The 72,089-nt window shown below is 35.6% G+C and overlaps 3 protein-coding genes across 4 annotated transcripts in view; all 3 read right to left on the bottom strand.

Moving 5' to 3' along the window:
• Rdl (Resistant to dieldrin) overlaps positions 1-2,063 on the bottom strand; it is a 76,256-nt gene extending 74,193 nt beyond the window's left edge. The window contains exon 1 of the mRNA XM_018537471.1: positions 1,803-2,063. Coding sequence (XP_018392973.1) covers positions 1,803-1,909 — 107 coding nt within the window. The 5' untranslated portion in view covers positions 1,910-2,063. The remainder of the gene's footprint in view (positions 1-1,802) is intronic.
• Positions 2,064-35,502: 33,439 nt separating this feature from the next.
• LOC108772097 (WAS/WASL-interacting protein family member 3) lies at positions 35,503-36,713 on the bottom strand. Its single transcript, XM_018537555.1, has one exon. It carries the CDS (start codon positions 36,590-36,592, stop codon positions 36,215-36,217), a length of 378 nt encoding a protein of 125 aa, XP_018393057.1. The 5' UTR covers positions 36,593-36,713; the 3' UTR covers positions 35,503-36,214.
• On the bottom strand, positions 36,498-60,898 carry GluRIB (Glutamate receptor IB). Of its 2 annotated transcripts, none has more exons than XM_018537524.1 (15): positions 60,839-60,898; positions 57,370-57,534; positions 55,715-55,927; positions 54,542-54,649; positions 53,948-54,058; positions 53,744-53,864; positions 53,065-53,159; positions 51,940-52,163; positions 50,461-50,673; positions 43,827-44,025; positions 43,468-43,712; positions 41,199-41,445; positions 39,764-39,838; positions 38,702-38,756; positions 36,498-36,576 (listed from the first exon to the last, which is right to left on the bottom strand). In XM_018537524.1, exons 2-14 carry the CDS (start codon positions 57,529-57,531, stop codon positions 38,736-38,738), a joined length of 2,034 nt encoding a protein of 677 aa, XP_018393026.1. In that variant the 5' UTR covers positions 57,532-57,534; positions 60,839-60,898; the 3' UTR covers positions 36,498-36,576; positions 38,702-38,735. The 2 variants fall into 2 exon arrangements, with proteins under 2 accessions (XP_018393026.1, XP_018393034.1); XM_018537532.1 differs by lacking the exon at positions 36,498-36,576 and adding an exon at positions 38,190-38,203.
• Between the last annotated feature and the right edge of the window lie 11,191 nt (positions 60,899-72,089).

Raw genomic sequence — 72,089 nt, 5'->3', positions numbered from 1 at the left:
TATCAATTGTAATAATCATTTATTTATTGAAGCATCAACTGATATCGCTACAATAGTTTTCACATTATATGTTTAATCATATTTAATTATAATAGAAAATTAGCGCTCACTATGTTGGCATTGTCGATTACTATTGTTAGGAAAGTATAGATAGCTTAAGGCGATCAATGCATGCACGATGCAAAATATATTATGCTTATTAAAACGCGATAGGAAGGGAGAGAGAGAGAGAGAGGTGGGGGGGGGAGAGGGGAGGGGAAGGGAGAAAGAGAAAGCTTCCTTATCGTCGCCTTGGAGGCACAAGGGATGGTGTCATTGTGATCATGGAAAGAGCTTGCGCGCGTGGTGGTGAGACATACACCAGGGCATGCAACGTGACTGCATGTATCCGCTCATTTACATGCAATCACGGAGGTGCATCCAGACGGCGGAGAGAGCTACGCGCCACTCTCATTGTGGCGCCCGTTATGTCAAAGGCTAAACCTATCTTGTTTGCTCTTGATAGTAGGCAGCAGGCGGGTTGACGTCAGACACGATCGCGTAATAAAACTTGGTTATTTCCGTCGAAGTAGCATAATGAATGACGCTTATCGCAAGGAAGATGTCATTCGTCACGATTTGCCTGGCGCAATATTTTTCCACAACATTAATATAGAAGGACTATGATGTATCTAGCAAGAATCTTTCTTTACATAATTACTGTGAAAAATATGTATCATTGCCTTTGTATTATAAAATATAAATACAAGAGAATGTGTGAAATATTGTAAGTAATATATCGGTACGACAGGGGACCAATTAGGTCTGATATATTACTAATATTTTTGATAGGAATAATATATGTGAAAAGTATTTAAAATTTTTCATCATAATCTCTATTAATTTATCAAAAGTGTTTAGATGCAAATAGTATCTAAACTTTCCTCAAATGTTGAAATGTTTTTCCAAGCTTATGATAAAGTTCTTTTTTCTCAAATAAGATTAAAAAAAATTCTGTTTTCGTTTGAAGCGGACACCTTTGTGCTTAATAATATTCATATATAAATTTACAAATACATATTAAGTACTTTCGACTAAACATAGGATTCTTTCTCTTATTTGTACTTATCAGTCTAATTTCCATTTATTATACATTTCTTATTTTATGAAAATTTAAGTACGCGCATTTCCTTCAATTATTTAATTCTCACATGCTCTTCGAACGTTTCTGAATATTGGAAGACAGTTAAATAGCCACCGAAAAAACAGCGATAAACTTTGCTTTGCAAATGTAAAGAAAACATCAACATTTCGCTGTTTCAACGCTTCGCGTAGAATCCTATTTTCTAACACTCCACTCGTACTTCGTGTAATATATTGAAAATGATCAGATTCAAGCTATTAGTAAAATAGCAACGATTTTTGAAAATTATATCCTATCACGTCTTTCGGCATTTACTTCTGAAAACCACATGCTAATCTTATATTACTCTCACTTGCGTTACGCTCGCCTGTTATATCTTGTTTAATTTGATTGGACGCACTCAGTGCGCACTGGTGCACGTTAAAGCCATAATCGTACATAAATTGATGTAAAGATCTAACATATAAATATAGAAATACAGATTAAACCAGAAAATTCTTAATACCCTTTATTATATTTTATTTGACAAAGTATATATATATATATATATATTTTATAATTTAAAATATTTGCATTTCACTTTCACGCTTATTAATAGATTAGATCAAAGGCTTTAATATGCACCAGTACACACTCGTCTAAAAAGTCTACGGCATACAAATAACGGTTGTTGACTTACGCGGCGTATGCAAACGGTGTGTGATGCGTGGCGGGCAGTAGGACGACGATGGCCACGAGGAGAAGGAAGCTCCCGGAGATGGTGTGGAAGGACCCCATGGTTGTCATCCTCCGAAGTCGCCGCGGTCGTCCGTGTTCTAAGGAGGAGGAATCACGACACCACCTCGCCGCTCGAGACGACGGCGAGGATGAGAACGACGACGAAGGAATCGTCGACGGCTGTCCCGAGGCGTTGCTACCTGGCGCGTTGACCCGGCGCCTCTCTGCGTGTCGTCTGCGTCTCACCCTCCCTCCCTCCCTCCCGCCCAGCCCACCCTCCTACCCCCGTCTTGTTTCCTCTTCAGGCTCCTCTCCGGGTGCTCTCTAGCCCGTCGCTCTCACAGCTCTCGATCTCTTCTGGCTCACCTTTCGCCTCTACAACTATCACTCACGATACTTTCGTGAACGTACGTGCGGCGACATAGAGAGCGTAATATCACGACACTTGGAGTTTCATTCGAATAATTCTATCGCGGACGCATTCTCCTCGTCTTGCCTGTGCGCGCTTAATCACTCGCGACGAGATCACTACGGTAGTTTTGACTCGCCGCCGCGCAATAAACGAAGACGTAGAACAGTCTTGCTGAAAATTTGTTATCACCGGGAGCCTTTCGTGATTCTTCTTCTTCTTCCTCTCTCTCTCTCTCTCTCTCTCTCTCTTTCCGTTCTTCTCTCGCTCTCCTTCGTTCTTTCCTGCTCAGCACCGAGTTTCGTTCGCGATTCCCGCTGCGTTTTCGAAGCGGAAGAGGCACCGGGATAACACTCGGGCGGGGGATAACGGCGGAGGAAGGAGATGAGGATTCTCTCCTCTTGGAGGTTGTGCGCCTCCTTCGTTTTGCGTCCTACAGAGTCGGAGCCTCCAGATCGCCGACAGTGTCCTGCCACGAGCTCCGCTTCCGCAGGATCCCTCTCACGATGGACATCTTTCTGCTTCTGTCACCTCTCACGGCCTACTCTCTCCGCACCCTTTCTCTCGCTCTCACCCTCACTCTCTCTCGCTCTTCTCGCGGGGACACTCGGTCAGCACCCGCGGTACACCGCTACGCGCTCGGGAGTGGCGGCTCTCGCGTCTAGCCCGGCCGTTTCAGCGCGCAAGCGCAATTCATTCCTTCCTTCCTGCCTGCCAGCCTGCCTGCCTGCCTGCCTGCTTGCCTACCTGTCTCTGCCCACCCTCGTCGATTTCTCCTTCCCTCTCTTTACCTTTTCACCCTCTCTTTTACACCCACCCTAACTTGCCTGCTCGTCTCAAGCCGACGACTGCCGTTATGCCTGCGCTCGCTGTCATCCTGACTATGCCTGATTGTTTCATGAACTTAGTAGTTTTCGTCACCCTCTACTTCCTACCGTCCCTTTTGTCAGAGTTCGCTAGATGTATTGATGCATAGAAGAAGATCATGTTCACTCAATAGCTTCTTCTTCAGGAGATCGGGGTTGTGTCAAGTAATATTAATGATAATTCGCATGATAGTTGCATTCTTGGTATTTCATAGTGTATATAATGTATTTGGAAATTCCATAAAGCTGGCTAGTAAGTACAATCTATATATAGTTAGTAGACGTGTACTCTAATTAAAACGATGGCCATTATGATGTTTTGCGAATGAGATAGTACATCATAGAAATACCGCAGAGATATATTGTTTGCGATATAAAAGAGCAATGGTAACCCAAGCCCTCGAGTTAAATCACATTTTATCATTTTCAACTTCTATGTGTGTCACAATGTAAATTAATCCATTCCTATAGTAGGTTTTAAAGTAAACAACGTCCACATTAACGTATGCATTTACTAAATAAACTAAATTTGAGTCTTTAATATATTTTCTGGAGTTGAATTGTTTAATTTCCACTAATAAAATTAAACGTTATATTAAGTAGGAACAGTACCGAAGGTGCTAGCCCTAAGGAGCCGACCTATAGAAGTGATTAAAAATAAATTAGATGTAATTTGAACATTATGAATTTATCTAATACGAATACGAAGCCTATAATAGTCTAGCTTAGATCTTTAATTGCTTATATATAATTCCGCGTGAATTTATCTACTAATATACGTAGTTCCCCAAAACTGCGCGTCGATCTTGAAACGCGAATCTAATAAACTACCGCGGTACTATCACGAATTAAAACAAATTAATAATTAATTGATGCTCTTTTGGCATCTTATATCGATGTTATAATAAACTATATTAAAATCTGGAAATATTCTTCTTATTGCGAAAAATATTACCTCGGCCGGGAGTCGAACCCAGATATCTTGCTTTACGCGCAAGTGTCCCAGCCAATTAGACTAATTATGAATTTAACAGTGTACTTCAATCATAAGGTCTGTTTTTTGTTTCTGCTCTAGACTGCACTAGAATTCTTTTCTTCGTAGAATTCTTTTTCGTCGCTAAACGTTAAATATATAATACTCATTTTAAATCAATTAAGAGAAATACATCTTTTTTCGATCAAAGCGGATCTTAAATATTTTAGAGTGAATTTATATACAATACATATTCAATTTTTTACAAACCGCGTGCCAAAAATCTTCTTCGCTCTTGAAACGCAATCATAAATAAAACTGGAGTAGTAATGTCACATATTAAATTGATAAGCAATTTAATAATTTTTGATGCCAATAAGAATTTTAGAAAGATATTAATAATTTGTTATTCTATATAAGCATTTTAAGAACTGTAAATAATTTATCTCACATTAAATTTATAAAGTGTATTCTATTTCAGTTATTGAAAGCAGACTTGTTATCATTGCCTGTTTTCATTTTTTAAAAATTATTTTATGAATTTATCTTTACTATTTTCTTTTTCTTTTTTCTCTTTTTCAAGAGACTTCTACTGATGTGTATATATTAATACAGCAAAAAATATTTCTTCCTTTATAATGTTTTGGAATTGCATTAAATTGAATTTTCGATATCTTCATTTTTTATCTTCTGATTAATTTACTCATACCTGTCCATTCGGAATAACGACAATTATTGCTATATCTATATCGTTTTTGCTATTTCGTCGCTCGATTTAATAGTTCTTATTCCGCGGTTAATTAAATCGTCTCATTGACGTCGCGAAAATCGTGTTTTCTTTCTCGGTACTCCGAACTGAAATTGTCGCATTTTCATCGCCGTCGCATCTCGCTCGCTTTTCATTCACTTTCTCGCGTAACTGCGTTATCCATTTCTATTCGTTTTGCTCGTATTCGCTTCTGTTCTTTGCGTAGCACAGGCCAAGGCATGTACTTATCGATACGTTACTTTTACGTACGATTTTACGCCAGAATGGAAAACGGCGTGAGTGCATATCGGTGACGTAAAAGAGCGAAAAGAAGTGCATCAAAAGACATTCCATTTGCAGATGTACTCTCGGTGCTACTTCGTGAAAAATATTCGACCGCTGAATATTCTTGTTGCTCGCACACCCTATTCGCCCTTTGAAGCGCAGTGATGTCGACGCACATCAAAAGGCGGACGATGGTATGTATTTTTGCATTCGTGGACGTACATACATATCTATAATGACGATACGCGTACATGCGTGCGACATTGAGACGCCGTTTTCAACGTTCGCTAGAGTAGAGATAATGTGGATCGTAACCGGAGCGGTGAGTGTATATTCTTTCCACTCGCGCGACTTTGAATCAAATTCTCGAGTTGCGAAGTAAACTTTGAATACGCAGTGCAAACGCGAGTTTGCGCCCTCCATCGAGCCGTGGGATGCGTAGATATACGGGATATACCTCTCATGGGCACGGTATTTCTACATCATAAGTAAGTTTAAGTAGCTACGCTTCAGTACTGAGGAGTAATAAGGGTAAAAAAATATTTTGAAAAATTTCGAAAAGATTTGAAGATGTAAATAAACTCTACAAAATCTGAACTAAAGGATATTTATTTTAAGTGCCTTCACTTGTACATCGGTTTATTAACGTTTGCTCGATGCGTCTTGGATGTTTTAAATATTTCTTTACTCAGACAACTTATTTATATTTACTTTTGTATAATGTTTGCGTCGGATATGTTCTCTCGATTTCGATGTTGACCTCTGATTGTTAGCTTCTATTTATATACTGTATTATTGTGATTTTCTATTGTATTCCGTCGGTTTCGGATGTACTTACCATGTTCTGTGTAATTTCTATCTTTGTATGCAATTTACGTTAAACTCGGACTACTGAAGAAGACTTTGTGCTGATAAAACGTTGAGTAAGTTGACAAGGTATTATTAGAATTGTTTTATCAGGAAATTATCGAGTAATTATAGAACATCTTAAAGTTGCTCGTTGTTGACCTCTCTGTCTTATTTTGCTCTGCGCATTACGAGCTGTATAAACTATTTACTTGAAGAATATTTAACTTGGGACATTGAAAATCGAATATTTGCGAAGAAATAATTTTAAATGCGCTAAAATATTTGCATGACATTTGCAATTTCTAGCCTGTTCAAAAGGGGCACCCACGCGAGCGACGGGACGATGAGGGTGAATTTTATGCGTTTTAATCTAGCGTCTCTCTGCTCTCGTTTGAAGGATACGGTGGCGTACATTCGCTTTTATATAATCTGTACATGCTATCTGCTTCGAATTTATGATTATAATTTAATTACCGACGCAAGATCTCCATTAATCCAAGGATATCTTATCGCAATCCCTAATTTACATAATTCTAACTTTATGAGCGCATAAAGTGTATCTTTATGAATATATAATTTAACAGGCGTAATGATGTATCTCGAATATTTAGGAATTATTTATGAAAATCGGTACATTGAGAAGACACCCCTTTGTAAACTCGTCCCACGCGATCTATATTGTTATTAATCTTTGATGTACGCTTACGTATAAATTTCACACATTTTGAATTATATCTTGTTTATTTCCACAGATATATTATATTGCTAATTCTGTTTGCATCTCATTTTATCATATTTTCATTTTTTCTGCTTTATACAATTGTATCAAACGCAGCTTATATTTTATAAAATATTATGAGATTGAATGATACGAACTGTTTCGTACCAAAATATCGATGCCTTTGATCATATGCATAAATTTCTTTATGTATATCTCGAAAGTAGAAAATTTGATTGGATTTTATTTCAATCGCATCCTATATCTTTTTACTTTATTTTATCGTTTCAGCTTTTATTTTGTTTTGCACAATATTGCTCTTCCATATTTTCAATATTTAACTACAATTTGACATTTTTAACACTAATTGTGTACCAGGATTTTTTTTTTAATTCTTTCGCCTGTCGTATTTCATTCTGAAATTGTACGTTTTGGGGCTTTATTTTTTTGATTTAAAAAATTAAACTTTATTAGTCAAATAAGATGTATAATACAGATTCAGAAAATAAACAACGTAGACTTAACGGTTTCTTTTTAAAATTTAATATTGTTCAAAATTTAATTAATACAAAAGAAAGAACTGTAAGTCGAATAATAAATGTGATAGTTTTATTAAAATTTTATTTTAATTTTGTTAAGGTTTTAAAACGATGCAGATAGTAACAAATCATAGCATATTTATAATGATTCCTACAATTTACATTCTCTCTCTCTCTCTCTCTCGTTCGCTGACTCGCCTAATTTGTAAATTGTAAGCAACCAAGTTGCTAGCGAGTGTTCTGCTCTTCTGTGTACAATTTGTCCTATGTGCATGAAGATGTTACTGCCAGACGAACGATGTTTGGTCTCGACAGTAGTACAAGTAAACGCACGAGCCGGCGAGCGCACGAATTCCGGCGCTCTCGTGAACTGCCGGCGCGATTGTCGCTCACGTCCGACACTGCAACCGTTATCGCCAGAGGTTGGCAAAGGGGATAGAAAGTACGATAGGGGGGTTTGTAGAAGAGGTGAGAGCGCGTGCGCGAGAGATCAAAACCAGCGGGTTCTGTGTCGCCTGGGATAACGGCTCGCGGCCCGTCTATTGATCTTGGCGAACGTTGCGCGTCGGAACAAGCCGCGCTCGAGCCTCTCCTGTACCAGTAGCCTGCAATTTCGTTTGCTCTAGAGACCGAGCGACCAACCAACCGACCGACCGATCGACCGACCGACCGACCGACCGACTGCGTTGGTCCAACCGAATGGGATCCAACCAAATATGGGAACAAACGCGATATATCGCGGGGGACCGTCAGCCAAACGCCAGAATGCTTTTAACGCCCCGCGGGACTCGTATGGCGTGGATCGTCGTTCCGCCCGCTTTTAATCAAAACGCGACACAGCGTGGGCTGAACAGTCGCTCACAAAGTCATATATTAGGTCAACTAAGCAACGCGCCGAGATGCGCAGGAAGAAGATAAATCATTAATTCAGCGTCTGGGGGATTGCGTTCAGTCAAATGAAAATAAATAGAAAATATAGAGACATAATTAATTGAGTAACATTGTTATTAGGTTTTAGAACACGGTTGTTACATAGATTGATATTAAGTAGCTATATTTACTTATAGATAAGCTGCTTCATAAGAACAAGAATAGATTATAAAACATGAGGATGAGAAAGAAGCGATTAATTTATAATGCATTGAGCTCGGCGTAATTTGGTTACAATGGTTAATTAGAAGATATTATTTCTAAATAATAGCGAACGTTTGCGTTACTTCATTAATTTCGCGTGAAGGGGAATTAACGCCGTTTAGGTAGAATCACGAATTCTAGAACACTTATTCTATATATTACGTTATCTAAAACTTTCAACGGGGTGCATTAGAGCGCCCGTGTAACTGCGTGCTGTTTTATCTAGGATAAGCACCTTTCTAAATCGCGTGCCCCCGGTAAAACTCACGACCGCCATAAACGCGGCCTTACGAAGTATTTCTCTTATAAATAAGCAATGATACTCGAATGAAGTCAATTTTATCATCTAAAGTCCTAGGGACCTGCTTCCGAGCGTCTTAAAGTTACAACGGGAAAGATATTACATCACTTTTCGTAACGCTCTTCTCTTCTCCGCGAACTTTTCCCAAATACTTTGTTCTCCGCGGGAAATGCGTCGCGCGCTTTGTCGTCCTGATGCCGGTATCAGTACTGAAGATGGATGGGGACTTTTGTTTGTTCGCGGCGGGGGGAATCCTCCAGCTATTCCGCGGATCTGGAAGACTGCAGGCGTTGTACTCGCTGACGAGTAGAAAGAATGATACGTCGTCAACGAGTAGAACGAAGGGATGCCGGATGGAGTAGTAGATCATAGGAGCGCGCTGACGTCATTACGGTTACATGTAGACCTCGGGAGTGGCTGCAGGCGCATGCGGTCTGTGATTCTTCCGCACAACACACATTGCGCTCGAAAGCATTAACTGCGATAGAATTCCATTGCGCATTGTCGCGATAGGAATATCAATCTGGATTTTACGTGTTATTTTTAATGAAATCTAAAGCAAGAAGAATATCACGTTCAATTAAACATAATTATCTACACTCTTTGGATTAATTTGCCATTTATCGAATACATGAAGAGAATCGTAATCGCTAAATTATCGCATATTCGATACGCAATTTTCTATTATATAATATATAATATAATAATAATATACATATATCGTATTTTGTGAATTGACACGAGTAAATTATAATTTATAAGCGTTTTCTATCTACCGAAATGCTCTTCAGCATATTGACCGATTAATTCGAGACGATTAAGTATAATTTTGCTAGCATAGTTTTTTTAAAATCAAAATTGAATGTTTTATGTCAAATGAAGCGAATCAATTTACGATCACGTGTTCATATCGATTTTTTTCCATCACGGCCGAATTTCTGCCATCATCCCCGCAACAAACTTTTAACTACGTCTGTCGTTATCCCTTGATCGAAAGTTAGGTCGTCGTGTCTCGTGGTGCATGCGACGGACCGTTGGCTCACATGCATGGTACTATCTCTGCTTTCATAGCTTCTACGTGCGTATGCATTATAAATTGACGGTGAATCCGGCGATCTCAAGCGTGAATACAGCGACCGCGATAAAACTCGCTCGAGCGAGCGTACTTACATCGTCTGATCTAACTTTGATGGAGCGACCCTGCATTATGGTTCCGAAAACGTCCCGCGCGGATGCAGCATGTACCTCAATAGCATATCGTATTTTGGGTGTTGGGAAGACATCTGTGAGCCAGAAAATAATCGATTCGGGTGGCAGTTGAGCGTGCAACGCGATCGTTCGTTCATGATTTTTTAAAATCTTGTTTGCACCGAAAATGATACTCGCGACCGGTTTAACGATACGTATAGTGTAAGTACATCGCGCGAATCGTGCTCGGCGACGTGTTATCGCGGAAGTAACACGGATATCTACTTCGGTCGAAGGGTAGTAAAAACCGAGTAATAGGCAGAAAACTTTCTGTCGGAAGACACGCTGTCTCAGATAAAATCGTGGAGATATATACATGGTTAGTTAGATGCTATCTAGACGGCTACATAAACGGACAACGATGTTGTTGCCGTAGCCGCACGGAAAAAAAAGATTTGTTAAAATAACTAAAGACTTGACTCATTCACCAAATCTATAATCAACATACAGACTGTTAGTTTTCCATGTTATATATAGTAGTAAAGTTGTATAGTTGAAAACGATTTAACGATTATCATATACAATATATTCATTGTAATAGTACAGCAAATTTATTAATACAGCAAAGGTAACTTTTTATGAAAGTCAATTCATTATACAGATTAAAATTTTTAACAAAACATGATAGCTAAGATGGCGCGTATACTTTTCTTGCTGTAATATAAAGAAAATTTGTTACAATTTTTAATGTATAGCAAAGAATTAGTTCAATTAAATATATTAGTAATCATGCTTACAGACAAGATTTCTTCGTTGAACTATTAAATCTTTTTAGTCGTATAGATGTTGAACTTGCGCAGTAAGTTATAGCTTTGCCGAACTACTTCATCTATTTTTTTTCTGTGCGGTTATGAAGAAGCCTGAATACGTGCTGATAAATAAATTGATAAGCTATTGGAGTAGTGATGTCCAGTATGCTCACATGTGCCTACATATGCTTTAATATGTCTTAATCATTGACGATAATTCTCATATCACTGCTTGCTATTATCGCTTACGAAAGATGAGGGTGTATCACGAGGAGCGTTTTGTACGTCATCGTGACCGCGTGTAAAGAGGTAAAATTTATGACAATGTAATCCGGGAGTGTCCGAAGAGGATTACAGAGGCGCGGTTGCGAGTAGACGACGTGCAGAATTCCTAAATACTCTCACACAGGAAATAAATTGTAAACGGCAAGTAAACGCTGGCACACATTGTATATAGGTACTGGATCAACACTGTAAAGTCGATAAAAACACTTAACACATACCAAGGAGCGAATATATAAGCAGAAATTGAATCTGTATAACTTTGATAATGACTAATTGTACGATATATATATTCGTAGACCTCACTGCCATAATTTATGTTCAAAAGATGAAATACACTTTTCACTTTTCTTTTCGCGACTATTTAGAGATTGTTTCATATCTATAATACGCAACATAACAATAAATAAAATATGAATTACATTAATTATATTTAAAACTAATGAGAGAATAGGGCTACGAGCCATAGATTCATTAAAATCTTTAATCTTATTTATTCTAATATATTGCGAAGAATATCACGTAATGTTGGCGTTTCGTCCCGGCTTCCAATACTGGACTCATCAGTAAGGTATTGTAATGGAAGCCTACCTTAGACGCCTGTTTTAGTTATTAAATCGAGATTCTATATATACAGATATACGCGTATCAAAGCACTTAATTATATTATTTTTCTTTATTATTTGCCGTTGATAATCAGTAATTAATTATTTGATAAATAACATCAAAATAAATAGATGATTTTAATTTACAATTATATATAATTATTCTGCTTTTAACTATTGATCATATCAAAATCGGAATTTAATTAATTGTAATAATTATAATAATTAATGATAAAATTTCCAAATTTATATATCGCTTTTGTATCGCATATGCATGTGTAAATACGCGGATATATTTCATATTATAAATTTCACGCGTCAAGATACGCGATTGTTTCTATGCAAAATATCATAGACCAGTAACCGTTTATTATCGAATCGATCCATTGGCACATGCATATCAAAGATTTCCGACGTGATCGAAGGGAAGGTGTTCGAGACAGGGGATGTGCAACAGGCAGACAAAGCGAGGGTAAAATCGAGCTGTTATATCCACATCGGTCGGTCGGTCGGTTGGTTGGTTGATCGGGCGATCGGCATCTGGCCCGAATTGTAACGATGATTTTTCAGCCTCCCTTATCACGTTTTGTTCCTTCCCCGTTCGCTATTCTTTCCCCAGGGCGTGGCGTTCAACAGGCCTGGCTACTCGCCAGCCTTTTTCCTTCTTGCCTTTCGTTAGTTCTCTCGCGTTTACTCCCTCGGCAGCCTTCCGTAGTTCTTCTTCTACCATCATTCCGTGGACGTGCGACCGACGGCGAACGAGCTAGAAAAGAATTAAGGCTGCGCTAACACAATCGATGTTCCTTTCTTCTAGCACAGCGCTGCCGCGGTATTCTATTGTGTCATGTGATATATACGTACGGCAGCCGTATTGTACACGGAGCTGATGTGCGACCGAGTAAGAAATAGGAGAAAATAAGATTACATGAGTGAACGGGATTCTGGAAAGAACGTTGTGGGAGCCAAATTTCAGATTTAATGTTTTGTTGGAGAAACTTTCTCGAGCTTAGTTCGAGAATAGTCACATATAACAAGAAAAGTTTTGTAAAGCGTATTGGATAATATCAACTCTCAAATACGCGCTGAAGCGTTTCTCTATTCACGGGCTTGTGTGTGCATATTATACTTTTTCTTTGTTTAAAGCGAAATTAACAATGTGCAAAAGTAGTAATAATTTACCTATATATTTACGCAAATTGGTGCTGTTTCTGTGCTTTTTCTTCGTAAGTAACGAAATAAATTCAGAAATTTGATACAATAGAAAACTAAAATAGATTATACGTATAACAAATGTAACAATAGCACAAAAAGGATTAAAAATTGTTCAACAAATAAGTAACGTTACTGCGGTTTATTATTGTAAAAGTCTTTGTTCAGTAAAACTTTATAAATCTGTGATTGTTTGCAAACTTTTTTTCCGATGCGCTTACGATTCTTGTACATTTGATTTCAATGTGCTGTCGTCACTCTTTGTGTGCTAATTTCGGGTCATCCTGTACATACCTTTTCAGAGAATATATTGCCATATATGTGTACATAATATACAGTGCACATGCGTCAGAGGTATACGTTACTCGGGACGGATATTCGCGATTAGGATTCATTTGTGTACGTGCCTGCGGAAGCTTAAGCGCGTATGCGCGAACGAACAAAAGCCAGCAGCAACCCTAGTCCGATACTTATCCCAAATCTCTCCCTTTTGCCTCTGGTTGCCAGCAAAACGTTTACTGAACGCGATTAACGATGCATTGTCGAAAAGCGGGAGTTACATGCCGTTGACGAAAAAAAGAATGAAAACTTTCAAAGAAGATTTATGTCGGTAAAGCACGCAGAGGGTGTGGGCAGAGATTATTAATCTTTGCCGATTATTTATCGAAATCGCGACTTTACGTGTACGCGATATACATAATCTAAATTTGTCAACGATTTTACGTTATATGTGTGCATGCTTTTTTTTTTTAAATATTATTTATATATTCCACCGCGTTAGATGTTATCTGCATAATTTATAAATTTCTCGCAAATCTAATGACGTATATAGATTCGAGTGACGTAATGAAACGTAGGCTCGAGACCCCCGAGAGTGTCGATGTCTGGTGAAGCCTCGAGACACTGTGAAACATCTGATTGCAAGCGGCACCGTGCTATCACGCCAGCCTATCGAGATGTCTTATCGATGAGAGCTTACTCGACAGGTAGCGTGCTTCTTATGGCATTATCAAAGTCGCCACGGCATTACCACCGGAAGTAGATGATCGCAATTTTCTAGACAATCAAGATTTCGAACGATTATTGAGTTTGATTCATTTCTTTCTTCTGCTTCCTCTCTTTCCGTCTTCTTCTCTTTCCTACCTCCGGAATTTAGACTTTCATAAAAGGAAATTGAAAACGCGATGAACAAATTCCGTACCCTTCCGCAAACCAATCGTGATTACACACACAGACACACACACACACACATACACATATACAATATATAAAGCTTGCCTTCTTGGAAGCCGAAATATAACGAGGCTCAAGGTTCGGCAATATAAGAGCAAACGAATTCCGCGGTTTTTATTCAAAATGAATAGAATATCAAGAAGTTATCAGACGTAAGCTTTCACTCGTCGCCAAGTTAAAATTCGCTCTTCGGAGCTCGTAAAAGAGAGCGAGCGGTAAGTTCTTATGAAAATACCGTTGCCCCATTCGAGAAGCTCTGACGTGGTACGCTCGAATTTTTTACTCGCCATTATCGGGAAACCTTGGCTTTTATAATTAACTTTTATAACAGATTAACTTCCGCTGGCAATAATTAATAATTACGATATTTTTATTACCATTTTATTATGTTAATTTACATAATTACATTCATGATTATTATGTGTACAGAAGAATATCTGATATCTTTAGAAATATCGAACTGAAATTCTCAGGCTCTAAGAACTACCATCGCAGTGTACTTTACTTAGCGTAAATATTGATGCAGCGAACTCTTAGAATCTACAGCAGTTCAATTTCAAGTCGATTTTTTCTTAACGATAACTTTATTACGCGCCACATATTTTCATAACCTTCCAATTTTCATCAAATACCTCGGAGAGAAATAATTTCCTTCTATTTAAGTGTAGCCAGCTTGAAATTATCTGAAACCTTTGTTATTTATTTGCATTTATGCTATAGCTTGATTCAACAAAGCTCTTCAATTTTCAATTTGTTTCCATTTCAAAGATTATGAATGCCACATTGAAACAACTAAACTCTCCCTCTTTTTCGAGAACGCTTTTCGAGAAAAGCGATTCTATGGCCAGGATGCTATTGTATCCTTTGCTTGCTTCTGTTTCGTAATATCCGCGTCAAAGCGTTCGCAAGGACCACGATGGATCACGCGCCGACTTCAGAAAACGCAGAAACTCGTTAGGAGGATTTTACGCTGGAACGAGGCCGCGCGCGACGGCGCAAAGTATCGAGCTATCGATTTCATGGCTCGTCGGTTCGCCCGATAAGGCAAAACCAACTCTCCGCACGTCTCACCACTTGCACTCCTCGTCTTCGACGACTCGACCTTCGTCTACTCGAACGATCTTAACCGTTCCAGTCATCAGTGCCGAGGAAATCAAGCAATGGCACACGAGTGACGAGGTGATCGGGAAAGGGGGATTTATTGTTAGTAGTTAAAAATATTAGGACTGTATGTAATAATGGATGGCTGGATATACAAATATCTATTATATATATTCATATGTATATTAAAAATATATGAATAATTTTTATAAATCAAATAAGAGAATAAATCCTATTTTTGGTCGAAGCGGATCATGGTATTTAATAATTATACATGCAAATTGATATTTATATGCAAATTTTTGTAAAAACAGTTTTATAAACTGCGCGTCGATTCGCTCGAACTTGAAACTCAATCGCAAACTGAAGCTAAAATATTAAAAATTTTAATTAGATTGCTCAATTTAATAATGATTTATTATATTTCAAGTTTGACCGAATCGGCGCGCAGTTTATAAAAGTAAAAAATGTATTTGCAAAAATTTGCGTAATTAATATTATTAAACATTAAGTTCTAGTTTTTAACTGAAAAAATCATTTTTAAACAATTTAATTTATTCTTATCGATCTCATTTCTATTTATAACTTTTACAAACTTTATTTAAAATACTCTACTTTATTAATTTATAATTTTGCGTATGTCTCTACAGTAATTATCTTTACAAACAATTAAAATCGTATGTAATATTTTGACAAAAAGTTTAATGAAAAAAGTTATCTTCCGAGTACGTAATCTAATAATTTTAATTTAAATAAGCATTAAAAAATTTGTGAATAAAGAAAAAGTAAGGTATTTATATTACAAAAACAAATAAATTTTTGTTGAAAATCTATTTTTTAATAATTACATTGTATACATATGTATTAATTTAATTTATATTATATAACTTGATTAATCTAAAGGATAAGGATTAAGGAAATCTTATAAAATTAAAGAGACTTTTTGTTTATTAAACATTTTTACGCAAATTCTTCCTTCAGGATTATATCATAGTTTTGGAAAAATAAATCCGATCATTTGTGAGAAAAGTTACAGAAATGATTAATTTGACTTGCACGTATTTGCTATAAGGTTACTTTCTACAAGGAAGCTTGCGGATTAAATTCACAGACACATTCGTATATCTATGCGTATAAACCTCATTGCGTGCTGCATTGCGGCGTATTATATGTATCCTTGCGTGACTCTTATTTGCCAGGTGGCTCTTGCACATCTACGTTACTTCGCGTATACGATTATGTTATTTTACTTTTCAACGTTGCCTTCAGGCTCTCCCGAGCCCTTTTCTTCTGTCGATTCCAACATTTCACAGTGATTTCCTGCCTTTGGTCTTTCGTGCTATTATTAATTCTATTGCTCTTTTATTCTACATATATAAAAATTTTAATATCCTTTAATAGCTATTGAGATATTCGTTATAAATTCTGAGCAATACTTATTTACCAAGTAGGTATTTGCAATATTTTTGAAATGTATGAATATTCACCACATATTTATCTTTTCGTTCAGCATCAGCATTGCAAAATTTTCATTTTTTATTCATAACCTGTGTTTTCGTAATATAAAAACCTAAAAAAAATTTTGACGTATACTTGCAAAAATTGTAACAACGGGTTTTTAATATCACTTACTATTATATCAGAAGTTGGATTGTATTTTACTTATTTTTTTACAGATTTTTTATTTACCAGAATTTACAATAAGAAATCGACTGTATTTTTACAACATTGCCAGCAGAGAAATAATATGCTGATTTGTTTTTTTTTACAATAAAAAAAAACAGTTAGAACATTATTTAAAGATCATTTCTCATTTAGAGATTTTTTAATAACTTGTTAATTACATCTTTCCTGACTAATGTCAAATTAATTAGAATTGCATATTATTTTTTTTTTTAACAAAAGGTTTTTTTATTTATTTTGTGTATATATTTGGATGTTATTATACTCATATTTTATACTTGCCTGTATTGCCTTTTCAGTCTTGAATGGTGATATTTACGAGGTTGTGAAATAATTGTTATAAATGTATTGTATACATACGATATATGTAATATTATTGTCGAATAGGAATATTTGATGCAATCGCAACGCAAGCTACACAAATCCAAAAGTATGCGCATATCCGAATGGAGAATGATCGCTTGGGTGCATTTTAAGGGCGAGTTGAATAGCTCGGACATTTTTAGGATGCGACGCGCGAATTGAAAAACGGACCTCTTGACAATTTAAATATTACTTCGATCCATATATTTCATATTTTACGGTGGTTACATTCAAAACGTAAACAAATTGCGTTTCTTTTTAAGTCATCTTAACTTTTCTTTCTTACATTTTTATTTATATTTCGAATGTAAGTAGACTTTTAAATTGAAATATGGATTGTTGGAAAAATGGAGTAAAACTGGAAAATTGCAATGCGGAAAAATTATGCAATTCTTTAGGTTCGATTTCTTCTTATCAAAAACCTCGGTTAGTTATTGCCTTTATATGAATTATGGTATCATTACATGCATTTATCAAATTAATAAATTCTATTCGATAGAAGAATATATACGATTGATGTCAATCGTTTGATTGTACTAAGCCATGCCATGAAAATCCATACGCTATCGCCCTCCTTCCGTGCAAATCTGTCACGAAGACTGCGACAAATTGCGGGTATCGCCGACGCATCGCGACATGCAAATTGGTGCTTCACGGGGCCGTACAGCATAAAACGATCGAGCTTGACGTGCTGCATCGTCGCCAAAGTGATCTGAAAGGTCTTGGCTCGACATCGTTGCGATATATGAATTGCGACGACGTCGTCACGTCGGAAATGAAATGCCATGGGAGATACTCGAGAGTAAACATTTTATGGCACGTACGCGATATTATGCGTGCTTATACGTATGTACATACATAAACGTGTGCACCTACGGGCGACGGATCGCAGAACTGCAGTGCTGCAGTAAAGTGTATCGCAAGCTTAGCGCATCTGTGACCACTTGCCGGCGTATCGCGGTGTTCACTCTCGGCATTTATTATTCAATCATTGCGACGCTAAAACGATGCGACGCGATGTCTTTTTGATATTCGTATATCCTTCCTACATCGCTGCAACGAAATATATAACGATACCATAGGTATGCCAAGATTTTAGGAGAAAGATTTTAGTTTGTCCTCTACGCCGTAGAATAATCCACAATTCTGCACTGTTAAGACTTAACAATTTTGTACTCATTTATTGTAAATTATATGAATGAGAGAGAGATAGAGAGAGAGAATACCAGTTATATTTTATAAATGAATATTAGCTTTGTGTTATATTATACAACATTTATTCGAAAATATAATTTGAATATAATTTTGATAAATATTATTAACTACACTGAATATCTTTTTAGGAATTATTACTTTTACATGAAAGTAAATTGTCAATACCTACAAAACGCAATGGACAGTAGTAGCGCATGATGTGAATACAAATGAGAGGGATTACGTGTCTCTATAAAGTTTAATTAAATTCGATTTCGTATGTAATAAAGTTTCATTACGATTCAATAAGATGTAATTCAAATTTCCAACTGAATATTATTTATCTCATTTATACGTTAGTTTTCATGCATATCTTTTCACCGCACGCGCCGGTAACATGAGTGTAATACTAATGACTTCGCGGTCACGGTGCAAACCATTTTTCCCTCTGTATATCACTGTACAACTTATGTGTGTTATAATTTAACGTTAGTAGATTCTGCTCGGGTCACACAGTGGCAGCTCATTGCGCTTTTTGGCGTGTGTCATTAATATCCTCGCGAAGGTTCCGCAGAGATCTGATTTACGACTTGTATTTAAGCCCGTCTGGGATAGTCGATGCCACATCCTTTTTCACATCTTGCGGATGACATTTCAGAATTTTTACTCTTTTACAGGGCTAAATTCTTTTATTATTATTACGTTAATATTTTATGTAAAAATAAAAGAAATTAATTTAGGGTACTGAGATATACACATAAAAATTTAGATAGATATACTGAAAATGAATTTTGTTGAACTATCAAATGATTATATAGGACGCTCAAGCTGATAGATGAAATATCAGAATTTTTTGTAACATTGCTCATCATGCTTGAGTTTCCTACACAAATATTTTAATGGGCTAACAAAGTTATTTTTAGATTTTGTATCTAGCTAAATTTTTAGATATTTCAGCAAAATCGTTCTCTCCGTGTAAGTAAAATTTCAACCATATCATTAACCCTTTTGTTACCAGTAGAAATATTAAAGAATTCTAAGTAAATTCATGGGTCAAATCTCAAAGATGCAATCAGTCAAACTTCTTTTATAGATATAGCACTTTTGCTTCAACTTGTAGTTGAGTTTATTCAAAGCAAAAATTTACATGTGATATATGAGATATATTCTCCTCTGCTGTATGATTTTACGAAAGCTCCAGCTTTTAAAAATCTCCATAAGCTTTTCTTGATTTGTGGTATATGAATACGAGTATATGTTTAAAATGATGTTAATGTATTTTATTTTACATTAAACCTAATATATGCACAAAAGGATGGTTTTGTCGTGTAATATAAAAATTTAGCTAGAGATACAGATCTGAAAATGATTTTGTTAAACCAGCAAAATAATTATGCAGGACACTCAAACTGTAATATTTGTTAGAATGTCGAAACTTTTTGCAGTATTGCTCATCATGCCTGAAATTCGTACGTAATTATTTTGATGTGATCCAATAAAATTATTTACAAATCTCTATGTAGCTAAAATTTTAGATATTTTAGCAAAAATTGTTTTTTCCGTCTGTGACATACATTTTTAGATACATTTATTAAACAAAAGTGACAGTTCCTTTTATTGTATTTTAATGAAGTAAACAGTTTTAGGTCGAGTCTACTATTAATGTCTTAGGTCATAGCGAGATAAATCATTTATGATATGCAGAAGCTATTTCTCTTGTGTTGAATATTTCGGTAGATAGGTATATGGGAAGCATTAAGATTCTCCGATGTTAAGAAATTCGCATCAGCGAGCAGGAGCGCGGAAGGAAGCGGTATTCTAACCATGTTGTTGATCATATATCTTTTTACATCTCGGGGAGTGTTTACATTTTCATTTGAACATTCATCTGACTTTGTTTACCGCGCGGTGTATTTCCGTCGTTGCGTATTATCGCTCGTGGGTTTCACTTTTGACGAATGGCCCGCCGTCGACTCTTCCGGCTTGATATTTATTCACACACGCCTTCCGACCGTGCCTATAATTTCTGCGCGCATGAATTACATAATGGCGCATTATTCTACGCAATGGGAATTTTCGGACTTTTATGCACGGGTCGTGCGAATTAGAGCAACGCGATGGTAAACAATGGGGCGCTGAAAAAATTAGCTTTCGGGGTAAATTTCCGGGTGAGCGCAAGGACGCGAGGCCGCGAAAATTTATGCAACGAAGGTGGGACGTGCAGTTAACTAACTACTACTCGATTAGGGAAATCGGGCTTCCGCTATCGTTCACGGAGTCGACGATATTCGCGGTGGATTGCCTTTCCCCGATAATAGGTACATAATATACCTACTGGGTATTCCAGCGTGAATGCGCCGAATTGATTTAAGTCTCTCTCCCTTCCCTCTTCCTTGCGGGTTTCTCTCGATCCACCACGTTCATCGAGGAAACCCTTGGGGACGCTTTACTTCCGCTCTGTAGCTCCGGGCGACTTCGCAGACTCAATCGAAAGTTTGCGTTTTGTTCGGCGCTCACGCAGGTGTAGGTATTACTCGATCCCGCAAATTCATGTTTCTCCAGGATATTGCAGTCCCAGTTGGCATCAAACGCGAGTGATTTTTACGAACTTGATTAAAGAAATGAAGAAAGTGTTCGAGATTCTTACTATTTAGTTTTAAGTTTTGAAACTCACACGGTCTCCAAATAAGATTTGATATTGTTACTATTTAGTGTTTATTGTTCAACGCTTTATTCGGATTCACGGAGAAAAGTTATTTCGCTATTGAAAAGGCTTGCAAAATTTTATTGTCAAATTTATTTACCGTTTGCAGTAAAATTTGTGTATTTGACAAATATTTTGCATTTCTGGCAAATAATTTTTATAATGAGTACAAAAAAATAAAGATTTGTTACACTTACAAATAATTTTGCAATCCTAATATTTGCAAATAGAATTTGCCGTGATATATGTGTATAAGATTAGCATTTTGCAATTTTTTTCTCTGCGTAATTATAAATCTGGTTCTTTGTTCATTTTGAATGTTCTTTAAGCATATCCATTTAAGTATTAGAATTCTTTTATCAGAATTTTTTTTCTTCTTTTTGAATTACATTTTTAAGTAATTAAAATCTTAAATGAAAAGTTATTTGCAAACCCATATATGTAATATCATATTTATGAGTCTTCGTAACAATTTTCATGTTCTGTGAGATATTCTAGTAAAATATTCTTAGTATTTTCTCTCTGCGAAGGAATTCAGATAAAATCAGATTTAAAATAGTTTAATAGATATATTTTGAGAATACATTGCAATTTCAGTGAAGCGATCTACGTATATGTATATTAAGTGATTATTTTATGGCATATTTTGAGATTTATATTTCATATAGTTTAATAATTGATTCTTGAAGATGAATTAAGTATTATATAAATTGCAAAAATTTCGTATTACTTAATAAAATCTATCTCCATATGTATATTGATTAAGAGTACTTGCACTGTTTCTTAAATTTTATTTTTAAACATTTTTGCATACTTTTCTATCGCTAATATGTTAACATTCATCTTGAAAAAAGATATATTTAACCAAGCATATACATATATAAATTACTTAAATCAATCGAAGGATGATTATTGAATCGACCGCGTTTAAAAATATATTTTTTTACTCTAAATATCACATTTGATGTATATTCTTAAGACGAGATTCAATTAATAACTGCTGTAAATAAAAATGTTAGCTTTGTATGTGCGTGTCCCACAGATACTTCGACTGTGGTTTAAATCAAGAAATATTTTTCGCTACATATATCATTTCTGTAGCAATTAAAGTTAATAATGGTTCTCGTCCTACATAAAAGTAGAATAACGTGACGTCGGCCAACAAAAGGCGCGAACAATCGACGCTGCGAGCGGTCCTGCGAAGTACAGGAAAAAGACGTCTCTCGAGCCTTGACCCGGTGATTCGTGATACGGCTTTATTGCCTCGCGTAAAAATCGTGCGACGTCGAGTTAATTAAAACTTAATTAAAGTTTTCGCACACGGCAGCGTTCACTTACATCCACGCGCGTGTCGCACGCGCGGAATAGCCCCATACGTTTTCTTCATTCGACACGTGGCTTGTCACGAATGTTGGACAGAATTGAACTCGCTCACGCGCGCAGGTATACGTCGCTTCGTGTCGGCAAGTCGTTCGCATTGTTCGTTTTACCGCAAATACTAATCTCAAGAGAGAAATAGAGTCGTACAACGATCGTAAAGTCGCGCGGGTAATGTCTTGTTTCCGAATTCGACGTAGCTCTTTATTTGCGTCGTCCGGCGCGGCGTCTCACTCGAATCTCGTTCCATACGTTATCTGTAACACGCGGATTATGGCGACTCAAGGGGACATAAAGGAGACACGTGTGAATGAGCGTAGTCTCTCGATTGAAGTAAGATCGCATTGAAGTAACATCGAAATTCTACAGACAATCGGAAGATCGTAAACCGTTTTCGCGAGCTCGTAAAATTTTTGCCGATCTAAAAACATCCACGATATCCACAAGTATAGTCCAATGCAGTTGTTTATCATCTCGCTGCCATTAAACTGTAATGTCACTCACGACCGAGGAATTAAATGAAGAAAGCGAATTAATGCCATGCGCGCAATGATTAATGTCCATATTTGCGCGAGTGATTTTAATCGTTTCTTTTACACTGCGGCACGCTAAGCTGCATTTTTGACGCTCCCGACAATCAAGATGGGAGTACAGAGTGTAATTGCAACGTGTTACTCGCATTTATTATTTTCGTATAGTTATAACAATGTTAGCACATTTACTTATATGTATATGGCAAACGTTTTGCTAATTTGCGTGTACTACGGATCTTGTTTTCGCGTACATGGGCTTCATGCATCGCAAGGTAGTGCATATCAATTAAACGTATATATACACATGCAATACATTTGCGCACGGTATATATTTTAGGGATGTGTGGAGTTTTCAATGGCAGGCGAACGAATACGCTCTAGCATCAAAAGCGTAAAGAATTGAGTTGCAAAAAGTTATCGGAATGATGCTGTCCGGTATGAGGTCGATTAATTGGAATTTAATCTGCCTTCCGGCGTAGCGTGAAATTGTCAAATCGATCGAGATGAGCTTTGTGCGATCCAGTCGGGAATAGCGTGCAAGTGCATCATACACGTATATCTGCGCTCCCCTCGAGCCACGGTGTGACGCGGACGACAGGAACGCACGTAATTAATTAACGGGTCAATTGGTTCTTGAAAAGGCTAATTCGAATATTCAGACTGTCAACCGCGCGTTCTCATGCGACCATCCAGATAAATTCTTTGTGATTCACTCGCGAATACCTCGAGCGAGAGTATGCACCGTTCAGCCGTAATTAATTAATACTCGTGCAACGAGAGATCTTGAGATTGTCTGTTTAATTGATAACGTTGTTTATCGTGTGCGCACGTTCAATTACCGTGAATTAGATCACACGTACTTACAGTTCTCTGGCAGCATAAATCGGAAGTCATCAATTGATTATGTGAACGAGTGTGCTTATATCTTTATTAATCGCTATTAATAGATATGTACGTATGAATTTGATTGTGTAGGTTATTTTTTATTTTTTAAATAAATGTGTCGAGCAAAGAAGTAAAAGGTGCGAATATGCAGAAAATGCAAAAATTAGAGAGAAGTAAAACATATATTCTTTGAACATTGGATGAACTATGTTGAATTGAACACACACACACACACACACACACACACACACGTGCACGCACACACGCACACTGTTAAATCTATATAGTGTCAAATTTAACCTAATTTGGGTTGCCACTGTTCCTCTGCTCAATATATCGTTATTTTAAAATAATGAATAAATCTGGCACTACTATATATCTAGAGTCATTTATATAAAACGTATAAAATAACGATATATTGAGTAGAGGAGCAGTGACAACTCAAATTAGGTTAAATTTAACACTGTAGATTTAACAGTAAAAAAATAAAATTTATTTATGCATTGTAAAAAAAGAATAAAAGTTTTTTTTAGATAATATTTAATATGTTAATGTGTGTGCCGAGAGTTTTAATCTTATTTCAAGATACAAAAAAAGATGTAAAAAATGGCAATCGAAATTCTTACCACATGATATCGGCAATCGTTTTGTTGCCGTTTTTTTTTGTTTTTAAGTCCTATTTGGTTCCTTTATATTTTAAAAGTTTTCATTAACGCAGAATTTGCTGCTTTCGCTTAATGCAATTGAACATTCGACAAGTTTTACGGACATTTCTATACGAAATTTACATTTAGCGTTTCATGATAAACGAAAATTTCACGATAATTAGTTATAATTTTTATTGAAATTAATAATACGATAGAGTATGTATTATAATTCAAATTTATTACTGTTGCACAATGATGCGCAATTTCGTAATACGGATATACGCAATAAGGATAAGTATATTAGAATAATAATAAGAGTCACTCGTTTTTCTCGGTTGCGCCTAAGCAGTGGATTCTTATTCTATCCCTGTCATGTGCCGAAGTGACGCTATTGCGCGATATTAAATTATGCCGCAGAATATGAGAGACGAGGTGGATCGCGAGTCACGTCAAGTGCACGATCGCGTTCTGCCGAAAATATATTTTCCCGCTGCAACGTCACTCCACCGTTACTGTGAGAAGGTGCAACGAGGTAATTGCCAATTAACTGTAATTAATTCAATGGGCCAAGCGCCATGATCAAACAGGACGTGTGTTCGTCTCTCTTCCCATCTCTGACGGTACTTCCATCACTCATGATAAATCATAGTGTATTTAAATGTTTGCACAACAAGTGTGTAAAGAATTGTTGTTGATATGCATTTGTGCCTGAATATATTAAATTACATTATGGTATTAAAATCTGTAGATGAAAGAAGTGTGTATAAAGGGGGACAATGTATTCTTAGTATTCAAATAAAAATAATGCACATACATAGATTAAAAGAGAAGAAAAACGAAAAGATATGCAATGTTTTTAGAAAAGACGAAAATTTAATTGGTACGAAATAATCTTAGCCCGATTTAATTACGCTTATGAAATTCATAAGTATAATAATAAAGTTAGCAGTCCTTCCTGTAAACTGCATCTCTTAACCTAATACTCTGGTGTCAACCTATATTTTATTTTAGCATGAAGATTAAATCACAGGCAGTTGACTCTCTAGTAGTTGACAATTTTTTGTCTCTACTTGCATCCGTGATGTACGAAATACAATATTATATGCGTACTATGATATATTTCAACATTCCTTTTACAAAGTTTTTTTTTATAAAATAATAATATTTCAAGTGTTGCAGCCTTCATTGGATATATATCGGAATACGTTTTTAAATTGCATAACGTTTTACATTTTACGAATTTATACGTATCGATGATAAAATCTTTAATCGATAGCAGATGTACGATATCAAAATAGCTTGCATTCATCAAGTGACGGTTAAACTGGAGAATTAATTTTCCACCCAGACTCGCGTTTTTTTGCTGCATTTTAATCTAGCATTATGCCGCATCCATAATTGCGCGTGTACACTATCGCTTTTTTCATTTCACAATCTGATCGCTTTATTCAACCGATAACGCGAATGATAATTCAATTACGACGCAACTGTTTCCTTAGCCCCATTAGTCTCCATTTCGTTCGCCACCGTCTTTGCCTTTGTCCGTCATAAATAAATCGCTTCTCAAACAAGCAGATAGTTGGTCTCTTGAATTTTTCATTTGGCGCTTTACTTTGTAATTGGCCCGGGGAATACGCGAACTCGAAGTTTCGTACGTACTTTTGTTCTGCTGCTGCGACCGGTTGTAAGATGTAAGAAAAGCGTGAAAGAGAAGAGAATAAAAATTAAACGCGGAAACGGACTCGCGCGGGTTTATAAAATTTATCCTTCCCTAGCTTTGTTCCCAACGTCGTCGGATGCATTCGTTGTTTTTTCTCATTTGTTCCCCGACTTGTCCTTATTAAAAGCAATAATATGCCGGGCTCACTGCATACCGTTGGATATTCCGTGCGATCGGGTACTTGGCTCGGTACTTTAATTGGTTTCTCGGAACTTTCCGCGAACGCAATACTTTTAATTTAATCCGACAAAGATCGCGCGAGGCAAGTAACGACAGTTTGATGCAAATTGAGACAGGGACCTATTGGAATGCATTATTCTTCCGCTATCTCCTCTCATATAAACCTTCTCCCGGTCCTACACTCTTGACGTAGAGACGCGTCGTTCTTCTCGTTCTATTCTTTTTGCGCACTATGCATATTTCTTGTCTCCTTACATCACGTACCATTTTTCTCATTTTTTTTTCTTCCCTCATTCTTATTATTTCACCTCTGAACTCTACCTTTTCTCTTTTTCTATCTATATACTTTTTATTATACATCTTTTTTCCTTCCTGCATAAAACGTTTCAGAATTATATTACTAACTTTATTTAAAAATTTTTGATTAATTTGTAATTAATCTTTAGTTAATAAAAATGGAAATAAATGTTATCTTTATTATAACTTTTTAATCATTCATAATTAATCTTTGAACTTTGTATTGAGCTGAAGATAACATTAATTGAATAATAATGTTCCGTTAAACTTCAATATTTTGCCTTAAATCTTTTATGTATACAAACATCCTTTTACTTCATATTTATAACTGTTGATTGCACAAAATTGTTGTTAAATTGACGTCAGAATTATCAAGCATTTCAGTCGCACACGCTGCTTCCTCCGTATATTTCTCTCTTCGTCTTCTTGATTTTTCACCGTTTGATCCTTGCTTGAAAAAGATTCGGCGAGAAGAAACGCGTCTTTCGTCTGTTCTTCGCTATCAAATGTGCTTTGAATGCAGATGGCCATACGTATGTGTAAGTACGTACGTATATCCCTGCCGCGAAAAGCAGCAGAGCCGTGTTGGGCTGGGCACGGTGGCAGGCCATGTAAATAGGCCACCGGCATAATTTATACACGTCACGGAGAGGAACGAGCGAACCGGCGAGCCTGCCGGGATCCAAAACTATCTGTGGAAAAGCTACGCGTTATACGCGCGCAATGGGAGACTGCAACTCGCGCCTATCGCTCTCATCCTGCGTCTCGCTTTCCCGCATCCTCGGATGCGCGTTAACATTTCACCTCTTGAGAGTCCATTACTTTATATATATCGCGACACGTCAATTCCCACGCGTATCAATTTACTCTTTACTCCTCATACGTATAGAATCGCCGAGGATAGGTATGACGAATGATTTGAACACACATGCGGCCATTCCCGCGGTTTATTTTGCTCGGATTGCAGGTTTGACTATATCTGTATAGTATATTTTAGGAACTTCGTTCATATTTTAGAAACAAGAAGCGACATGAAAGGGATTATGCGTGAAATTTTTCTGACATTAAAGTGGCATGAAAGAAATGAAATTATGCTATCCGTCGAGAAGAAAAGAAAGAGTAATCAGTTTCGGATGTTCTCTCAGCTGAATAAACGCTATACAATCATGTTGGCCGTACGTTAAAAAATGATATCTATACGTTTATGTGAAATATCCTTTGATTTGAAACAACGAGAACGCGCGAAAAGAGATAGGTGCGGGTTTGCCTAAAGAAAAAAAAAAACACTTTGATGCGAGGTATCGGCGAAGCGAGAAAAGATAGTGAGCGCACGGAAGGCTGGGTATCAGGGCGAGGCAACAAACGGGGCAGTAAGTCGCGGCCCGGCCCAGGGTTGGCGAACAAGAGGGCGCCCGCGGGTAGTCCGAGAGGTTGTTCGAGCAAGCTATGACGTCACTAGGAGCGTCACGTCGCCACCCCTTCCTCCCACGATCAATGACGCGACCTTGCATCCCCTGTCCCGCGTCCCCTCGCCGTCCCCTTCGCCCGCGACCCCCCCTGGCTGAACCAACTGGTCCCAGTACTCAAAGGGGCGGCGGCTGTTTCTGCAACCTGGCAACCCTGCCTATATTTAGCATCCTCACCACCTCGTACTCTCGCTACTTCGTGTCTCGTCTATCTCTCTCCACTATCCACCATCCCTTGCATGGTAGATCGAGGGAGGCCCCCCCCCTCTCTTTCTCTCTCTCTCTCTCTCTCTTCATCCCTTTCTCTTTATCCATTCCGCGTCTCTTGCCCTTCCTGTCGGTGATATAAACAACACGACTGCGCAAGCGTCGAATTTTCGTGGCGATAGATGGTTCGAACAACGTTTGATCAGCACCATCGACAAAGGAACTCCGGGCATTGTGCCTTCGTGATCGCCCTATATACTACCAATATGGTATTTGGCGATAATTTGGAGATAATTGAGGTAGTAATTATATTATACAGCATCTCCAATGGAAACTATAAGATGTCGGTTGTGTTTTAGCAGAAGTGGACGTTTTAAAAAAGTATCTTCCGTTTACATGTTTACAGAATCCCAGAACAACATATACATTATAAGTTACTTCCTTACGCGGTTTTTATTTAAAGATTTCTAAATTTTAGTCTTTTAAATCAATTAGATCTTTAAATTTATATATAATTTTTAAATCGATGTTTTCATAAAGAAACATCTTTAGTATTTTTTTCTTCATTGTTTTATAATTTAATAAAAAATATTTAGTGTTTATATAATAGAAGTGGTTAAATATCTGCTGTCATAAATTGTTAATTTAAAAGTTAAATGAAAAATTAGTTTTTGTTTCATTAATCTACGTATTTCTATTTCTATAAAGTACCAACAACACACATATTGGCAAAATTGCTAATATAATATGAATATAATAAAAATTTACTGATTTTTGTTTTGATAAATGCGATATTTATTACAGTTTGGTCAGCGATATTTTTTAGAAACAATATACACATATATATGATATATATTATATGTATATATCCAGCTTTTGTGGTGAAACATTTTTTTTATTCTAACAATTGATATTTGCTCTTAAATGAAATACATTTTTTTTATTTATATTATAGATATACTGTATAACTTAGCTCGCAATTTGTTTCATTTGATAGAGTCTAATTGTAGTAATCATATCTCATTCTTTATATGTGTACTGTTATTATTTATATATTCCACCGAACATTTTGAAATTACAATTCCCACTTGTGTTTCAAATATTATCGTAATTACAGAAATACTGATACTGTTGTTCAATATTACAGTAATGGTAATAAAAAATGCAGATTAATATTTATTTAACATGCGTCAGATTTATTGCATGCACAGAGAACACGTACAATCTCGTTTCTTATAAATTGGGGCTTTATAATTAATATGTTTTATTATTCTGCAGCGAGCAAATGTGATTGACAAATTACATCCGAGTGGTTTAAATTATCGCGACTGATGTTTATCGATGATCGTGTCGTGTGGCGCATATATAAAAAAATCTCGAGGGCAGATCCAACTCGCGATTGGTTACCATCGATCGAAAGCGCGTTATTAGCATCTGAATGAGGCAGAGGCGAATCAGTTCGAATCCGGTTCGATGATAAAGCGGTAGTCCCATCGATCACTAACCATTTCACTGAAATAATTCGAATGCAAATGCATCGAACCGACGACGTCGCCGGAATCTTTACTGCCTTCAGTCCCGCGAGCTTAGGCAAGGATCGGGCAAAGAAAATTAGTTAGGAAACACGAAGCGGTATTTCTACGGAATCCTTGCTGTAAAGAAGGATTTGATCGCTTCTGCTAAACTTTTTGAAAAGCTTTTCAAAAATAAGGTCACGCGGTTAGCATATCAATGTGACTTGATTTCATAGAAAATATTCTTTCTTCTTGAATTCTATAAAAGTTACGAATAATGATATTCAGTTTTATATAGGAAAAATACAATAAAAATGAAACTGTATTTTCTCGATATTTGAGATATAACATTACAAATCATGTTTTTACGAAAAGAAATTAATTTTAGTAGACTGTATGTGTGTGTATGTGTGTGTGTGTGTGTGTGTGTGTTTGCGTGCGTGCGTGCGTGCGCGTGTGTGTGCGATTTACAGTTATATAAATTATTAACTCAAAAGAAAACCTTTGAAATTGGTTTACATGAATCCAATTAAACGGAATTCTGCAGTTAATTTACAGAAAATGTTCTATTCTTTTTAATTCTATAACAATGTTGATTATGTATGATTACACATAATAAAAATAAAATTATTTTTTCTCGTTATTTCGTGAGATATCTTGCAAATCATCATCTTACAAATAACGGTTTTATGAAAAAAGTTGATTTTAATAATTTACAATTGATTTATACATAGTTATAATGATTAACTTAATTTAATTTCGACAGCAAGATTGCGAGAAAAATGTTGAAATTACCTGCATAAATTGATATAAATGCGATTCTGCAATTAATTAAGGTAGTTGGATAGTAATGAACAGTAGTAAATATAGAGAATTACGAACGAATGAAGTTCACTAACGAGCTTCTTGGTATTCGACATTTTCAACTTTTGCAAATAGATGTAAGTTATCCGTTAAAAATAATTTGGAATATCAACTTGCTGATAACAAAGTTGCTATCTAAGTTGGCATTTCTAACTTTATAATGACAAAACGTAATTGCCATCATGTACTTTAGTATACTGTGATGAATTGTGTAAAGTGCGAAGCTGATTGCGAGACAGGGAGTGAGGCTATATGATTAATGGCCGGTATGATAATGCATTATTTTGTAAAGAGTATTGCTGGTGTAGGTCGCAGTGGAATTCCCTGACTCATCAGAAAATGCTTTTTAATAAATTGCGACACAGGATAAAATATGAATTACCGATTTTATAAGATTTGCTACACTTTATAAGTTTGATTATCTATCGAGGATAAATTTTTATAAATGTAATCTTAGAACGGTTTGTTAGCAAAAGTGAATTAATTGTAAATATACAGCACACTTACCTTCCATTTTGTGAAAAAAAAAAAAAAGAATAGAATTAGGTTGGCATATGTTACATGTTATATTTAAATAAACGATCCTGTATTGTGACAAATTTGATTGGTATACAATGGTTTACAAGGGAGTCGATCGTATCACGCCACGGGATGGCACGGGGGATAACGAAAGATTGAATCGAAGATACAAGCGTAAGTGGAATGCAGCGATGAATGAAAGCGCAAACTGGAAGACGCTATTTTTCTGTTTTCTCCCTCTTTTGCCGTGGAAATACTTGACTCTTTCGCGCGGTCTCGTTCCATTTACACGTGTCAACGCTGCGCTTGCGGTGCAAGTTCAGAAACATGTTTTTGTATATTACGCGGATATTTACATTTTGCTCGATGTAGAGATCTTACAAATTCTTGTAAATTGCTTTTTTCTTGAGTTGTCATAAAAAGGACCCATTTCTAGACAGTACACAATGTCCATTGGACGTTCAATAGACATCATGTGCTGTCTGGGATTTTTACAAATTGGACTTTTACTAGAATATCGATGAGCGTACTGCGGAAAATGCGCATCGAGCAAAATGAAATGTTTATTCGATCGTCGTGACGTATAAAAATGGAGATTAATCGATTGAGTGTTGCGAAAGGTCTCCGAGGTTTCTGTTCCTGCTCGGAGCGACATATAATCACACAGTTACACATGTAAACGTAATCAAGTAGTTGCATAAAAACGCGAAACTGTTTCTACACCTTTCCTTCGGATGGTAATCTGGATCAAATGTTTGCAAATGTAGTACTCTAACATCAATTATTAGAGATCTTTAGCAGATACGTCGAAGTAAATTCATCGGTTTACCTCGACGTAGTCCACTATGTGATCCAATCGAAATCCAAAAGATGTTTGGTAACACAGAGCCATCCATCGAAGAGGTGCATCATCGGGTTTCTACGACCCGATGGAGGACGAGGGGGGATTTTTGATGGGATATCCGTTACATTAAACATTTTCATGCGCGGTTCCGTGCGCGTGGATTGTTACATTGCTTCGCGACTTATTTGTTGGTTTTCCGTAGTGAGCTCAGGGATAGAAAAAGTGTCACGATGAACATCAACACGAAAAACGTTAACGGTAACGGACGATCGGGACGCGTTGCGATCGCAAGACGCGTCATCGATTTTGTTCGATTATCTTAAATCACTCGCACGTGCGTCTTCGCTCTAACGTGCTGTCGATTGCGCGATATACATTTGGCAATTAATCACACTGGGTACTTCGACACTGTCTTGGGAAGGTTTTCGTTTTCGCTCGACGCTCGATCCCTTCTAAGCTGCTCCTCGTAACATTATTACGTACGACGTTTATCATTATTTTTGTTTTTTAACGACTTAATACCCGATATACACATTATCTATCGCTTTATTATCCGGTGATAGATAACAATTATTTGTAATAAGAAAGTCTGACGATATGATAGGTTGATCGCTCTTTCGATGGCCGCCACGAGTAAATCTTTAAAAATTATTTACTTTATCATGTTTTACGATTGTTTTATTAAACTGAAAAAATAATATTGTATATTAATAATATTATTTTAATCAAAAATAATTTTACTAATTTAATAACACCCCATTAATGAAACAAATGCATCATATTCTTCTTTTAATAACATTTTATTTGTTTCATTAATACCACTGTTAAATCAATCAAATTATTTCCAATTAAAGTAATACAAACTGTGATACAAAATCACTTTTTCAGTGTAGCTCAATTTATTTTATCACACAAAATTTCTGTTGAATTCCTATTGTTTTCGCACTGGATTCCTATTAGACAATTGAGATCGTATTTTGATATCGTATCACAATACCTCTATGTACAAAATTTATTAAACATATTTAACACATTCTTATTAAAAGATTTAAATTAATAGTTCTTATTGTAATCTTTTTCTAGTGTATATTAAATAGAATGAGGAGAATAGAAACTTTCAATAATCGCAAGACGCAACGTGAAAGGACTTTCGTGTTAAATTGGCAATCCAATCTTTGATATTTACAACTAGGAATTGGAAATGTACGTCACGTCGCGATTCATCGTGTATTTGTATGGGCAAAGCGCATACCTTTGAAAAAGGAAATTCAGCTTTACACGTGGCGGCACGTAATTTGGCTACCGATTTCCCCCGCCGCGCCGTTTTACGTCCGATACTGAGGCGAGCTAAATTGCGGTTGAAGTTATTTTTACATGCGGCGAGCGTTCTCGAATTGTTTTAAAATTCAGCACAGTTCTAATTATCGATTAAGCTTATATCGTACTGACAGTCTCCACAAAGTGTTGCAGTCGTTTTATTTTGTTAAAATTTACGCATCGATTCGTTGATATTTCAATGTATATTTCAATATAAATAAAAATTAATCGAAAATATAATTTGTGCAAATGCTTATTGTTAATTTGATTTTTTTGTCATGCATGCTTTTGATATTGAATTATTTAAATGCACTGCGTTGATAAAATACATTAGCGTTCAAAAGTACTTTCCCACTCTGTCATCCTTAATTAAATAAAGAAGAGTGAATTTCAATCTTTTTTTCTAATTTTCTAGATATTATACTTAATAACAATAATAATAATATTTTTATAGTGGTTTAAAATTTTACACTTTAAATATATAAAGAAAATATAATAGAATTAGAAGGAATTTAAGCGTATAAAAGGATACATATAAAAATCGAGATGGACAAATACTTTTGAGCAATAGTGTATGCGAAACTTTACATAAGAAATATCAGTATATGAGTATTTTTTTACTATATTTGAAATATATTAAACAAATTGATATTAAATTATGACAGCTAATCATTTTGATTACTTAATGCCATTTAAACAGCTGTCAATAATATAAGTTCTATAAACACACTCAATTATTATTAGATTTGTTAATCAATATTTCTTTTCATTGCTTTTATATTAGTATTTTTTTCACATATAAAATGGCACGTTGTTTGAAATAATGCGACCATCGAACTCTGGTCGACCAAAACCGGCTTACATAATTATAATCTGCGCTTTCAAAAGAATACACATTTGTGCATTTATAGTGCGTCTGTCGTAGGTAATAATAGCGTCGAACTATACGGACGGGGGATATCGTCTCTTGGCACGAAAACCATGGGCGTAAACGTCGTTTCTCGGGCCAGATCACGACGATCCGTCGACGCACGGTAAGTTCCATCGCAAGACGGCTTGAAGACAGTTAGAAAAAACACGAAACGAGAAGCGAGAATACTTGCGTCCATCTATTAACCCTGATCGGCGCGATCTGGCACTGTTAGGTACTTATAACGCGTTTACATGATTAACCTAAATCCATACGTTTCACACACGCATTCCGCTATAATTCACGCGCTTACACACGGTCTCTTTCTCTCTCAATAAACGTCTATAAGTATGTATATTTATATTTGCATTTATATTTATATTTATATATATTTATATATTATATATACTATCTCGCTCTTAACATTCACGCATCGGTGCGATTGTACACCCATTGTCTTTCAGTTAAAAAACTCATGACTCCGCCGTTTGCGGCGCCAGACTCCAATTCTTGCATTGCACAAAATAGTTACCCCCTTATACACGGTAATCGATAATTGTAATTTATAAGTAATAATCATAATAACTAGTAATAATAATAAGAATAATAGTAACGTCGTCGTCACGATCGACAGTCTCTTTTGGCACGTGACGTTTCTAATGACTCGCGATGGCGATTTCGCTCCACCGCGATCCCTTTTTTTTTTTTTTTCTATTTTTTCAATCATGCGTTTCTCTTCACGCATTTTGGCAGTAAGTGTGTTGTTCAAGTTGCTGGTTGCACATGCACCCATCCCAGGACCATTATACTATCGCAAAATTGCGACGAGTACATTTATCGTCGCCGACGATAAATTCGTCTCAGTTTTTGATTTTTATTTGATTCTCTCACGGTTATTTACAATGTACAAAGGATTCGGTTGAAAGGAATTTCCGCTTCTGTTCTTGTCACTGATGTAGATTAGCTTCAGAACTTGAGAGATATTTCGATATTCTCAGGCGACGACTTCGCGGCGAAAGATACCGCCTATTTATGGAGAATGTGGCTGCTCCCTCTTCAAATCTGAAGCCCACGATATATGTATGTTCTATACACCCACTTTATTCCATTTCTCTACGTTTCGCTTTATTCTCGATAATAATAAAAGAGTTCAAAGAATGTATATTTTTAATAAGATAAGAATATAATAATAAAATGTAATAAAATACTTTTAAATTCCAATATTAATCTCTTAGTGTCGTCGTTTTTAAAAAATGGCAGAGTAACATTAATGCTACTTTCCGTAAGTAGAAAGATTCATGAATATTTTTTCAATTAGATGTACATTTCTCAAATCACGTGACCTCAGTGGAGAAGACAGTAGCCGCGGAGAGGAGAACAGAATGATATTAAAGGTTTTTTCAACATGATTTACTTCATATTGCCGATTCTGTCTACCGATCATCGAATAATTCAAAGACTCGAGTAATGTGACTCTTCGCGATTCGAACGTGCCCGTAATCCAATTGTCCTTTGCATAACTCTGTATATCGAGATAATCGCATATTCTCTAATATTTATTAGAGGAACTAGTCTCTTAACTTTTCCTAAATCTTATAAATATAACGCATTGTTTATTGAAACCGATACCAAAATGTCCGGTACTGCGTTAAGTATTACAGCGAAGAGAGACAATTTTTCTTCTTTTAATTCCTTAGAATCTTATAATTATTGCTCTATAAAAATATCAGTGCTTCCATATTTCAATTGCTTCATCACTCGAGCTTGGATTATTCGACTTTTGGACAAGATCGCTAAAGGAAGGTTTTCTCGACAATGTTCAAACATTGTAGCGATACTCTGACGATTAAAATCGCCACGACGACGGAAAGACGCAGATTGTTTCTTCGTTGATTTAGCGTCTAAGTGATGTATTCCGGCTTGTCGTTCAGACCGGACCAGTGTCGTGGGGACGCCGGTGTCCATGGCACCGCTACATCGAGAGCCGCGATGCTGCTAAGCTTCCGTTGAAAAATGAACTTCGGACTCTTCCTCTTCGGGCTTTTCGGTGGCGATTCCGCGAAGGTTACGTTTCTTCGTGGTCTCCTGGGTGGCGGAGGTGGCGGCGGAGGTGCCACCAACGGTGGTGGCGGGGGTGTGGGCAGCGAATTTGAAGGCGAATTGTCGCTCGGGCTTTCCTGGTAGCAGTTTATACCTGGGTATGTGTGTTGTTGTGTACTTGATCGCTCTCGGTATTCCCAATCGCGTTTGCTGGTGCGTAATACTGGAAGTTTCAACATTGACGATTAGACAGTGTTAGACTCGCTTGAGCTAATAAACCTTCTATTACTATTGCAGTTTCTCGATTATCGTGAAATTAAAAAATTTGTTTGAAAATTAAACCAAAATGAAAAGTATAACTTTTCTTCTTATTTTCTAAAACACTGTTTTGATCATTGATTATTTAGATTGTAGACAAATTTTTATTCTAAATAAACATTAGGCGTATTGAATTAATTTTTTTCAGCATTCCCGACAGCAATTAATGTTAATATGTTATTATAAGTTGGTCAATCTTAATGGATGTAAGTTGTAACAATTTTAAAGATAATCATACATCGTAGATAATGAATCGTAGATAATTTGAAACTGAACAGTATATGATGATGTATTAGCTCAGGCATGCGCATTGATAAAAGGTGTAAGAATTTTATGTGACGAAATTTCGGGTGTAATAACAGAGAATTACGTGAAAAATTGCAAAACTATAGGTGTGGTTTTCTAACATGAATAGGACTTATTATTTTTCCCCACGTTTTATATGGCTTAATGCTATTTTATTACGATAGATCTATAATTCGATAAATTTAAATATATGTAGACATTTCATTCTCGTTTGTAATAACAACTGTTGCCGATGCAAACTTGGAATATACATATTTATATACAAAATCCTTTTAATATATTATTACTCCGAGTAGAGATCGAAAATGTATCACAAGTTATAACAATATTGTCGTTGTAAATTGCAATAATAGTACTATCCGTAAATATAAAAAAAGAATTTTGTTTTTGCTTCAAACTTTGCGGGGCAATCGATAAGACACATGTGCACGCCGACACAAAGAAAACGAGTCAATAAAAATAATTCCGCATTTACGCATGTGTCTGTCGTTTGTTTATACATTTTGCACAATAAACTTGAAAAGCGTTACACAATACGTCGCATTATACCTCGTTTGCGGTGCATTCTTGCTTAAGCCATGCCAAATAAGCGCATATAAACTGCTTAAAAAAATTGAAATATTTGACAATGGAAAAACTGAATAAATAAATGTGGAGGAAAGTTAGGGATAGATAATGCGAGTTTGACAGTACACGCAAAACAACCCGTAAGAAGACATTTTGCAGTTATATACAAAAAATAATAGTATAATATATTTATTTGTTGCTCATATTAAAATATTAAAATTTTTAGCCGATTTTATCAATCTTCCTCGCAATAGAATTTATTCTGCGCTAAAATCCAAAGATTTATTTTTAAAGAGCTGTTAGAAATAAATGTGTCGATCTAATAAAAAATATGAACGAATATGTTGCGGAAGATTGCTAAAATTGAAAACCAAATGAATCTTTGTTGCAAAGTGAGAAAAAATTCAAGAGAAAAGCAGCTTTTTCGTTTATAACATAAATACTATCCAACTCTGAAAGGAGCATAAAGGATACACCGTGCAGATATATCCATACACCGACGTAGCAATGTACGATGGAGCAATGCGTAAGAAAATTAGAGATCTTCAAAAAATTTCCTGTGGAGCTCTTGATGCACCATGGTCTCTTCAGAATCATACCTTCGGCGCGAACGTAGTCAATGTTGGTACCTCCGTAGCCAGTACTCGTTTCTTCCCGCGCTGTGAAAGGAATCAGTATTACAAAAAACAGGAATTTTCATGAAGATCTCAAATTTTTCTTAAGTCCCTACGTGTCTTTGTTTCTTTTTCTTTACGCATATTACGCATATTTAAGCAAACTTTTATGTGGAAGCTGATAATGGTGTTAATGAAACATTCGTATTGGACGATATGTTCTGTGAAATTAATACATGTCTATACATATAAGTATATTGCATTATAGTTCTTATAATTTTTTTTACAAATAATTGTATGCTTAGAGAGACATACAAAGATACATTTGTGTATGCGTGTGACAAGCATCGGTTTAACCTTCGTCAAAGGATAGGTAGCATTCCAGGATTTGATGGCAGTGTAATCCAAACCGCAGCTAAATCGTGCAGAAGCATTTGACACGGAAAGCGAAAGAGAAAGATAAAACGAGGAAGATTGTAACAGAGTTAGGAGAAAGCAAAGATGTATACGAAATGGGATTAAAAGAAGGATAAAAGTACTCACATATGGTCCCGGGAAAGGCGCATGCATCCTCCGTCTAACTCTGCAGTCCGTACCACTAGAGACAAAAACCCAAAATAGAACGAAACGCAAACGCGAACGAGCAAATTTGTACGCCACCCGCCGTACGTTCTTTCGAGTAAAAAAAAAAAGAAACAGACGAGAGAAACAGAAAAGAGCGCAATACATCCAGCCAGCCGCACATCGCACGCACGTACGCATACATATGTAGGTATATATACATATATGGAGAATATATGTATGTCAATATATATTGAACGGTCTAAGTCCTCTGGTCGATCGGTCTCTTCGAGATTGAAGGCTGAAACTTTGGGATATTAAATGCAGCCGAGTTAAGACCGCCGGCCATGTAACTAACGAGAGTGTGTTAAACGTTTACGCTGCTAACTGCATGCCAAGCGTTACTCTATATATTGTTCATCTATATGTATGGATATAATGTATAGGTTTCATGTATATATGCGTATGTATAATGTACGATGCTCTTGTTACGAATGTATATATGTTTTATGATACATCGATATCTTTGGTTCGAGACCGAAGTAATTGCACGACGAGACGCATCGCCGATCGAGAGCACCTGCGTATCTTTTCTCCTCTTTTACGAAATTAATGTGTAGTTTATAACGGGAAATTCAATAATTAATATCGAGAGAACACATTCGCAGATGCGTATTATCGTAATAAACAGCTACATAATAACAATATTACAGCATATATTAAATGCACGACCGCGCAAGGTGCATTCGACAGACTATGCGTATTTTATTATTAATATGTACAAATACAATATTGTACAAACACATGCTACTTGTATGTTTAATATTCTAAATAGATTGATATCATGTATCATTAAGCAAACTAACATTTAAACAATATATTAAACAAATATATCATTAATCATTATCGCTGCATTTTTTTTATCTTCTTTGGATCGGCGGCGCGTTTGGTCGAAGCGTTTCTGGCTAAATAATCTCTACTGATATCGTATGCGAATATGCGTATGCGAACATATTAATGAAAGATTCGATTGCAATCACTTACCCGTCCATTGTCGAAATCGCGACCACCACCGATGGTAAGTCGTGCTTTCGCCTTCATTGCGTCCGAGAGCGGTATCTATAAAAAAGTATAACATTTTAGAAATTTTATACAATCTCTTCCTTATATTTTTATACAAATTTTGTTAGATTATTAAATATTAAATAATTAAACAATTATTAAAATAATTGGTAAATATCCAGTTTAGAGGAGCCCCTTCAATGACTTTTATCTTGACATGTTGTCAAAGTCAAGGCCCTGAGTAACTTTCAATAAGTTTTAGCCATCGCTCGTTGTTCGTTTAAAAGTTATTAACAAAAAGGTTAAAAAAAATAACGTCTTATTTCTGCCACATATGTATAATATTAAAAACTATACTATACCCTCCCCTGTTTACGTAATGGCTTTCCACGCGAAGCGAGGTCCATCCCACCTCCTCTCCCTGCGAACCGAGATATTAAATACTAAGTATAATATGAGCAACTGAAAAGGAGCGATATTTCTACCTGGAGAAATTAGATAAAGGTTAGATTAGGATTAAATCGGGGAGGGGCAAAGCCCTTCTCCCGCCTATGCGTGTTCTTTCTACACGCTATAACTATTTTGAACAGAACAATGTATTGTAGAATTTATTTAGTTTTAAAAGTATAGAGGAAAAAAAATATGTGAATGCAGGGGAGAGGGACGGAGCCTTTTCCCTCTGCTTTTGGGACGAAACAAAATCTACAATTGTTCTGCTCCAAATACTTTCGTACGTAGAAGGAAACGCGTGGACGAGGGAAGGGCTCTGCTCCTTTCCTTTCACCCTCATCCCGGTTTAATTTTAACCTAATTCAAAACGCTTATCTAATTTCTCTTGCTAGACTGCGTTCGAAAATCCTATCCGAGTGCCTCCGCATATCATTTTATTATACCTTTGTTGTTCACTGTATTAAACAAAGACAAAATGATACTTGGAGGTACTCGCGTAATATTTTTGAACACAGCCCAAAGGGGAGGTGTGGTGAAATTCGCTTCGTGTGAAAAGTCGTGTGCCACTAGGCGGAAAAGGATGTGGGGTGGATCTTGTTTCGCTTAAAGTCGTTAATCACAAAATCACAAATTATGTATTTCAAAACAAATTCTCCGCTTTAAAAACAAAAGAGACGTTATTTCTTAAACTTTTGTGTAAATTTTGTTAATAACTTTTTAACGAGCAACGAGTTATGGCTAAAACCTGTTGGAGAGATTACTCAGGGTCATGATCTTGACAACATATGTCAAGATCAAGGAGATTGAAAGGGGCTCCCTTAAACAGGATATTTACTAATTAATTAATAAAATAAAAGTTTGGTGTATTATATATACAAAAATATTTTGATTTTATATAATGTAATTTAATTTAATGACAAAATAAATATGACAAAGTATACTATAAAATTACATCTTTCGATATTACCTTTGCTCTTGTCGCCTCTGTATGCGACTTGTAGCAGAATTCCAAGAGAGCTACGGCGAGTGCCAGAAGAAGGCCACCGATCAGGATATAAAATATTCCCGCTACATTGCTCAGGGATAACTCGTTTCTGGTAGGGTCTGGTTTATCACCATGCCTACATTCTGTTCTTTCGTACCACCATCGTTCAACTAACTTTGCCAGTTCTCCATTCTCTTTCAGAGAGAGCACCGCCAAATTTATGGGATCCCTGTCATTGCCAAATTTACGATATCATATTATATTAAGTAAAAAAGCCATTAAATAAATAGTATATAAGACATATGTAGTATATAGGGAAAATATCGGCTAAATAAGATTTGTAATCGTATTATCTTGCAATTTTTTATCAAGTAATTTTGCGATATAACTTTACACTCATCTTCTGAAAAATTCTGAAAAGACATTATGAGTCTGGAAAATTTACTATGACTTTGATAAGCTGTAACTTTGAGAGACTTATACTAATAATTTTAATCTTTTCTTTATTTCTTTTTTTTTTTAAGTTCTGAGATTTAAGAATATACCTGAATAGATTGCTAAAAAGTTTTATATTAAGTTAAAAAATAAAACTTTTTTTTTTCCTTTGTACATGTATATGGAGCAAATAAAATTTTGATTGGATCTAAGAGACCCAAAAATGTGTTCTAGGATTAAAGTACGATTTAATTATGTGCGAGTAAGTAGTCGGAATATCGAAATATCATAGCAATGCGTCTAATCGGATTGTAAGAAAAAGTTAGGGGAACTTCCTTTAATTAAGCTTGGGGGAATATCGGTATTCTACGAAGTTTCTGTTTCAAGCTACAAGGAAAAGAGTTTTCTCGACTTAAGGAAAAAAGATTAATAGGACGCCATGGCGCCATTATTCTTCGGTAGGTGTGTAGGTAGACATAATAAAGCTGCTGTTTACATACCACCCCCCAATTACCTGCCTTGCGAGCAACGTTCTTGCTTCGACAATCTAAAGACAGCGCGTGAGTCGCGGGTACACGATCAGAGCGTTACACAAAACGTCCAGGGGGAGTCGCGCAGTTAAAAAATCAATAACATGCAAATTTGCTCGTATTACCGTCGCAGCGGTACGCTTGCTCTAGTCACATTATGAAGATTAATGGACTAACAAATACTTATTCATAGATTTTTCTAATTTCCTTTACTGTAAAAGATTGGATCATAAGTATCGTTGCAATATATGATAAATTTCATTCCCGTTTGTATAGAATTTTTATTGTTACAAATTATCAAATTGATATAAATTGTATTGTAGGTAAACATTAAATTATTTAAAAAAAATGATTTTTCTTTCTAGCATATTAAAAAAGAAAATTAAACAAATATTAAAATTATAACATTTGGGAATATTTAAAATATACAATTTAATTTTAAAAAGATCGTTTACTTGATGAACCAATAATAATTATTAAGCTTTTAATTTATAAAGTCCAAAATAATAAAATTAATATTACCGTTACTTTAGTGTTAAAAATAATATTTGAACTAAAATATTAACTAAAAAAGAATTACAACATGATTAATTGTTCAAAAAATTTCGAATAAGGATTTTTTTCGAATAACAAATTTTTTTTTCATATGCAAACCGAAAGGTAAATGTTAATGCACTGTTGAAACATAATGAAATGGCGTTGGTTGATGAGAACGTATCCTATAATGGGTAATGGCATGGAAAAGAGTATGAGTTTTTCTATGCTAATTGTGTGTAATGATGTGCGATGACATTCCGAACACAGTGAAACGAGAAGCGAAAGGCCGCAAAAAGATTTAAAAGAAACAAAGACGATGTGATCGCATGAAAGAATGATAAAGAAAAAAAGGGATCTCTGTTTCACTTTGATGACTACAAAACCTCGTTAATTACCTACTCTCTCCTGTTTGTTCAACGAAAATATATCAAGGGTCATATCTGCCGTCTGATGAGATACGGAAAGTACAATAATTGTTAACGCAGATGTGAAATTATTCCGACAGTTCCAACTACTAATTCACATTATAATTCATGTCACAAGTAACATATTTTTTAGAATTATTGTAACGGGGCTGTAAAGTCGTAAAATGCGTAAAGAGAAAAAATAATATAAAACAATCACTTAAAGTTATAAATTTTATTGCAATATTTTTTGCTTTTTTTTTGTTTTATATTATTTTATTAACAAAATCTAAAAAAGCTTATTTTTATGGGCAGTTTTCTGAATATTAACAAGTATCAACTCACCTGAGTGGGGATCCTAGCGGTGTCGCGATACCAAATCCTTTGGCATCGAGATTTCTTCCGACCTTCATCGTGTCGCAGGGCTCTCTCTCATTGATATAGTCATTCATCGGGCTTTCTAATAAAAACGCATATTTTCCCTTACTTGTTCTCACTTTTTCTATTCCTTCTTCATACGATTGTACAAATACGTCTCTCCGCGAGTTCATAAATTCCCACATCTTGCTGTAGAGACTGATTTGAGATTTCTGTAGACGAGTGAAAAAGGTAAATGAATGCGGATCGATAATGAAGTGTGCATAGAAAATTTAATGACGTTTGTCTAATTCGGAACAGGTTAAACATTTCTCTTGAATATTTACCCGAAAAAAATCCAGAGTGGTACCATTAAGGATGGTGCCATATTGGACCTCTGTCTGCGCCGCTAAATCCTCGGGTGAGTTAATTGGTGTGACCATTCTCTCGATGGTTAAAAATGCAGCGAGATTTGCAGTGTAGGAGCATATTAAAATCAAAGTGAAGAACCACCAGACGCTGCCGGCTATGCGACCAGATATGGATCTGTGGAGATTGAATTATTCGGGAATTATTAATTTAAAATAAATATCATATATTTATATACGTTATTTATTTACACACAAACACGAGATACATAATTCATAAATATATAGATTGTAAAACGTTAAAATATTGAAATATAAACTTCTTTTATTATATGTAAATTTAAAAGTAACGTACATACGCTGTTTAGGTGTGATATTGGTTTACAATTAAATAAACTAGCATACACTTTATACGTTCGTTGCATAAAACATAGATCTTTCTTTAGTCGGTACAATTGAAGTTTTACTACTCGCAAACAAGAAACACGATATCGTTAATTATGTGTGTACACATCGGACTTAGATTTACGCAGGATGAGCCTCGAGATCGCGCGCGAAGGTAGTCCAAGGAGAAGAGGAAGAGAAGCGCAGAGAAGGAGAATGGAGGGATGGTGGTCGTTCGCGCGGGTTCCACGAAATTTACAATTCATATCGCCACCGCGCGAATATTTAAACCATTAATCAAGAGGGCTACTAGGATGGGGTGGTGCACTGGATACAGCCAAATGTAAATTAATTGAGACCCAGTTTCGGAGTGAGCACGCGGTCTGTTTCGCGTAAACGACAAAATGCGCGTACTCGTAACGTTCACTTTTGTTGTTGCAATTCTCTAGCAATGATATACAGTTTTATACGGTTTCTAAACCTGAATGTTAAGTTATTATTTTTACTTACATCACAAAAATTATGACTGTAAAAGAAATAAATAATGAAACGTTATATGTACAAGAACATTAAAAAAATTTTAATAACAAGAAGAAAATAAAATATTTCATAATTTTTTAATCTTTTTGTTATAATAACAATCATAATACATGTCAATGTCCGTAGGTATGTATATATTGAATACTTGAAGAAACAAGGGAGGATGTGATTTGAATTCTATCATACTACTGCGTAACGTGCTTTAAAGCACAATATAGCATTGCCACGTGAATATTCTATTCATGCTGGACTCCTATCCAACTACAATGTTTTGAATATGCGAGCAAATTATGCTTTGTTTATAGATGTGGCACTTGTCTGCAGCCTGAAGTGTTTGCTCAAAATCGTTACTCAACCCGTGATTATATTCCAAGAAATGTACTACATAATGAAACATTCTAGAACAATGTTAACGCTGATGTCTTGAAAAAAATAATTTTCATACATGGACAATTACTGTAATAGCTTTGTAATTCAAGGAAATTGTTATATGTTGGAACACATTTAAATATTTTATAATTAAATACAAGAAGGAATTAAAATTACAGAAGTTCTTGTTATACGATTTCACTCGTGTCAACTTCGACAGACAGTTAATTCAAAAATGCGAAATTTATCGAGCTCCGAGACAGCCGAGAGAGAAATTTTTCTCTTTAGTTCTTTAATGCTCAACTTCTAAAGACCCTCTTCATAATTCATAACTCTTTAATTAAAAGAGAAAAGAATCTTTTTATTATTTCTGATATGATTTATTTATTGCCAACTTTTATATATTTCTTTCATTTTAAATTTTTAAAAAGATTCTCTGTGAACTCTGTTTTCAAGTTAGTTTAAAAAATTATTTTTTGTGACGCTATAGTTTATATAACCGAAAGATATATTTACATGTATTACATATAAAAATATTATTAAGTATTAAGGTCTAGATTCGATCATGGCTATTTCTTACTTATTTGAATTTTATTATACTAGCCTTTTCCTGCGCGCGCTACGCGCGCGATTCAGAATTATTGGAGATACACAAACAAATCTGGAAAAGACCAAACTGGTTTGTTAATCCCCCTAAAATTACAACGTAGGTTCTTTCTTTACTTAATTTTTTAAAAAATTTAAGCATTTATACATCCTTAAAATTTTTTTCCGGATTTGTCTAATTTATGAGATTATTATTTGTTTTTTCCTTTTTTTCCGTTAGTTTTAATTAACTGTCTTCATTTTAAATTATTGATTTTCGTATTTTTTTTATTTTTTTATTTTTCCCCGCTTCTTGAAATAGTCATGAAGATGATGATTTTCGTCTTCTTTTAATCTTATTCAGTTGTTCTTCGTTTCTTTTGATATTTTTCATTCGTATTTTTTCGAAAAAATCATTAATTTAGTAAAATGAATTCTCAAGCAATCGATACGAACTCGAAAAATAATCACTTGGGGGATGTTACAATCTTTTTTTGTGTATAACTTTTTTTTGGAGGGTGGACAAATGAAAATAATGGGTGGACAAACGTGGACAAACAGTGGACAAACGAATGCAATAATGATTTTACCAATATTCGCATTTAGGGGTGCCAACTTCATAAAGCAGCTCTGTAAAGTTGGAATCTGTAAATGCGAATATTGGTAATATCATTATTACATTTGTTTGTCTATTGTTTGTCCACGTTTGACCACCCATTATTTTCGTTTGTCCACCCTATATTTATTATATTTTTCGTAATAGTGTAAAATAATCACTTGGGGGTGTTACAATTTTTTTTTGTATAACTTTTTTTTGGAGAGTGGACCAATGAAAATAACGGGTGGACAAACGTGGACAAACAGTGGACAAACGAATGTAATAATAATATTACCAATATTCGCATTTACAGATTCCAACTTTACAGAGCTGCTTTGTGAAGTTGGCACCTTAAATGCGAATATTGGTAAAATCATTATTGCATTTGTTTGTCCACTGTTTGTCCACGTTTGTCCACCCGTTATTTTCATTTGTCCACCCTCCAAAAGAAAGTTATACATTAAAAAAAATTGTAACACCCCCAAGTGATTATTTTACATTATTACGAAAAATATAATAAAAATAGGGTGGACAAATGAAAATAATGGGTGGACAATCACGTGCGCGTTGTGGACAAACGATACCCGTACATAATTATGAAAAATTATCACTTGGGGATGTTACAATTTTTTTTTGTGTATAACCTTTTTTTGCGGGGTGGACCAAAGAAAATAACGGGTGGACAAACGTGGACAAACAGTGGACAAACGAATGCAATAATGATATTACCAATATTCGCATTTAGGGGTGCCAACTTCACAGAGCGCTACGCGCGCGATTCTTTTTTTTTTTGAACGACCATGTAATTTTCTCTTACAAAATTTACACCAAAGTATAGTCGATTAAGCTTTAAATTATAATTACATTTCTTTGCGTCTTATTAAATTTGTCATATTCGGAAAATCTTATTGATTTCCGTAACATTTCCGTCTGCCATATTGAATTTAAAAATTTGGAACAGGGAATCAAAATCAGCGTTCGCGGTAACCCCCATTTACCTAATTTCGCTGAAATTTTTAAATTTTTATGTATTTCGAAACACTTTCGTCCGCCATTTTGGATTAACCAGTTGGAATTTCCTAATTTTGATCACAGATTCGAAATCAGCGTCAGCGTAAGCCCCCTTAATTCAAATTTCGCCGAAATTTTTAAATTTTTATGTATTTCGCAACACTTTCCGTTCGCCATTTTGGATCAGCCATTTGGATTTTCCTAATTTTGATCACGGATTCGAAATCAGCGTCCGCGTAAGCTCCCTTAATCCAAATTTCGCCGAAATCGGAAAACTTTAAGATTTTCGCATCTTTTCCGTCCGCCATATCGGATAAGTCTTTTTTAATTATCATAATTTTTACCATGTTTTTAAAAGAGCGTCCCCGAAAATTCCTTGTTACCAAAATTCACCATTTTCGGATTACTTTAACCCTTAATGGTCTAACGTGGGTCGTTCAAGTCCCGGGCGAAATTTGAACCTTTTATTCCCTCTTTTTAATGTTGAATTTGCCGAAAAAACGTTAGACTAGTAAGGGTTAATGTTGAATTTGTATCTAATTTTTTGCAATATTGAGGTTAAAAAATTAAGCATTTTTTTTCAAAATGGCCGCATGTACTATTTTTTTCCTAAAAGGTACACTCTTCACCTTTAATTTCCACTTTGATTTATGTCGATAGCTTCATTTGGATTGAAGTTATGATTTTTTAAGTGATCGAGTGATTTTACACGCGGTACCACCATTTTTAATACAAAATTATATACAAAAATAATTATTTTCGACATACAAATTTTTTTTTCTTGAAATTGAAGAATTAATGAAAGTCCATGAATTTTTGCAGATTTTTTAAAGCCCTTTAACATGTCTAAAAAACGCCGAGACACGAATGGCCCACGTTAGACCATTAAAGGTGCCGAAAAAACGTTAGACTAGTAAGGGTTAACTGCCTCAACGAATAGAGGCTTCAAAAAAGCGTGACACGCCAATTTTAAGATATGAATATTGATTAAGTAACTTTCAAAAAACTCAATCAATAATATTTTATAAGATCAAATACTATATTTGAAAGAAATTATCATATAATTGTTGGTAATATGTAAAATAAAATTATCAAAGCATTAGGGGATGTGCAAATTAATATTTACTATATGTAGTCGGTACATGTATCGTGAATGGGATTTTTGCACGTGCGGCATACTTTATTCAAATGAGTCTAGTCTCGCGCGGCCATAATCATCTAGCGATTATAAAGCCGATCTAAATTATGCGTTGCACAATAAGGTCGCCAATTTTATTGCGAACGTAGATCTGATTTCTTTCTGTAAATTATAAACTCGCATTTAATTAACATAATTTGAATTAGAATTATTTTGCGCAATACCGATCTAATCAATCTGTGCTTACTTGAGTGCTTTATGTTATTAAGTACAAGCACATTTTGATTGCACTGTACATTATCAATCTTGACGAATATAAAAATTTGTAGCATGAACGTATTTATATAGCATGAGTAAAGCAGTGCACAAGATAAGAGTGATTGAAATGTTTGCTAACGAGAGTATAATGACGGCACTGATGATGATAACGCGTGTTTATCGCGAAAATAATAGCGAGATATATTTGCAAGTACTCTAAAAACCAAATAACGTATGCTTTCTATAGTACTTGTATAGTAATCGTGCGAGCCTTTGGAATAACGAATGTGTTACAAAGGATATCAATAATAAAAGATTTTCAACTTCTGATACGTATGTATAATATACACCTGTATGGCACGTTCTAGAAACCTGATTTTAATTTTAACAATATATGTATATTCACGATTGTGGAATCAGTTTCTTAGTATAACCTTCTTGTCCTGCATATATCGCAAATGGAATAATTGGAGTCTATAAAAAGAAATTATTAAAATTATTTATCTTGGCCGTATTTAGCACGAAGTGCTTCCCGAAATGCTGTAAAGAGCTTTTTAAGTCAAACGTTCATCCGCGGAGAGGCGCTTTAACAATTTACACGAGAGATTTTAAACGTCAACTGGGAAGCTCTTAGAATCTTACCCGATTCATCCTATTACCAGGCGGTACGCTCGACCTGTCCCGGGTAAAGGGAGCTATTCTCCCTGTGCCTTTATGTACTTACCTGCGCTTATACCGCGGAAACGGAAACGGAGGGAGGCAAGAGTGGGTGGCTATAATTAGCCGAGAAGAACGTGGGAGCCACTTGCGCGCGCTGTTCTCTCTCTCTCTCTCTCTCTCTCTCTCTCTCTCTCTCTCTCTCTCTCTCTCTCTTTCATTCTCTCGCAAGTTCACATCTACCTTCGAGATAAATATCTGATCCCACCCGAATCCTGGCTAATAGCGAGATCGCACGGTAGCATATGCTTTGTTTACATGAGTTCTCTTACGATAATATATGTTCCCTTTTTCTTTTCTCGAATTTGGAATTCTTTAGTGAATGTAAAATACTTTTATATTTAAATATAAATATATAAAGTATAATAGTATGATGTATAAATTATATAATAAATAATTTAATTAATAACAAAATATATATAAAGAGAGAAAAGGGAAAGAGAAAAAGTTTTCATTTATTTCAATTTCTGATATTAATTATGATGTAATTAAAGTTTAAATTAAATTTCTGAAATTATTGAGTTAATAATATTGAAAAAACAAATTTTGTAGAATAAATATTTGACATACAAGAGCTACAAAATCTCAATATGATATATTATACACATACATGTATGTGTATCGAATAATCAGTGTGAGAGAAAAGACGTTTCTACATCAAGTATCATTTACGATAGCATTAAAAATTCGGCGATTATCTAGAACAATCGAAGAACATGAAAAAGATACGAATCCGTTCCTAAAAGTACTTTTAGTGAGGGTTTACGTTTAATTTGCTTTTGATCTACAGAGTAAATACCGTGCGATTGATGCGTAGTTGATAATTATAGAGGGGAAAACCGCTTCAACCGCGGGCATCATTTATAACAACACTTAAAATTCAGAACTTGTAGCACGAGTGCGAGCCAACATTAAATCCAGCGATTATAAAAAAATTGCTAAGTTTGCGGGGACCTCTTCTCGACTAGATATTAATTACTGTCGGAAATTAATAACATGAGTCACGTGTTTACCTGGGTGAGATATCGCAGCTCTGTTGCATAAACGCCGCCAGAGCGAACCAGAGGCTATTTACGATGCTGAAGTCGTTGGCCATGCTGGAAGTTGGCATATGAGGGGAACCTTGTGGCGTGTGTGGATGCTGCAAACCGGAGTCGTTTCGTCCACTAATAGCTGAATCTGTGCTGCCGCTTATGGTTAGAACTCTCCACTCATATGGCGAAAACCTATATTATTGAAGAAAAACAAAAAATTTTAAATTCCTCCAAAATGTTTTATTCTTTCTAAAACATGAGAGGATGAAGAGTGTTTAAGAGGCATTTAAGAAAATACATCTAAATGTTATTTTATATTTTTTAGATATCTTGTAATTATATTATGCAATAAGTGTTTTATATATATGTATATATACTGATACTTTAAGCATAGTTATTGAAAAATTGTTGGTATATTAATTAGTGTTTTACAGAATAAGATTGCACATTCCAGTTGATTACGTGAATAAATATATTGTTTAATATGTAATATATGGGTTGCTTGTCATGTCAATAAATTAAAACTTATGTCTCTAATTTTATATGCGTGTGATGACGTATATAGTAGATTTGTTTCGAAGTTAATACATTATGTATTTAAATGTCACTCTACAAAGATCTGAAAATTGGATTAATATTCTAAGTCCGATGGTCATATTCTCGAGTAATATCACGCACATCGTATGCATCACCAGTACCAAGTAGAAGATCTCCTTCAAACGACGTGCGAAGTGTCTCATTAATTATGAGACTATCTAAAAACTTTCTCCCCTTGCTCGTTATGTTCTCGTTAAAGACTGAGAGCTTTCACAAACGTCTCCTCGAGATATTTTGAGATAGTTGCATGTAATGTCAAATACTTGGCTGCACTATTTCAATGTAAATATAATGAGTAATTTAAAATACAATTTTCGAACTTTACGTGGTTCAGCTAATATGAATCATGAGTCTTTATGTGATTTATTATTGATGAAATATTGCGTTTGATTGTAGTGATGCATTAATAAACATTAATAAGCAAGATAAGAAATGTGAGTAACAGGATGTAAAAGCGTGACGAATGTAATTTGTAGCTTGTATTGTTATAAATATAATCGTAATTGTCTTGATATGACAACATATAGAAAATCTATGAAGCTAGATTAAAATTGATGACGAGCTCCTCTTTGATAGATCTAGCTGATTACTATTAATGTGAATGAATAATTCTTCGTTTAATTGTGAAATGAGAAATGCATCGATTTATTTTTTCATAATTTATATTTACAATTACGAATTAATGTATTAGGTTTAATAAGATACGTTTCGTCAATTACTGTGGAAAAGTGTGAAAATTGAAAAAATAAGCGTTGCGTCGATCTCTGATTCAAACTGCTGTATTTAGTTTAAAAATATCCATTTTCTATATTTAAAATTTTCATACAAAAAGATTACAATTTTTGATAAAAAGTTTCTTACCTCGATACAATGAACAAGACGATAGAAACTGCGATGTAAGAGAAAATAACGCACACCCAGATCTCCTTGCTCAGCGGATTCAGAAAGCTGAAGACCCCGGGTTTTTGTTTGATCGGTTTTTTTATCATGATACTAATGCCAAGAGACATAAACGGTTTACTAAAATCGATTACGCGTTCACGCTCGGAAGTGATGGTCAGAGGAGCAATTGCAATGTCAGCTTCCTGCGAATCAAATAAAATAATCGATGTACACATATTAATATTGAAGTTACGATTAAATAATACAACAGTGAAAAAAACATTAATTTCTGAATATTCTAATAAAAAGAGACACGCTAGATTAAAAAAAATATACTAATTGAAAAAAAGAAAATATCAAATGAACCTTAAACGGATTGTTAAATATTTCCGAAGGAAGCATCTTAGCCTTACATATCAACAATTAATTACAAATAATTTACATATTTCTTGAGCGTAATTATAAATGTAACTGAAGAACAAAGACGAATAATAAGATAAAACTGAAGACAAAGAAGTATGACAACAGGATTTACTGTGACGATTATGCATAATTTGTGCTTTTGGTTCTGCAGTTACATTTCTCTTCTTCAATTATTATTATATTCATAGCTGAATCTGTTTACATAAAATTTGGGAAAGAAAAAGATTTTAGAATTGCATATAATCTCTCTCAAAGCGCCTTAGCGCCTTATGATAGAATTTTCAATTTTATTATGCTTTTGTTTTCTATACTCGTAGTATCTTTTGAAGCGCGGAAGCGGGCATACCTACGTGAGATGTAACTGAAAGCTCGGGTGCTTTGGGCTTATCCTAAATTCCCACCAGATGGAACTTAAAATCGAATCGCGACTAACGAGCTTGCAAGCTCAGGGCATCTAGTGGAGCAGGTTCAAACTCGCTGTCGGGAGATAAAACAGCTCCTTCGTAGGGCATTTGGACTATACGACTGCGCGACGATCAATAGTCCCCCTCACTTGCGAGAAGATGGGTTCAATTACTCGAGGCGTCTTTCCGCGTAAACTTCCGGGGAGACCGGTTTCGGGGGAGAAAAAGCGTTCCACGTTGAAGATATAGCGGATACAACAAAATTACTGGAACTTACCTTTCTGATAAGCTCCCCGACCATGCCGTCCCAACCGCCTGGAACGTCCTGGTTCTCCGTGCCGTGTTTTCTGTCCTTCACGATCCGCAGCTCGTCTGAAAATTTGTAAGAAAGTACTTTACGGGGTGCGCGAAACAGCATTTCTTCTACAGAACTTTTTCCATTATCGATTCCGTGCGCGGAAGAGGCTTCGTTACGTCTTTTAGGTACTTGTCAAGGGTGCAGTAGTCTGACTTCGGCAAATTTTGCTCATAATAAAAGTAATTCTTGCTTGAATTATTAATTCTTGTGCGAGTTAAATGAGAGTCGTTAGCATTAATAATTAAAAATTATTCGGAAGCGTACGCCGCCGGAGGGAAGCACCGAAACAAAGACTGCGGTCCCGTTTCTCTCTTTTTCCTCAACGTTGTTCTAGTACTATATATTTAGTAGATGTTAAGTAAATTTCAAAGTAATAAATGTTTTGTATGAAATGATAATATTTAATATTTCATACAAAACATTTATTTCATAATAACTAGAATATTTTTACTTTGTATAAATGTTATATACATATCTTATTATATAGTTATACCTAATATTAGAGAGAAAGAAAGAGAGAGAAAGAATTAATTTAATTGCATGATTTCTAAGAGAATATTAGCGCAATTTTTAAGGAAAGTTGTCATAACAAACTTACATGATATGCCCAATTTCTTCGCAATGAGATCAGCTAAGTCCTTGCAGTATCCTTCATAACCGTCATTTCCCGTTAATACTTCACCTGTGTCTGATACTTTTTTCATTATGAAAGGCTCCTCCTATTAATCGAAATTATCACGTTATTGATCTTAATCGTATATGATTGCATATACCTGTTGTATGAACACACACATGAACTTACCAATATCGTAGTAACGATGTAGGTTTTATTCTTTTCGATTTCGTGCGGACGAAGTCGCACGTATTTTGCAGCTATTAGTTGAAAACCAGCCTCATCGGTCCATTCAGCTACCTATAACAATAAGTTACATATACAATTCTCTTAAAATAAATCTTTTAGAAATAGATACGTTGCGCAAAAAATCTCATATATTAGTAAGAAACTGTAAAAGTATTTATACACTGAGAAAAAAAGTAGTTGATTTAAAAAAATATTAGTTGACTCAACTAAATACGGCGATCACGAGCTGTCAAGCAAATATTTGTTAATTCAAAGATACGTCATGTCGAAATAAGTGAAACAAATGTGTATTTGACTACTGTGTATTTGACTCAAATACATTAATATTTTGACTAAACAAATCATAATCAACTAAACGCATTTAGTTCAGTTAACAACTTTTTTTTCTCAATGTAGATGGTTGTCGTGATAAATATTATTGACTCTTTGCCCTTATTTTTTATATAACTTGTTTCATATTTTTAAATTGTAAATTATCAAGAGTATTAAAATTAAATATATTATAGATTTTTAAACAATGTTTAAACAACTTACTTTCACCATAGCGCTGTTGACAGTCATTTCGACGACATGAAGCGTATAATTCTGTCGTCGGCCATCGTCGTTGAACCGTATCTCTCCTGTCAATCCTTCGATCTCGACCTGCACATAAATAAATTTTAATAGCACCTTTCATATTTCGCTGCAATAAGATATCTTGACAATCCTTGTTTGCTTTTAAAATAAAATCAAGGAAAAGAATAAAAAATAGAATAAAAAACGCTGATTATTACATAATATAATATTTTTTAGATATTGAAAAAAAATACAAAATTTATATTTCCAAAATATAAATAATAAATATTAAATGTACGCAAAAATAAAAATTTAATAATATTCTATAATTTTCAAATTACTTTATATAGATTTAAAACATTATAATAAAATTGTAAAGTTCTTTTAATTAAAAATAATTAAATTGATAGGAAACATTTAATAGAAGAACGGTATCATTATTAAGATATAAGCCAAAGTATTATCATCTATTGAAACTTATCGAAAAGATCATTCTAATGTTAAATCCTTTTTTATGTTTTTTCGTTTGCCAGTGAGTCCAATCTTGACATGATAAATTGTCAAACGGTAGCAGATTAAAAGGCAAAAAAAGTTACGAGAGTAACAGCATGTATACATAAGGTCGGAATGACGGAGGACTATTTGACGCGAACGCAGGAATTCCGCTAGAGTCGGAATAACCGCCAATTACTGTCAAGAGCAGAGATACGTCGAGGAGGGTCCGTGGCAATTTCGGTCGCCACGGTATTTCGCAACACATTGAGTACTCCTGTCCTCTGGATTGCGTCTCGGGAATTTGAAAATAAATTACGTATATCTGCTGCAATTATGCGTACGCACTATTGAAATATAAATTTGAATGATACGATAGCATATTTGATGATAATAAATATCCATTAAAAATTAAGACAGAAACAGAAATCTAAAATTTTACAGCAGTAATTTATGCTAATTCGTCCATTTACTTGATTCAATATACAATGGCCAGCAATGCATAATTCATATATAGGATTTTAAGGTTTTATAAATATGTGTAGAGATAATGATACGTTTGCATATATTTACATATTTGAAAATATATTAATCTATAATAATTTTAAGAACGTTACGTGTGCTATTACATTAGTTTTTGCTAATGAAATATTCATTTACCTTTCTTAAAAGTCTGGAGATTTTATCGCCGTGTTCCCACGGAGTGACCCAACCGCGATTGTGATAGCAGTCTAAAGGTTTGGTTCCGTTTATGGTCTGATTGCTGGTCGACGTTACTCGTCTCATATTATTTTTGTCGTTTCTCTTTCTTAAGTGCTTGTTGAAGGCTTCAACCAGGACGAACACAGCGTCGTACATCAAAGCTGCTTGTGCCTAATTTTAATACACGTGCACAATGAATTAATTCATACAGTTTCTGTACATTGCACAAATACAGAAAATAATTCTTCTCTACTTCCTTATTATTTGTTGCGATATATCGATTTTCGAAAAAAGAGTAAGAATTTAGTAAAAAAAATTCCTGATTTCTAGTTATAGACTTTATTCCTCAATAGGATCAAGAATTTCGCGAGATTGAGAGAGGAATTCATCATCACGTTGTGGTGTACGTAAATTCACAGAGACAAGAGTACCTCGGGCACTTCGCCAGTGTTGGAAAACCGCGTTTGGTGCTCGCTGAATATAACGATCGGGCACGATAATCGTTGCATTAGATTGCATGCGGCCTGTCTCCGAGAGAGCTTTCAGATCCATAGATAGTGCCCCACACAACTTTACCCCGAAATCCCGTTAGTCGTGTATCCATTTTAGAGATTATATTCGTCGCTTCTTGTAGCACAGCGAAATTCATGCAAAACTATCGAGTAAGTACGTTCCTTAATATATGATTTCACGAAATTAGAAATACAACTAACAAATAAATATAATTATGACTATATCAATTATTTATATAGACAATATTTTGCTTCTTAATAAAATGTGACAAATAAATAAAATTTTACTTTTTATGGAGCATTATAGATCGATGTTATGTTTTTCATAATTATAATTACGTATATACCAATGGTTTAAATAAAAAATTATAATAAAATAAATAGATATTATAATTTAATATTTTTTTTATCTTGATTAGAATCCATTTTAATCTAACTTGATTTAAATATTATATTATTAACACAATTATTGCACGAAAAAGTCGTCCATTTTGACAAAAAGTTTTATAAAACAATAATTTTAGAGAAATTTGTTGTCCCGCATCGTTAAACGTTCGTTTTTTTTAAACTCGTATAAAAACTTCAGGAAAAAAAATATTATTAACGCGCGGACGAAGGAAAAGTCATTAAGAGGAAGGCGAAACACATCCGTGCGGATCGACACGGTTGAGCGAGCGGCACTTTATATAAACGCACTGAAAAGTCCAAGTTTCTACATGCGGGTGCTGCTTAACAAGTTTGGTCTCAAGCCGCTGTGCACACACGAGTAAGTGAACGACACGAGATCGCGCGTGCGAACGGATCTGCGACGATTCTTGTTTGATTCTCGTTTCTCGTGTGAAACTTTCGTGCCGTCGTCGCCGTCGTCGGTCGACAACGCGTACTCCAGGAAAGTGGAGAAAACCTAAGAAAGTGTTCGATCCACCGGGAGGAAATCACCGCGCTCGGCAGGCATTCCGAGGATTTCGCACGAAGGGTAGTTTCCCCTCTGGACGCGAACCATGAAAGCATGTAGAAGCCACCGACGAAGGACAGGCGTGAGAAAAAGTGACGACGGGGTCTCGCAAGGGAGGCACTGCTGATACGTGAACATATACGTACGGAAATGGATTCACGACCGGCGCCTTGAGACGTGGCGGGATCCTGGCGATGCCAGTTGGCCAAGAAATCCTTGACGTGAGGTCGAGTAGCGTCCACGATGCGAAAACCCGTGATGTTGATGGCGCCATACTCGATCACTTCGCTCTCCCATCGGTCGTCCATTATCTGATTACAGCGAGATATACAGGAGTATTGGTACACGAAAGGAAATGCAAGGGATCTGCGAGATACACGAAGCTATTCTTGTTCACTTGTGTGATAAAGGTTACCAGCTCCCATTTCAGCTTTCGGCGTTCTAAAGGGATAGTCTATAGTTTTGCGAGAAGCGTCCGCCTGCCAACGAGGTCCTTGATCTTTCGTCGCGTCTTTAAAGTCGACTCGAGAACGAGCACTTGAGTCACTGTAATATTATTACGGCGCGTTATTACCGCGTTTCCTTTGTTCCCTTATGAAAAACGTAAGTAGAACTGACGTCTCGATTTCAACTTAGACCCCGCCGTATTTAATTACTCGGGCTCGAATGCAGCTACCGTTCCAATTTTATGCTGATATTGCGTTGTTACTGCGTATTATGCGCGGCAAAACCTCGAAACTGTGAAAAGCTCGTCGTTTGTGTTAACGCCCGGCAGTTCTTCCGAACGAGATGAGAAGCAAGAGGAGCGGAAATTGATACGTCTGCGCTTCGCCACGAAGTGTAAACGCTTGCAAAACGATAAATCCAATTAAAATTGCGATTACTTATTTTCGCGATCGTTAAACTAAACGAACAAAGGATGGAGAACAGATTGGCTGCGTTTAGCGGAGAAAATAGATCAGTGAGCGCTCAATGATTCTTTAATACTATTCGTTCCTATACTTACACAATTAGATCCAGCGAAGAATAAAAGGTCAGAACTAATTATATTGAAGAATCACTGAGTGCTCATTGATCAGTTTTCTCCGCTAAACGCAGTTATTTGTTCAAGAGTGCCGGAAAACAGCGGCGATACCAGAAGAAACACTTTTAGCGGTATATATAGGTATAACATTGATTTTGTTGAAAATTTAACTAATAATATTGAACTAATAATATCCGGTTTCTATAATAATTGCAATGTGTTATTATTAGATTTCGCATTTTGTATCGCTCGCGGCTGATTTATTCACTATTTTACTACTGCACGGCTATCTACCATCATCCATCAACCGGCTGGAGATAATACATGGACAATGTTAGCGTTGTATGCGTGTTTAACTTCGTCGCAACGAGTTCGCCACGTTACCAGTTTAATTTGCCGGTCTGACATCATCCCATCCGCCATTGCAGCGTTGACTTTTGAACTTTTACATTTGCGGTCAGAGAGCGGATAAAGTTTTGTAATATCCGACATTGCTAGTTGTTCAACAACTATTAGGCTTGTATTTATACTCGCGTTTCTACTAAGGAACTTAGTTAAAGAGACCAGAATGTTGTAGATTTATAAATATGGCGGTGGAAATTGGTGTGAAGGATGAAATTGTCTCTCTCTCTCTCTCTCTCTCTCTCTCTCTCTCTCTCTCTCTCTCTCTCTCTCTCTCTCTCTAGTTAAACGTTGGCAATTGTCCCCTTTGGTCGTTGAATTCTCAAGTCGATGATTGTGGGAGAGAGGTGGAAGGGGTAAGAAGAAAGGTAAAAGGAAGCGAATTGCAGAAAGCAGAGAAAATGTGCGAATCGACACGTCTGCGCAACCGTTTCGAGAATGACGCGATAAATGACAATGGCGTGCTTCGTAGAGAGATGGAACTAGATGTACATGCAGGTATGTACAACTATCTTCTCCGTCGGTGGAGTGTAATGCCGCCTGCTCTTCCGCAGCAACTCGCTGGAAGCCGCTAAACACAAGCAAACTATCCTCTAAATTCTAAAGTACGGCGGAGACATCACCGGCGAAGATCTTGCCCCCACGACGGAGCGTTTCGTGTCAGTTTGAGCGACGGTTCTCGCTTGTTTCGAAAATTTCACCATGCTGCGAATTAATCCCGCCATCCTGTTATAACGCAGATGGTGTACAAGTGAGAGCACTTTCGCGCAGTAAAGCGAAAGTCACTGTTTTGCATACGGAATTTTCCGGCTGGAGAAGCATAGGAATGAGAGTCACCGATATTTAAGTAAAGAGAGGGAAATTCTCGAGTAATTGTAAAATAATAAATTCTATTTACTTTAGGCTAAATATATCAACTTCATACATAACATTATTTTGGAATACGAGTGTTGGTAACTGAGATATATTTTTGTAAAACACGAATCCGTTGTCCAAAGGAGAGTACAACTTTTTGTGCGCACACGACCGTTCGAAGATAATTTTATTTCTGCATTTTCTTATGTACATTTTTCTTCGTAGAAACTGAAAAATATAATAATAATGCTACAAGAAAAAACTGCTGGTGCATTGAAATAAAGTCAATAAAATTTTTATTCACATCGTTACGAAATCGCTGTCAGTTATACTTCAACCATTTAAAAACTAGTTCAGAGAATTGGATCAACAACTCTGAATTAGTTTTTAAATGAATGAAGCATAACTGACAGCGATTTCGTAACGATGTGAATAAGGATTTTATTCTTTATTTCAATGTATCAATCAATGCGTCAGTGTAGCATCACTATTACAAGAATTGTCGGCTTTTATGAATAAAAAATACACATATAAAAAAATATTGAAATAAAATGATCCTTAAATGGTAACAAAAAAGTGAAAGTTATACCATTCTTTGACTATGACGTCACCATTTTGAGAAAGTGATATCAAAGAGGTAAAATGATTTTAAAGTTTGTATTATAAATACAGAACGATTATAATCTAGAATCACACACGCACGCACACACATATTAAAGATTATAATTTTTCTATCATATTCTATTTTGTTATTTTTTTATTTACGATCAGGTTATATAATGTAAGTAAAAAAACGTTTATTTTCTATAATGCAATATTGATGGAATAAAATGTCTTTTATACGTATTACATGCGAAAAGAGCTATTTTCAAATTACTATATTTCGAAAATAAAAAATTGCGCTGAAATGAAACGAAATTCATTTTAAAGCTAAAGGTACTTTCACGTGGCGTTAACGAAATTAAAAAAAAATTGCTGCCGGTGCTGCGACATCATGTAAACTTTTAAAATTGTCGTTTTTTATCTCTTTGACGCCTTTTTTTCAAAATTATGTGATGTGATAGCCAAATTTGGATTCGTGTTCAACAGGCAAAAATACATCGAAAACGACTATTCACATTCGTAAAGGTCAAATTTTTGTCAGATAATGTCATTGTTCATCTGAAGCATTAACACAGCATTTTAAAAAGACATTTAAGCAAGCAATTTGTGGAGAAAATATTTGTTAGATATTATGACTTGGAAAAATTAACTGTGAGATAAAAAAAAAAACGAAAATGATACTTGGTATCGTTGAATGGTTGAATTATTAAGTTCTATGTTGTTCTACTCACCAAGCCACTCAGCAGATAATGATACGTCCTCTTTCCCAAGGCTACGTCTCTCACATGACTCACAACGATATCCTTCGCCATGTCCGTCGGACAGTCAAGAACGACGTATTTGTTACTCCATCTGTAATATTTTAATGACATTTACTGGGATTAGTTGTCCACGCGGGAGAAAGGACTCGCCATGTTGAATTTTCCATCGGAAGAGTGACATAAGTCTCGTACGCTGGTTCGCCGCAATTCGCGCGCTGCGTTAACGCGTGGCTTTGTCGCATTTGATCGATGCACCGCGGAGTTTCCGCGCTCATTTCGTTTGTAATAATTGGATATTGTATGGCAATTTGCAATAACGCCGTTGTTTTCGGTAACTACCACGCCCGGCCAATTCAAACCACCGCGATGGCAATTACTCGCTGTTGTTGATTACTTGCGTCGCGCAAATGCGTAGCCGCTGGTGAATTGCAATGCAAGCATGCCAACTTGTGCTACGACTAGCCTTATCCATCACGCCGTTGGTAAGCCATTTTACAAGAAAATAACAATTGTACTAAATAATCACCGAGTACAGAAATGTGTGGACACAGTATTCCAACAGCTGCATTCTATTGAAAATGAAAGAACTTAAAATACAACATGTATTTTAATCGAGATAAAAACATTAATGAAAGTTAACGATGTCGAAGTGCAGACATTTATTACTAAAATTTTACATATAAATATTGCAATCGTAAATTTTTCATGCATGGTTTTGGTTCTTTTCAATGCAAAATATATAGAAAATAATATTAAATTCAAGAGTTTAAAAAGAATACAGAAAAAAGATTTAGTTTTTTAAATTTTTACATCTTTAAATTTTTTAATTTAATATTTTCTATATTTTTTTTGTGTACTGAAGAGGAACCAAAAAACATTTGTGATTGCGACTACGATATTTGTATAACATTTTAACAATAAATGTTTAAATACTGCGCTTCAATATCTACATTGACTATTTTATCTCTTTTTTTTATTGCTTTACTCTTAGAACCTTTTTTATTTCTATTTTTATTAATATTTTAATCGAATATAAGCAAAATTGTGTTTATTATTATAGATACTATGACATCACGCATTATTGTAATATATTCCGAAACTCTTTACTTGTTTACGTATTGAATGTACTTGTAAATACAAGATAATAATAAATTATAGAATATATTAACTCTGATTTTTAAATATATATTTTCTTATATAATAACTCGGAGCGAATTTCTAAAATATATGCTTGGAGCAAATAATAAAAAAAGCTTAATATTCATACTTAACAATATCAGGTGTGGATTCTGAACACTTCTATGATATTTGCAGCAAAACGTGTTGTGCTTTTTATTTATGTGTGTCATATGCTTCAAATAAAAAGACTCACCGATTAAGCTCCTCCAAGCTACGAAGGAAATCGATCGCCTCTGACATGTTCTGTATTCTCTTGACGGTTTCAACTTGAAAGGAGTCGTTGCCTGGTTTCAACCCCTGATAAATTTGCTGCAGCCTGAGTAGTCCTGAAACCCACGGGCGTTTAATTAAATTATAGGAAACGCTTATATGCGCACTGCGCTATATGGGTTCGACATAGGCTCGAGTTACCACTTGTCGTTGTGTGTGTCTTCCGAAAATTACATACGCACGATTGCACGTTACATAGACCATGTCGTAATTCATTGGCAGCCTCTGTTCAGTCTGCGGTTTCTCGCGCAGTGTGAAATATCGCCTGTCTACGGGCAATGCCTCTAAGTTATAGAGAGTGTCGTAGATTGTTCGATTTGACCCGCCTCATATTTTTGGCAACGACAAAATTTAATCGCGTCATAATGCATCGTTGCAGTTGCGGTATATATATATATATATATATATGTATATGCATGTGAAAATCGATATGATGTCACAATTGCAATGCGTTCTTGCACTTTGTTTTTTTTTTAATGGATATTTCTATGTAGCATTATATCTTGTTTTAAATCTTAACAGTATACAAGAAAATTAGAAAAATGAAAAGGTCATTTTTGCACAAAAGATTTAAATAACCCATTATTTTTTATGAGATGCAATGCTTAAAAGATCAGTTTTTAAATGGACGTGATATTTCTGCAATTTGCCTGTCTCAATTTCTTTTATCAGTTAAATCTTCATATAGCACTTAAGAAATGGATTATATTGAAAATGAAGGAAAGTAGTCGTTCGAAATATAAAATATTCATACACATTTTATATACGTATGTAATAGATCGAAATGAATTGAATTTCTAATGCAGATATTCACATAAATTCGCGAATCAGTATATTCCTTTACCAATTCAAATACTCGGGCATTTCCAAATATATAATCATACAAATACATATCTATATATATATATATATATATTACGTATCTGTAGTTTCAGGCAAATACACTATTCGAATTATATGCAGTATGTTATCGGGAGATACGATCAAATACCAGTATGTGCTCATGCGCACGTGTACGAGGCTCAACGAGACCAAGCCTGAGGCAGGGGTAGATTCTAATCAGACGTCTCGTAAATTCGTGGAGGAATCTATGGCATTGCAAAATGTAATGCAAAATACGTAAGCGCTATTTAATCACGCTCATTACACCACGATGCCGCACCAACGTCTTAACCGTCTGCTGTGCACATTTTTGGGTTATTCGCCTCGGCATAACAATGCACTTGACCTCCCCCCGAACTCGTCGTTACTTTTACGATCGCGGCCAGCCGGTGTAAGTTACGGTGGCGTATTGCACGACGCAGACGTGCGGTGAGTTACGGCTTAAGGAATTTTTGCTGGCGGTTCCACGTCGCGATCGCGCGATGAAAACATCGTCCTGGAAAAAAAATTGGCAAGACGCGGAACGGTGCTTTCGAACATCGCGGCTGCAACAAGAAGCTTGAAAGAGGGAAGGGTTCTCAGATGGGAGAGAAATATGAAGGCCTGGTTATGCGTTAAAATATATTTCGCGAAGGATGATGTTTGCTCCGAGAAAGAAATGACCGGAATGGAAATATGTCGTTTTTAAATTTATAAAACTCGTAAATTAGTACAAGAATGATAAAATAAATAAGATCCTCTAATAAAATGGAACAGTCCTACGCAGATGTATACTAAGAAAAAGAGAGAGAGAGAGAGAGAGAGAGAGAGAGAGAGAAATTATTAAATCTTAATATTTTCTTTGAATAGTACTAAAAAAAATTAAGCATTTATTTACAGTAAATAAATATTTATTACTTAATACGAAATGATAGTTAAATAAAATTATTAGTTTTTATATCAAAAATAAATATGTTTACATTTAGTAAATATTTTCCTACAACATTTAAACAAATATTTAAGTTTAGTATTTTTTTCAGCGTAAATGCACAAATAGATGTATTACTAAATTACATAAAGCCAAAAATTGCAAATGTTTCGACCATTGTCTTTGATCTTCTTTAATGTAAACGTACAAAGATTCTAAGCGCGTCTATGACTGTAAACCGATGAAAATATTATTGATCTATCATATTATTGACTATGTTCGAATAATATGTCAATAGAGCTGTTTTAATTAAAATTCAAAATTAATACAAAAGTGTTTTCTCGTCCTGATATTTGGTAAAGAGAAACATTTTTCTAAAAATATGCGTTCTTCAATTTTTGATACGTAAAAGGGAAAATAGGACAAAAGCTCTCAATTATTCATGTTTACATTTTAAATCTCGTTGCATCTCTCGATATTTAAATAAAAGGATTTGTGTTCGCGTAATAAAAAAAAAAAACGCGATAGGAAAGAGAAAAGCATTAATATAGCTTAATGGGACGCCGGATGCAGGAAACATGGTGTTAGAACGCGAAACGTATCTGGTCCTATCACTATATTTTTTCTGCCGTCAGGCACGAGAAAGATGGCCAGGTTAACGAGCGCGAATCTGAAACTGCGCGCGTACATACATGTTCGTTCAAGCGTAGCAAAAGAGCTTGACATTTCGATGAGTGCTATTGGTTTCTCGCGAATGCCATTCTCACTTCAATTTCAACCCGCATTTTTCTTTCGACGATGACTCTGACACGGTTACCAATGTCTAATTCGAAAATCACTTCCACTGGCTGCTTCTCATCACTCAATAGGAAGAAAAAACTCAAGGGTACTATAATTTAAAAAAACGAAAGAATACGAATCAGCGAAGAAAGTATGTTTTTTTAAATGAATCATTGACGAATTAAAATCGTATATCAACATATGAAAATGAAATTCGCCAAAATGATATCCTAAATTGAATAACGCTTTTAATTTACCATTGATTTGTGTCACGGTGAATTATTTTTCTTTAGACATTCCAACCAGAGGATTTTTCAAAGCCTGCAAAGCAAAAACGATCCCGCCATGTCAGAGAATTTGACTGCGCCAGATTAACATGACGAACTGTCATGTGACGCGTTTGCATCGTGCGTACGTAGGGACGTAACGGAGTTTTTAATTACGAGTTTACATTATCTCTCGTGAAATGTTAATATCAGATTTCTTTGCATCTCGGAAAACTGCGTCGCGACAAACTCGCGACTCATCAAACGCACAATTTATCTGACGTATATCAGAAACACACATAAGCTACCTCGTTATGTTCCATGTACACGCGATCCCTTTAGTCGTTACAGTCGAGTAGCAAGTACAAGAGACGTTGGTAATCGCGGAGTTGCCTTTGAAGCTTCGATGCTCGTTTGTAACGCATACGTGTGCACAATATCCATATCATCGTGGAATATGGATTTGCGTGCCATGCTGTACAGAGTAAATAATAATTTTGAAATTTCAGAGAACTTGTGTCGAGGCAAAGCTTTGATGTCATTCGTTTCATTAGCGCAATTACGATTCCAACAAGCGTGTCTGTAAACACGCATACGCTGTGAGCTCAGAGTGTTTGTATTGTATTAAGAATTTCATTTGACGTTTTATAATCGCGCAGCGCAAAAAAAAAATTTAAGTGTAATTCCTCGGCCAAAATAATATTATTTTATTGAAATGTTGTATTCTAGATTATATGAACATTCAATAATGCAGACGTACGACAAAATGCGCAAATTTATACATCTCCAGAAGATTAAATACATCTGTACGCGCGAATGAATTGTATCAAATGGAATCGAAACTTAAATTTTAGTTTCTATTTGAATCTCTGCTGAGAATAAATCTACAAAAAAAGAGAATTGAATACGTTGGATTTCTATTGAGAGAGAGAATCGTTCTCACTATCCTAATAATTTATATAATTACATTTTTCATTTTTAGAAATGTATGTATTTCTGAGATATATATATATTTATGATATAATTTGCATTTTTTGTATGATAGATGCCCGACATTTATAGTTTTAATATCGGCGTGCTTATGTGTGTGTGATCGTAAAACGCTTATCTCATACATTCGTATGAAAAGAAATTGACTTGATATCATGGGTACGCGTGAAGCCATGACAAGACACGCGATCCAATTGTGCCTGGTGACATTCAATATATTCCGAATCACGAAGCGACCTGCCGACTTCCGTGTCCCATTTGTAGCTACGGACCGACTAATTATCGACGCGTCGTCGACGTCGATCGGCAGGTACAGAAAGCTAAAGGAGAACGGACCTACATGCCGGCGTCACGGCTGCAATATTTGCCAATGGTACGCGAATAATTCTTTCACCCCTTTCTCTCTTTCTCTATCTTTCTATGAATAGAAGATAATTTGAAATCTTTTCCGAGTAGTGCCTTATCGCGAAAATTTTTATTATATTTCATAAATGTTAGTATTGTAAATAAATATTGCGTTTATTATAAATTTTAATATTAGTTTAAAAATGATGATTTTTTAATATTTTTTTAATTTAATCGTGTTTTTTATTTTTATTTTCTTGTCATTATTTTATTATTACATTTATTTTGTAGACTCTGATTCACTGGTTTGTTTACATCAATTTCTTGGACAACTCGCCAATTTACTCGGAAACTAGAAATTAATTGCGAAACACGATCTTCATGAAAGTTTGTCTGAACTGTAGTTTTATAAATTGACATGTTTGGCTTCAAAGCATTTAATAGTCTTCATTAGATTTGAATTTCCTAACATTTACTGATAATGATAATAATACCAAAATAATGACATTGTTTATCATGAAAGTACGAATACTACCTATTTTCAGTTGTCAGATAGATAAATGAAGCGCAACAGAGAGGAAAATTGAAATACACCTACTAATCAACGCTGGCTTAACATGTACGCTTAAATCAGACCAAGCCGATTAAAATTTGAAATTTCCCTTCATTCTATTATTGAAATGGCCAATTAGGAGGGATGGATTGAGTTACGAAGTAAATTAAATTTAGGAATACATTATGACGTCGAAAAAAGTTAATTCAAACGTTATAAAAATATTTATATCTTTATTATTAAATATATTTTATGTATGTTTAAAAGTAGAAAAGTGGAATGAGTTTCACAACTTCGAACAACATCGCTTAACATTTCAGTTTATTGTTGTTTACCTTCCATAATAATTTCCATTAAACGTGTTGTTTATTTGTTACTGAATTTTAAAGTTTATCGCGACGCGACGCTTCTATAGATTTTAATACAAAGAAAAGCTTTCTCTTCGAAAAGGTAACCGGTTAACGTTTTTCCGCGCATCGGATCGTTGTTGAAGGAGCTTGATCGAGGACTTTCTCCTTCGGAACGCTCCTCTGAGACTGTTGTAGCCAATAAATGCTTCAATAACCTTTTTATTCGATAACTATGTTCGCAGGCGTGATAACTCGATTCTGGCGCCTCGTATCTGTTGTTATGTGCTTAAGTGCGATGTTGCTGGGACAAACACACCGCCGCCGTTTCCCCTCGTCTACTTCTCGTAACTTATTTTCGCCCGACTTACACTAAATAGAAGTCGGAACTGCTTCTGGAGCGGTGGATGTTTCAAGAAGCAGTTCAGCACCCGCACTACTGCACTGCTTCCCAACTTCGACGCAAGCTTCTTTTTGCGCAGTCTTCGGTCCCGTTCTTCGCAATTAGCGCCGTTCTCATCGCATCAAATGCGATTGCAATTTCATTCTTATATGCGAAAAAACTGCCAATGAAATTATGGACTTTTAGATGGTTCTATACAATAAAATATAACATTATAGTGTCAGAAAAAATATATTACAGTTGAGAGTTAACCCGTTTCTTGTAATCATTATTAAATTTTGTCTCTCCTCGAAAAAACAGTCAGTATTATTTTTATCACGAGAATCAGCGACAGTAGAATGATGAAATAATACATTCCGTAAACATCTCATGAAAGATGCTAGAGTCAGACAAATAAAATTTACTTCGTGGACGTTTCAGTATGTGTTCTAAATTTATTTTTAACAGAACGTAGTAGAACGTATAATAAAATGTAGGGAGATGTTACCATGCTAATATCTTTGCATTGCGAAGTCGTATGTAACTCGACGATGTCTACGTGCAGACGCGAACGCAACCATCCGCGACCGCATAGATGTCCCCCGGGCAGGCACGCGGGAGTTAGTCTGGTACGGTGCGCGAGCAATCCCGTCTGCATCCCTCGTACCAGCGGATGGCCAGCGGTTTCTCGTGTCGCGTACTTCCAGACGAAAATGCCGTCGAGACTGCCGGAAACTAACGTCGCGATGGCGAAACAAGCAACGCGCCATCCCCGCGACGGGTTCGACCGATGTCTGATTGTATCTATGTATGTACGACGGGCTGTGCTTAAAGCGGAAGACGTCTTGTTACGCGCGACGAAGGTGGAATAAAAGTCTTCCTTTCGTACCGGGTGCCTTGCGAAATTTCCGCCCTTTGTTACGGCAATTTCTGCCCTTACGACAGCTTTCCTTCACAATCCTTAAAATTCGACATCCTGTTAATCGAATGCTCTGTCAGTCAAAAATAAACATGTTAATTAAAATTCAAGTGAAAATTTCGTAAAAATAATTAACACATGAGTTGCTTATTCATCTGTCACATTCGCGGATAATTACATTATGGATCGGTATCATCGATTATTACACGGTACACGTTACATTACATAGTGAATTTTCTTTTGTTTAATTTTGCTTGATTCCATTGAATAAAAACCAAAATCTTGTAGAACACCCTGTATGAGGCAACTCGCGAGGCATAGAAATACCACGATGCACCTCTACGTGGCTACGTGCAACTCGATTTTATCGAACGATCCTTCGTGTGATCGTGAGTAAAATTTTAAACGAAAACCCGTCTTTCTCGTAGCTAGTGCATTTCAGGGTATATCAGAAGTCTCTGGGGCATATGGGCTTTCCTATACAGTAAGCCTGTAATACACCGACCATCAATTAAACGTGTGTAAGTCCTTGTGGAGTTGTTATGATAATTCACTTTTTATCTTTTATTTATGGCATTCGATTTAAATAGTTGTAGCTTTGCAGAAATATTTAAATAGAAGATACTATATAGCAGGAGCAAAGGAGTAATTTTTTTAAATATAAAGACATTTATTACCATCTGGAAACTGTATTTTAACTTACCAACTTCAAACATACGATTGGATACGAGTAAAGCTATCCGTATAATTATCTAAAATTAGTTAATACATTTACGACTGCACCAAATGATTTTAACGAATGTCGTCGAGCGTTCGAGTAGATTTTCACCTCGGAACAGACGTCTGATTAAGGCCTGTCTCTATATCTTAGTCACGACGGACGGTTTGAGGTAACATCTGTGGCAGGCACGTCACCTCTAGAGAGATCCGAAGAGTCCGTCGGGCCGGAATAACGGAGGTCTGATTAGCATGTCCTATCACATAATCGTCTTGAAGGCAATCCCTAATACCTTCGTCTGTGTTCTTAATCTCGTGCACCGTTTGCCTTAAAACTGAGCCATTAGCTATGGAGCTGGAAACTGATGAATGAATGGGAAGAAAGTCAATAGGAGGAACTTCGGCTTCTTTTTCTCATAATTTTGTTCTGGTTACAGCAGCAAATCCGCGACATCGATGCAGAAACTTTGGGAAAAACAGCATAACCAGCAAATACTATTCCAAAGTGCACTGGATTTCTTTTACTTATTTAGTCGGAATTACGATGTTGGACTGCGATGTTGTGAAAGTAAAAATAAATAAGTAATATTCAAAACTTTTTTTTCATAAAGTAGTAATTAAACTTTATGTAAGTCCGTTGGAAAATTTATTTACGTAGCTTAATATATTGCAATAATCTTTAACATTTTTTTTATTATACATACATATATATATATTTGTCATTGTTGCGCACACAAACGATACCGAGAACCATCATTATCGATGACTAGTTTCAACACATGAGTGGATCTCACCATGGAGTGTTGAATGCAGGATGCAATGTTTTATCGCCTCTCTCCCTATGTGATCGAAACATTCTGTGAGCGAAACAGTAAACAAGTGGAAATCGTTTGTTGTATTTAGACAATGCGTCAGATATACAAGAAAAAAGAAGGGAATGCACCATTGAAGTGCTTCCTGTGTCCAGTAGTTTCAATTTCCCGTGTTTCGAATTTTTTGCAACTTTTCGTAGTTTTCGGAAGCGAATTTTCGAATAGTCATAAGCTGATTTTTTTCCCGTTTTCCTCAGAGCGCATGCCAAACCTTTTTAACAATCCGACCGAGTATATTCGAATAGCCGAAAACCGGGCCTCTGTGAAACAACTGGCGGGAAGTGCCATGCAGCCAGCAGTGTCGACGGCTCTTGAACGAGTAGCTGTATTTCGTTCGTTTGAAAATTGCGAGCGGGTATCGGTTTGAGTGCCGTCACTGGTTGTCGTGCGACACGATCGATCACCATCCGGTCGGCTGGTTCGCACCCGCGATAAAGATGCCCCGAGCAGAGCAAAGTGGTAGCAGGTGTCGCGTGGCGTCCACCTGCACATCGCACAACCGGCTAGCCAGGCTTATTATCTCGCCACTCACGCTCGCATTTGAAACGAGAGAAGCCACGTGATAACCGCAAACCACACAATCGCACGATTTTCCAGCCGTTTTAATTAGTATCCGTCACGAATTCGAGAGTCGTGTGCTAATTCTTGCGAATATCGCATGGGAAGAAAACGGAAAAATAAAACCACACGCAAAATTGGCACGCGAAACATTGGATTGATGAACGCGTGACATTTTTCGCATGTGGTATTTTATTGACATATTAGTCCTGTTTCTCACCTTTCGACGCGAAATCGCTTCTCGCCGTGACGGCGTTCGTTATGGAACTTCGTCGTTGATGGTGTGCGACAAATATTTACGTCCACCGTGTGCGCGCTCACCGCAATCGCCGAGTTTGCGGGGTAATTGGAATAGAACCGCGAAAACTTTCGCGCAAATGTAACGTCGGACTTCGGGCACAACCACTCCGCGCCGGGATTGGTCGTGGAAATGCCCGCATTATAAATCCTCATGCAAATTTCTCAAATTATAGTTGTTTGTTTGTAGAAATATTCAAGACCAGAGCATTCGCATTTTGACATTCTATGCACTACAATGTAATTTATTTGTATATTACGAAATTGTATTTATTTTAAACATTTTCATAGTGGGCCAATTTTGGCGAAATCAAGATTTTTCATAAAAATTACGAGAAAATTAAAAAAAGAGTTCTCAGAATATTTACAATAATTACGTATTTCACAATTTCGTGATAACTGAATGTTGCGTGCTCTCTATACAGAGTAAAATACTTAGTTGAATTAACTAGAAGTTTCTTTCTAGTGTGTGTAGAAAATGTACGATCCAGAATTTTGGTAAGAGCGTCCCTAAATTTTTTATTAAATCTACTGGAACTTTAATAAATTTACTAAGGAAATTCTGTGAATGTTGATTATCTCAACTAGAATTCTAGTATTATAAATTCAAGCAGTAACCTAGTATTCTTTTTTTTCCTTTCTATTTTATCATGCTATACCATTTCTATAATTAATAGATGTATTTATTTTCTATTTATGTTATAAATAAAACATGTACCACGCGCTTATTTTAGTTTTATTATATTTAAAAATGCTTATTTAAAAAAAAGATAATTATAAGATGATAAGGATTAGAATAATAAATATTAAAAGCCACACACACAACACACCCACGCATACACAACTTATGTTGTTTTTATTATTATTTTAAGCTCACAATTAAAATTATTGTTTCTAACATATTTCAGATATTTTCTCAGATTATTATTTATTGTAATAACTAGTTCGTCACAGTTT

The sequence above is a fragment of the Cyphomyrmex costatus genome, unplaced genomic scaffold (assembly GCF_001594065.2).
Source record: "Cyphomyrmex costatus isolate MS0001 unplaced genomic scaffold, Ccosl1.0 scaffold100, whole genome shotgun sequence".
Taxonomy (NCBI): domain Eukaryota; kingdom Metazoa; phylum Arthropoda; class Insecta; order Hymenoptera; family Formicidae; genus Cyphomyrmex; species Cyphomyrmex costatus.
This window is presented reverse-complemented; position numbering and strand designations above follow the sequence as displayed.

Bases quoted from the DNA above. Each gene is read 5' to 3' on its own strand.
- LOC108772097 (XM_018537555.1), bottom strand. From the start codon at position 36,592: ATGTTGAAACTTCCAGTATTACGCACCAGCAAACGCGATTGGGAATAC.
- GluRIB (XM_018537524.1), bottom strand. From the start codon at position 57,531: ATGGACGACCGATGGGAGAGCGAAGTGATCGAGTATGGCGCCATCAAC. The intron at 53,160-53,743 runs GTAAGTTTGTTA...ACAAATTTTCAG, and splicing joins GAAGAAATTGGGCATATCAT to ACGAGCTGCGGATCGTGAAG. The intron at 38,757-39,763 runs GTAAGTGATTGC...TTTTGTCTCTAG, and splicing joins GCGATTTCGACAATGGACGG to TGGTACGGACTGCAGAGTTA.